Source organism: Anser brachyrhynchus (genome assembly GCF_964034855.1).
Source record: "Anser brachyrhynchus genome assembly, chromosome: 5".
NCBI lineage: Eukaryota > Metazoa > Chordata > Aves > Anseriformes > Anatidae > Anser > Anser brachyrhynchus.
In genome coordinates this window covers 40,305,487-40,377,575 of record NC_137699.1, presented here as the reverse complement: position 1 = coordinate 40,377,575, position 72,089 = coordinate 40,305,487, and the positions used below count along the sequence as shown (strand labels likewise).

General features: G+C 38.7%; 1 protein-coding gene and 1 long non-coding RNA gene across 3 annotated transcripts; one reads left to right on the top strand and one right to left on the bottom strand.

Moving 5' to 3' along the window:
- The first annotated feature begins 15,404 nt into the window (after window positions 1-15,404).
- On the top strand, window positions 15,405-32,140 carry MBIP (MAP3K12 binding inhibitory protein 1). 2 transcript variants are annotated; one of them, XM_080594899.1, is made up of 9 exons: window positions 15,405-15,601; window positions 19,025-19,144; window positions 21,429-21,650; window positions 21,744-21,840; window positions 23,283-23,348; window positions 24,540-24,692; window positions 27,120-27,217; window positions 28,607-28,645; window positions 29,793-32,140. In XM_080594899.1, exons 1-9 carry the CDS (start codon window positions 15,476-15,478, stop codon window positions 29,898-29,900), a joined length of 1,029 nt encoding a protein of 342 aa, XP_080451025.1. In that variant the 5' UTR covers window positions 15,405-15,475; the 3' UTR covers window positions 29,901-32,140. The 2 variants fall into 2 exon arrangements, with proteins under 2 accessions (XP_080451025.1, XP_080451024.1); XM_080594898.1 differs by having other exon boundaries at window positions 15,406-15,601; window positions 29,790-32,140.
- LOC308196200 lies at window positions 30,395-58,496 on the bottom strand. The gene is made up of 2 exons (XR_013952123.1): window positions 53,441-58,496; window positions 30,395-53,107 (listed from the first exon to the last, which is right to left on the bottom strand). It is a non-coding gene; the product is annotated as an uncharacterized lncRNA (long non-coding RNA).
- Between the last annotated feature and the right edge of the window lie 13,593 nt (window positions 58,497-72,089).

Genomic DNA, 72,089 nt, shown 5'->3' with positions numbered 1-72,089 from the left:
TGGAAAAGTATGGGGAAGACTGACAGGATTAAAAAAATGAAAATATGTAAGAAGATTTTTAACAATTACCCTTGACATATGCTTCATCTTGGAATCTGAACACTTTCCAAGTCATTTACTAAAGACAGTGCTCGGAAAATGAAGCACAAGGAGAATACAAGATAGACCTCTCTCCAAGAGATCTTAGAAATCCTAAATTTTTCACTCAGGTTCTGAATAAAGAAGTCAAGACAAAACTCCTCAATTAACTAAAGAAAAATAAATCTCCTAACTGTAATTTAAGACACACACAGTTCATACAAAGAAATAATATTTTCTGTAAGACAAGTTGGAGTAGCTGGGAAAGGGGAACAAGCATTCAGCTGGTCCCTAATCACAGCTCTATTGGTGCAACAATTTGGTGAGGAGACTGCTCCTAAAAGCTTGTCTTTCTTTCCCAGCTACATCAGCTAATCTTATTTACTTCTTTCTCCATGCTCTGTATCCTCTCTATTCTTAGATCACTGCTACGACAACAGCACTACTATTTCCAGCTGAAGGCAGGGAAATCTGACACAGGATATTTAAATAGAGGAAAGTGAAGCTAAAAGCCATTTGCAGGATAAATCATATAACTACTCCCTTTTCTGAGCCCTGCTTATTTATACCCCTTTTAAATATGCCCTGAGATTATGAAGTTAATGGAAACGTATTCTGTGAGTACTAGTACAACACAGCACTCACAAGATCATAATTAGTTTGATGCAATTCTACAGATGTAAAAGCTAGTCTCTGTGGTTTCACTCTATCATGGAATATTGCAAGCCTACTCTAAGACAATAGGAAGTATAAAATAAAAGTGATTCATTAGTGATTCAATTTTGACCCCTTTAATTCATTTAAAACCAATAGCTTTAGGAAAAAAAAAAAAAAAAACAAACAACTGTCTATAGATATAGCCCAAATGCTTATATACTGATACTGCCCAGATGATTTGGGCAACCTGATCTAGGGGGTGGCCTTCTTGCCCATGGCAGGTGGGTTGGAACTAGATGACCTTTAAGGTCCCTTCCAACCCAAACCAGTTCTATCATTCAGTGATTTTATCACAGAATTCTGCTCTCTGATCAGACCAGATGGAAGTATGGACGTACTGAATTTTTTGTTGAATATAAGGTTTGGCCTGGCCTGATGCATATATGCCAATTATAACTGTGGTCTCATGATCTGTATGCATAAGTACAAGAGTGTTGATAAATGGAGACAGTGTACATTACCTTTTTCTTGCTGCAGGTTCAACCTTTTTTAGAGGTACTTTGCTTCATTTCAAAGGAAAATAAACAATCACTTGTATATTGCATTAAAAATGTCTTTAAGGTAAGGTAGTTTGCAACTTAGCTATTTAGCATTCATCTGATGGGTGTACCTGGTAAACTGGAGCTGTTAAGATAAAGAATGATTTGGCCAAGTTCTGTAATATTTTTACTAAAGAAAGATGACTGAAGTCTTCAGTTTGGGCAAATCTCGGTACAAGACTCCTATTGCTGAAATTAAAAGCTACATAAATTTAGACTAAAGGTCCCATTTTTTTGATAGTTATGATAATCTTTGAAACATCATATTCAGAATTTTGGTAAATTTTTCACGTCTGGAAATGTTATAATCAAGAAGAGAATGCTTTCTCAAACACAGTCTGTAATTTCAGAAGGAACCAATTCCAGGAAATTCTTAGATCTATGTTATGTGGGAGGTCCAACTAGATAATTGCAGTGGTTTCTACTGGCTTTATACTATACAACCAACCTAAAAACATGTGACTAAATAGTTGTTGCCACTCCTGTCTGGGCAATAGGCATTATGGTCACAATGCTCTTTCAGTGGCAAAGCTCATTTTAACTACAGGCTAAAGTATCAGACCCTAAAAAGAGACTAACAATTTGGCAGTATCACCTATTTTGTATAGCTCTTTGTACTTCTTTAATAATTTTACATTTCTTTCTAGTTTTACTGAATCATTGTCACTGATTAAAATCACAAATAATTATCAATATTTTTGTAAATGCACTCATTAAAAATATATATTTATAATGACAGATCACACTGATCTGCCATGTATAAGTTGACTATTAAAGTCTAGTAATTCAGTGATTAATGTATGACTCATGTATATATCTGTCCAGATAATACAATTGTAAAATAAGCATTCAGAAATATATTTTGCCCAGTATTATAGTTTGAAATAATATTGATAGAAGCCCATACATGTGAAGAAGACCAGTTGTCACCTAAGACATAAATGAGGACTTTTGATCACAAAGAAATGAAATTTTTCTGAAAGCAAACTTTCAGAAGTTAAAAACTGGAAAATAAGGCTATGACAGCATTTCTTGTTATAGTATAAGAAAGATTGCTGAAGTACATCACTATATGTAGTTTCAATACCTGGCTCCTATTTTTTTTACCAACACTGGTACAGTTTCAGTTTGGATGCTGTTTTAGGAATCAGCTTCTCTGGTTTTGAAAATTACAAGTGTGTCAGGATCTGTCACCCTTTTATCTTTGTGAAGAATGCTGGGCTAAACTGAATCTGATTCTTGGGCAAATGTAAAGACTGGTGAGGATGCAAGGGATCCTAACTTTTGTAAACACTAGCAAATCTGCGGAGGGACAAAGAGAGGGAAAAAGAGAATGAGAAACATTAGTGAAAGAATTCACGGTGCTTAGAAGCCCCAATTATGGACCAAGATCCCATTTGCATTGTTCAATAACAAAAGATGGTTCTTGCCTCCAAAGCACTTGCAATAAATGTGGATTTAAAAATCATTTTCAAGGAATGCTAAAATACTTGTGTGTGCATGGTGTTTAATACATAGGCAACACACTTTTGGAAATGGCATGTATTAGTGGAATAAAGCCAGCCTGAGCCTGTGTATTGTTAAATTCTGTTCACAAGATAAAAAAATGGTTGTGTGATATCAGGCAAAGACAATCTCTTCATTAATTAATTTAAATTTTTAAATGCTTTTCTACATTAGCTAAAGAATTTATGCATCTAACAATATCTGAATGAGAAAAATAAGATTTTGCATTCTGTCACCGAATGACCTTGACAGCCATAATAGAAATTAGAAAATATGTTCTGTATTTGTTACGACAAATGTATTCCCCAAAGTATTACAGTAATTATTTTTAAAATCATAATAATTTAACAGTTCTTCAAGTACTTTGGCCTTGGATGATTGAGTGAACCTTCACATACAGTACCTATGAAATATTTGTTTATGTTTTTTAATATCTAAAACTCCTTACTTTCCTTGAAATATGTTTAAAGATAGTGTGATTTAATGAAGAGCCAGTTGAAGATATTTCATGGTCTTTCATGCCACAGCTGAGGTAAAATGGAACTATGTTCACAGACATATTATCAAGTGTTTATCTTCACTTTTATGAAAATCTTTTTATTTTCTGCTGTAACAAAAGAAATGAGCTCCCACAGAAGATACATCTTTCATGTCGAGCAGCAAGCACCACTGTTTCACTCCATGGGCTTGGATCTGTGAATGAAATTCCCTACCATGACTCCATAGGTCAGTTCTTAGCAGCACTGCTAATAGATGAACTAGTCCCTGTGTCTCAAAAAGTCATTAGAAATGGTGCACATCACTGCTGACACTCCTGGGATCTTGCCACGCTTTTAAGCACAAACCATCACCCTGACAGCTATGCTGATCTGTGGAACTCTCTGGAAATTTTCAGTTGTTCTTTTCCATATGCTGCTTTTTTTTTTTCCCACTCCCCACCACCTGCCCCTTTCTGTAAGCTGATCTTGTGCCACTACTCAAGAGAACAACATTCCTCCCTACACTCCCCACATTGTTTGGATCTACGGCATCTTAATCAGCTGTAATGTTCCATGAAGACAATAATGTTGCCTGTAAAACTACTGGAGAAGAACAATGCCTTCTCAGACAGAAGGCATTGTCTCCATTTCTGGTCCCTCAACTTGTCAGTCAAAATAGGCACCCCGCCATGAACTCCCTCTCACATTTCCTACCTATGTTCCCTAATTTCCTAACCTATTTGAAGTCCTTAAACCTATAAGGTGCAATCTTCCACTCATTTCCCAAACTGTTTCTTACATGAGCCATCAGGTGGTTTCTTTCTTCCTCAGATTTATTTTCTTCCCTTCAAACAAGGTTCATACTCACATCTTTTGCATCTGTTTGCACATCAGGTCGAGCAGGATCAGGCTGGAAGAGCATTTATCGGCACTATCTACCGACATACATCTGAACCACCTACAGAAAAAGGTATCTCATTGTGGTACTGTCAGGAGATGGTGAATATATTGCATTACACCACTTCCTTTCCCATGACACCTGATTTGTGAACCTCGACTGTCAGAAAGGAGCTGCTGGATGTATCCAAACCCTGTTAAGAGGAAAGCAATTCCACTGAGCCAAGAATGACACCGTGCCCCTCTCCCGAACCACAAGAACCAGTTCTTCTCTCCTAGTTATCACAGGACCACAGAGATTCCTCCTCGGCTCTAACAAGCAGCCTTCCTCTCTCTTCTGCAGTCTGTCAGCAAGCCCAAGGAGACCTGCTGTAAAGTTTATTTGGGTGTATGTGATTATACCAAGGTCTACTTTCCTGTGTTTTACCTCATTAAGTCCATCCTTTGCATCCACAGTAGCAAATACAGGAAGTATTTCTGTCTTATGAGCATTTACAATGAATTCAGAGCAAAACTGCCTCTGACTTCTGCTTGCCAAAGTATTGTGTACTTGAGCAGAGTCTAAAATTTGCCAAAGGTACTTCCAAAGGTTATGCAAGGCCGTGATTCAGAGAAATGGTGCTGAACATTTATGTCAGAAACTGAACTGTGCTCAGCTGCATACACTGACTCAGCTGTTAAGCAGACACCTGGCAGATACAGACCTTCAGCTGCCATCTGTGCTGCCTGCATTGTGCAATCACATCCCTGTAATCTTAGAGTAAAAATGGAGGGGAAGAAGTAGCAATAACTGTGAGAAAGGAGAGTGCAGTAAGTTTCATATAACCTCTAATATCAAGAAGTGTAGGTCACAGAGTAGTTGATTTTGCTTGCCACCAAAGCAATTTTCACAGTAGGTGATATACAAAATTATCCTAGACTCATTCAGTTTTTTAGAATAATCGAGGAGAATTACACACACATAAAACTCATGTTATATATAGGGCAGTAACAGTCATTACCATAGGAACTGTCTGTGAGATGCCTGCTTCCAAAGAATCTGTCAGAGACATCACAAGGAGAAGCCATTAGGTTTTTGTAATCTGCAGAGGGTAATAAATTCTGAGTGACACTATTGGGAGCAACTTTTTACAATAGCATCTCTAGTTGCTGATAAATGCCTCTTACCTTCTCCCCCTAGAATGAAAAAAATGAGGATGTCTAGTGGCAGGAAAAGGTTTATTCTTTAATACCCAACTCTGTATCAAACACACAGGAACGCATCCCAACACCAGAAATTTAAGACAGGGAAAAGCAACAATGCAAAAGCAATGTACTGGGGTGGTGGTCTCACACCTTTTGGGCTAAAAGGGAAATAGTCGGAGGATGACTATGTTGACCATTCGTGCAGTTAACTCTACCTCTTGCTTATCTTCCCTACCTTTCACAGAACTCCTCAGAACTTTCCAAGTTGAGCTGGGCTGCCCTCAATATGACTAGGTTTCAGAGAAAGGCTATCCGGAATAAATAGACTAAATTAAAAAAATCATTTGTACAATGGCAATCATGCCTTGAGCTTTTATAATTGAGCTTTTGTTTTCAGTCCTTTTCATATGTCTTTTTCTTAGAACTAAACTTATGTGTGAAAGCTAAAGCAGCTCCTTCATAGACAGCCTTCTGTGCCCCAGACGTCATCCAGAGATTAGCCAAGGAATTATTTCTCTTGTCATCTTCTTTTCTGTAGCTCTGTGTTTGGTTTCTGTAGTTTTTTTTTGTTTGTTTGTTTGTTTGTTTTCCCAGGTTTAGAGCCCATATGTTCATTTTCTTGTTATATTTAGAAAAATTTTGAGCAATATGTGCACACAATTCCAGGAACGTACATATTCTTAATATGGATAACTTTGTTTTAATTTACTTTCATTTGGTTTTTTTATGAATTACTTGTTGCACCTAGTCTTCAGGTGGAAAGCAGGCTCATCCTACACATTAGTATATTCAGTATGCAATGCGGTAAGATCATAAATTAAACTATTCTGCTGTACTACAACATATTAAATGATATAACCTGCAATTGTTTTTTCTTACGGAGTTGCTAGGGTTGCACACTGGAACTTTTGGTTCCATTTTGTTCAGTTGACTGTTTATTAGATTTCAATAATGAAAGCTTTATTGTACTGTGTTTATTATTTCTTTAACTTCTGCATTCTTCCACGGGCTTCTATGACAGAGCCAAAGGCAGTGTGTTGTTTAGGAGAACCTTTTCTCAGGGGAGGTGAATGTGTGGGAGAGGCCCACAGCACGAGACAGTAGTTCACTAAATGGCTTGTTGCTCTTACAGAAGTCTCAGATGTTAGGGAATGTTCATCATCTATTGAATTTCCTTGGTTTTGCTAGTACATGGTAGATGTTTGTTCCTCCTGCATGAGTAACCTAACATTTAGTAGTATTCTTTGATGAAGCCCTTCTCCTAGTCCACACTTGAACCAGGCACATCCTATCCCCTTTGGGAGAAGAAGTGGCACGTCTCTCATAGCCTGACCCCACTGCTTTGTACTGAGGCTTCTCTTATCTTAATACCTCCTGGGGTACCTGGTGAGCTTGGGAAGTGCCTCTTTTGCATGTTAGGCTAAGCACAGTCAGTTGGGCACTTTGCCTTGTGTGCTTTTCACCATGTCCATTGTGCCTGCGATTCCACTTCAATGTCATCACAATTCCTAGTATTCAAGGAATTCTGCGCAAGCTACCCACTTCAGTATTTATTTTACTTAATCATGAATATTTTAAAACACATGCCTCTTGGAATCACAGAATCATGTCATTTAATTAAAAAGTTGGGTGACCATCAAATGGCTATAGATTGTAGTTTCATCACATGCAGGCTGCCCCAAAGATACAATCTTTAGTGAATCTGTTTCAAAACTTAGGAAAGACCTTTCTTACCCATCCCTTCAGGAACTCAAACATGCTGCTTACACTGAATTGGGAAAATAGTATGAAAGCATGAAGTGCTTATTAAATTAAATGCTCTTGTTACTGCCTCCTCATCTGCCCTTTACTTGTAGATAACTTAAGATAGAAGCTGAAGTAAATGCAGTTATCCTGCTGTTGTCTATTTAGCTTTCATTAAGTAAGTTGGTGTGCAGCTCATACTCATGCGCAAAACCAGCCCATCATCTAAAAGTATTTACATAAGACTCTTTGCATTATGTACCAACCTCTGCAACACTAGTATTAACTACTGACATCTGCCAAGGCTGACTAGCAAGTGCTTTACAGTATCAATTCATCCTAAGCAAAAAGCATGTTTGAGTGCTGCAGTGCTCTTGTTAACGCCAATAAGAAGTATCAGAGCTCATATGACACCTAGCAGAAATTAGTACCCACATTCAAAGAAAAGCTTTTGTTATTTTCCAGAGTATTATGTGGACTTTATTGAGATGACTGCATCTGACACCTGCTGTAATATAAAATGCAGCTATAATTAGCCAACTGATGCTCTCCGCAGTTTAGGTCGAATCCCTTCTGTGGGAATTATGCTTTAAAATATTCAGAACTCCAAGTGGCTCTCATTACATTTAATTTTTACTTAGAATTAGGTGGTCTAGAAAAAAAATTTAGGATTGTAATAGCCCCCCGCTGAATGCCACACAGCAATGTGAAAACCCATAGATTTTTTTCCAAATAAAAAAATGAGAACAGCAGACTACACTACAGCCTTCAATTGAAGTCTGGCTTTGCTTAATTGTACTTTTTGCACTCATCAGTCTCTCCTCTTCAGAGCAAGCTACAAAAATTGCCTGAATAGCCAAAGAAAAGTTTCCCACAGTCACTGGCCACAGAAAAACACCATTGTCCTTCCTCACAGTTTGATGGACAACATTTCTATAAATGGGTAGCCAGTCTGTCAATGGCACCCTTGCTGAAAAGGCAAAAGAAGAGAACAGATTCTGCCAATATCTGACAAAGCATGTTAACACATAATCAGGCATTCACTAGTCAGGCAGCTGCCCCTGGGACCTTCATAACACAGGTGCCTTTAAGCCATTTCCTATTCACAGATAAAGGAAACAAGCAGGAGATACCTGGGAAAGGAGCAGTCTATTGTGGCCTGTCAAATGTCCATCTTCTAGGCTGCCTGCATAAAAACAGAAAGAACATAAAGGAGACTTCAGCATGAACTGCTAAATTATTAAATGGCAAAATACTCTCCAACTCCATAACTTTTATCTTTGTTTAAATAATAATTAGAGTGGCAAAGGAGGAACACCAGGCCTTATAAGGGCTATCTTCTTCCTTCTTTTTATTGCTTCGAACTGAGCAAAAGTTCTGTCATGTCCCCAAAGCCAACAGCTAGAACAAAGCCAGCAGTGGTGGTCCCAGGACCATCACCTTCACTCACTGCATCTTTGGTATGATTTTTTTCCATGGCTGATATGCTCACTTCTTCGAGGTTATTAAATTCATCCTTTAACTGAGGAAACAGGAGTTTTCTTGTGGATCGGTCTATTATGACTAAAAGTTGATTAAGCTGCAAGTCATTCTCACCCTTTTGGCAACTTTATCATAACACCTTCATCTTCATGATAAACCAGGCTCACTGAGTGTAACAAGTGACATTTCACAGTTGGTATTACCTAAAGGCCACTAAGTAGAGTGATCATTGTAGCAGGGAATAGATCATGATCAGACAACAATCACAGTTAGCTTTATGTAAAAAAAAGATGTTTCTCTTTTGTGACAGCACATAAACATATCTGTTTCATACACTCAGAATATTAAATGCCAAAATCTATAGCCCCAGGTGGGAATTTAGCTTACATTTATGTAATCTCCTTGATTTCTTACAGTCAGTTAAAAAAAAAAATGGTGATTTTGGTAGCACTGCCTGCATGTTTAATGTTAAAGACATGAACAAATATTTATCATTTTCTATGGAAGTTCCTGATGTAAGCACCTCCCAGAAATAATATTGAGAAAAAGGTTTTGGGAGATGTATCATAACCACTGGAATCACCCTGATGTTGTTGAGATGCTCCTGCAGGTGAGGAGCTGCCTCTGAGAACACAAACTGCTGCAGCACAACACAAAGCACATGCAGCAGAAGCCAGAGTATGTCGGGGTAAGAACAAGGAAAGCTCTTCTGCACTCTTCTGTATGGAACAGCACCTTCTCCAAAAGCAATGAGCATGGTTATGATTTCTCAAAATTATCATTCTCTAACCAGATCTATTCTTTAAAACAAGCTACATATATGTAAAAATAATAAATATATGTTTATATGAATTTTAAACAGGAAAGATCCTGAGTTCTTGCAATAAAGTTATTCAAATGGAATTCATTGCCATAATGAAATTAAGCTGAAGCCAAGAGTTAAAAAGATTTAGGAAAAATGAAGTATCATAAAATGTAAATGAAAAAAGACTTGGGATACCCATTGTCATTTTTTCTTGGTCAGCTTTGAGAGTTCCTTGTAGTACAAGGTTTCTTAGAATTGCCCATACCTGTTCAGCTGAACTGGAGTTATACTTCTCAACATTTAAAAAAGACTGCTTGTTCTCCCTTGAATCAGCCTCAGGTCATTATCAAACTTACAACCTAGGCCCAGTCTTGCAAAGGCTTTTACACACAGGCTTAGCTTTATGCACATGAATAGTCCTTTAGAATTCATTAGAATGATTTGTGCACAAAGTAAGCAGGTGCACGGCTAGTTTCACTGAAGGATTGGGACCCAAAATGTCAAAGACTCCATATTCCCTACTAACAAATGCCTCTTCTGCATTAAAAAAATACTGACAGTGTAAAGATGAGTGTGATCTTTTGTTTTGTCTGTTTACTATAATACAATGGAGAACACTCAAATAACTTTATAGGTACTTTATATCAAAAATAGAGCATTATGTATTTACTCATACAGATGTAGAAGCTGAAGAATACTGCAGGTGGTATGAAGACAGGATGATATTTCCAGAGGAGCCTAAAGGATTTAGGTACCCATCTTACATTGTAATATGGATATGTTAACCCCTTAAGCCTGTCTTGAGAAGCTCAACTCAACTATGTAATATAGGCCCCTAATTTCAACCATCAGTTCATGAATCTCATATCAAAGTTCAGATCTGGACCTGGTTCCTGAAGTCAAGAGCCTGAAAGGGTACTGAATGACTGATCAGACCAATAATGGCAGATGCGGTCTAGTAGATGGTAATTGTCCAGCTACTGGGCTATAGAAATGTATAAACTAAACTGCTGAAGCAGGAGGTAAATTTAAATTTGAGCAGCTTTATAGTTCTGCAGAAAATGCTAGGAAGAGTGTATGTTTAGTAAAGGATTTGGCTCCCATCTGAGCTGATCTGAAAAACTTGTATATAACGCAGCTGAAGAACCCCATTTTAAATATTCTGAACCGCCTATCACTATTATTTCTTTTAAAATAATAGTCCAATTATACTAATAAAGATGCAAGCTACAGCTTTTAAAATCAAGCACTCAGCAATCAAGGAATCCCAAAAGTTAAAGTTTCTCTGAAGTAAATGTGCTATATTCCTGTTTCCCTGTTAAATATAGATTTTCAAGCATCCTATTAAACCTGAGTTAAATATATAATATGTGCAGCATGTACATATTAATGCAGTGGAAAATTATTAATTCTTAGAATATCTTCAGGTATGAGTGCTTAATTTCACAATGCTTGTGTCAATTTACTGACAGTTCACAGACAAGTGAAACACTGTGAGCATAGATACCTACTCTGCAAGATACCTTCCTTATTTTCATGTTAGAGTTTCAAAAGGAAATTATAGGAAGGAGGTTTACAATCAAACCTTTCCAAGTAACTATAGAAATCTAAATTTCAGCACACAGAATGATTCCAATAATAGTTCACCGTCTTCTTAGAAGAGTTGTTGAGCTGGGCCTTGCTGAGGTCAGTTCTTGATCCTAAATTTTATAAGATTTGAATTAATGAAATGAAGAATTTTTCAGAGTATGCAAATGTTATTTGCCAATGGGTCAAGAAAGAAGGGGGCAGGCAAGGAAGATAAAACTTAAATATGTTAGGAAAACTACTAAAGAAAGACATGAAAAATAATGACTAAAGTAAAGCAAAACATAGAGCATTATTAGAAAGCATCAAGGGTAAAACAAAAACAGGATTCTGACAGGAATAGCCATGCATCTAAGTGCATGGTAAGGTAAGGACATTAATCATGAAGCAGGTAACAGTTGCATGAAGATTTTGTATTTTGTTAGGAATTATAAAATTACTGCAAGTAATAAATATAAGATATTGATAAGTTTGTGAGTTATCTTTTTCTTTTTCTTTCTTTTTTTCCTTTTTCTTTTTTCTTTTTCCTTTTTTCCCTCCCTTTGAATGCAAATACATCACAGCTGTATTTCCCACAGGGCTTTTCACACAAATCCCATTCCAATCCTGTCTGAATAGGGCTTTTTTAATATTGATACAGTGAGAGAAACACCAAAAGGTCAGCAAAGATGTTTGCTTTGAAGGAAGACAGTTCCTATTTGACAATGAATTGATTTGATATTTGATGAAGTGATTAAGCACATGGCTACATTTTAGTGAAGTAGGCTACATTTTAGGGCTACTGCATAAATTTAGGCACCAGCTTAAGCATCTTGTTGAACCAGAACTGAATCACTCCATTGGTTGGAGTGATGCCTTTTCCTGGGTACCCAGGCAGCAACAGAACAAGGGCTCTTCTTCTGAAATTAATGCTTGGAAAAATAAATAAACTTTTATTCTGGAGGGGACTTCGTTATGTGCTATTCTATTTTAATCCAACGAGTAGGCTACTATCAATTTTCTATTTATAACCTGAAATGATTTGGAGCAGCACTGATAATCTGGATATTAAGGAAAACACTACATTTACAGCAGTGAGTGCTGAACTGCACCACTTTCCTGGGGCTCTGGGCAGAATTCAGGGTATTGTTTTTATCTTTCAAGCTTCAGATAATTTCAGTTTAATTTTTCTGAAGTGTTGTCTCTTTTGCCTTTCCATGGTGCTATAGCTGACATAAGCAAAAGTATGCAAAATGAGCTTTTCAATTCAGGAGAAAAATCTGCTTGTATGTTACACAGGCTCCTTAGCTCAGCACTTCACTCTTTAGCACAACAAACCTCAAACACTGCTACATTCTGCAAAGCACCCACCTTTCTTTGCGTGTTAGTTAGGGACAAAATTAAAGTGCGAGTTCAGAAACGATGTTTAATGCCATGCTCAGCAGAAGAAATAGTGTTAGTAATTATGGTGATCAGCAAACTCAAGTTGTGACAACTTATTAAAATTTACTGGCATTTTAGAGTCCTTAAAGGACTCTAACCTGGAGTTGGAAAGAGCTGTATATCTTTATTATTTTATGAACCACATTAAAAGGAGCAATAGTCCAGAAACCAAAAGAAAATCCTTTTTTATTTCAAAATAATTTTCACTCTTTTGTTGTTGTTGTTGTTGTTGTTGTTATTGAACAGCTGAATGTTTTGATGTTTACATTTTTCAAGTTGTGGGGCTTTTATATGTCTCAGATATCAATTTCAGGGATCAAAGCTGCAGAAAATTTAATCTTACCCCAATAACTCTATCCCTCATTGTTCAAAGCAGTTCCAGATTTTCCCTTCCCTCAGTAGTCACATCACTAAAATATCTGAAAATGACCACTATTGCCAAGTTATACATATTTAAATCTTCAGATCCTTCCTTGGAAACTAGTATCTCTATCTCCGGCAATCCACTTTTTGCCAGTTTTCTACAAATTCCCTGCAAATGAACAGTATCTTTCCAGCAATGAGAGCTTCCAATATTGTATTGTTTCAACAGCTTTAGTGAGCATGCCATGTAATTTCCTCTGTCTTTATGCAAGGCCTGGATTTACTGTGGCCAGTTTTACTGCCAGAGGCGATTGCAAGTGTATTCATTTTCACTGAGCACTACATGCAGTGAGCATATAATCATCTTTTGGAACTGTTCTTCTCTGGTCTGTCTTCCCCATTAGATATGAACATTTAACACAGTTTGTCTTAGTTGTATTTCCACATTTTTTGCTCTGTTCTCATTTTCTCACATGCTCTCATCTTTCTAATCTCTTAAATCACTGGATTATTACTGTTTCTGTTCATGTTTGCATAATGCATTACATAATTTAATCTGTGGAATTTCAGATGATACATTTATTCAGCTAGCAGCTGCAACATGGATCAAGGCTTTCTGAGACAGTGAAAACAGGAAGAAATTCTGTGCCCTCTTTACCAACATGAATCATTACTATTTCTCTAAGAGAAGACATGATGGTTCACATCATCTGAATCCAGCCAAGTGCAATCTAGCTCAGTTTAGGTAAGATATTTTTGTAAAAAACATCTCGAAATGAAATATGTTTGTAAATCATTAGCTCTGAAGTCAATTATTTTCCTCTGGAACTGAGCAGTACTTTCTCTTTTGGTGGATGCTCCAGAAAATGTTCATGATCACATAAGAGTTCTGAAACAGTGCCATCTCCCAAAAGCTTAAGGCAGCCATAGCAGCTAGAAAAACACTACCTGGGCTGCTGGAATTTCAGCATCACCTAGAAAAAAGCAAGGGTAGCAGGACAGAAAATGAAATAAAACCCAAAGATCACAGTGCTTTCTCAAAAACTCAGGAGGTCTAATACAATATGAAAATGAAACAATACATCTGGTTGATCAGTGGGTATCCTCTGTCCATCTTGTCTGGATTTTCTCTTACCCTTAACATTCTATTCCTTCTTACTAATGATGTATGTTCTGAATTACTACAACTGGCATGAAAAGTGCAAGATAGATAGAAAGGAAAAATGTCAAGACTGATCTATGCTGCACAGCTATGTGGTCTCCCTTTATATGAGAGAATGAGAATTTGTTCATACACCTAGGAAGATCCTTTTCAAGAGATAGAAAGAGATAAAAGAATCAAGAGAAACAACTGATTCTAAAGGAAAGCTATTGGGGGAAGGGAACAGGAAAATGTATGAAGGCTAAAGGATCAAAATTAGGCAATGAAAGGAAACATCATGAAGAAAACCTTTGTCAGCACTCCTACTGTCCTAAAAAAGAAGTTGAGACTGTGTTTGAGCAAATATTTTTGCAAGCCCTATAAACAGAGTATTCTGAGAAACTTGCTCCTTGTGGTCTAGTGAAAAAACAACCTTGTTGTAAACTGAAGAGTCAAGGCACAGCTGAAACGAGTGCACTAATCTGATATACTTAGATGTAGCACACGTCCTTCCCTCCACGAAAGAGCACTCAGTCAAGGCACTGCTAGAAGTGCCTGCCACGTGCCCATGCTGACAGCTCTTTGGAAGCAGCTAAGGACCTGAAGGAGCAAGGAGGCAAAAAGAAGGGCAAGGGGACAAGCTGACCTTGCAGGGAGAGGATGTAGCTGCAGTTCAGGCTTGAAAAACTGGTTATACCATAGGTGCCAAAGCAGCACACAGAGGGGAGTCTATGCCACTGGCCAAACACACTTGTGACTGTGCAAAAACTGAGATGGTCTTTTATCTGAGAGTGGCAATGGACCTGAGCTGAGAACAGCTTAAAGGTCCCAGGGAAGTGTAAGAGAGGAGCAAAAGCTGAGCTAGCTTGTGATAGGACAAGAAGGAATGGACTAATGTTGCACCAGGGGAGGTTCAAGTTGGAAATTAGGAGACATTTCTTCTCAGAAAGAGTAGTCAGGCATTGGAACGTGTTGCCCAGGGATGTGATGGAGTCATCATCCCTGGGAGTGATTAAGAAAAGGCTGGACCTGGTGCTTATGGACATGGTTTAGGGGTTGATACCAGTGGTATGGGGATGGTTGGACCAGATGATCTTGGAGGGCTTTTCCAACCTTTATAATTCTAAGATTCTTAGTTTCCTCAGACTTGGGGAACCCATACGCTTAACATGCTGGGGAGCTGGACACTGCAGGCCACACCACAGCGTGGACGCACAGGTGTCCTTCCTTCCCTGTGGTACAGGGGACCAGAACTGCGAGACCTACGGCTCCTCCCCCACCGGGGGTCCAGCTGCCCCATCCTTCGCCCCCAGCCGCTGGCCGAGGAGCCCTGCGTAGCCCGGTCCCCCTCAGCACCGCCCGGGTCAGCCGCAGCGCCCGCCTCAGGAGCGCAGCCCGCGATTGGCTGACGCTACCGTCCATCACCCGCAGGGGCGGGGCTGGCGGCAGGGCCACCCGAGGCGTTCGTCATCGCCCAGCGACGCCGGGGACGGCGCTGACGGCGGGGCCCGGCCAGGCCCGGCCCGGCGTCATGGCGGCGGCGGCAGCGCCCAGCCCGCTCCAGGCCGGCGACCGCGCTCCAGGGGCCGGTGCCGACTTGGCGGCCTCGGAGGTGGCGAGCAGCGCCCTGCGCTCCCTGGTCGGGCTGGCGGGGCAGGTGAGTGCGGGGCGGGCGGGGGGATCCCCTGGCGCTGAGAGCTTTGGGGTTTGGCGGACAGCCTCGCCTGTGAGAAGCTGGGTGCTGCCTAGTAGTGGTCTCTTAAAATTTGAGCATTCTGAGTTGAAATGCTACCAAAGAGTTATTGTAGTTTGAATGACAATAAATGATCAGGAGCTTGACGCTTGATCTTGGCGTTGATGTAATAATGTATAATCAGGCACAAAGTGCTTAAGAGTGGCTTTGCTGTGTGGTACGTTAGGTTGAATCACCTGTTTTAGGTTATAGTGGTGCTAAATTATTTAGCAGATGTTACAGTAGTGGTGGAAGGCCCTTATCACAGTATCACAGCCATTTAGGTTGGAAGGGACCTCTGGAGATCATCTGGTCCAGCCCCCCTGCGCAAGCAGGAATACCAAGAGCAGGTTGCCAATGACTATGTCCAGAAAAGGTTTCAGTAACAACTTAGTCATAACGCTAAATAATTTACAGATTAAATCCTTTTCTACTGTGGAAGCAGGTATGCAGCTCTGTGAAGGCAGTAGAAGCACACTTACACTTCTGAAATTAGACAGTGGATTGAAGGTTTGGGGCTGGGTGATGAATAATGTCTTGGGGCAATAAGATAGCTTCATGTTAGAGTTGCTGCATCCCCTCAGTTGAGCAGCAGTAGTTATGGTGCAGAATAAAATTGTCATTATTGGTGTCTGGAGTGTTTTCTTTCCATGACAATTTAAACAATCCCATTTTACTGTAAGCTGCATTGAACTATGAGCAGGTAGGGTTTGGTTGGCCTATCTTAGCTGAAGAGACAATTTTAATTGCTCAGTCATGATTTTTTCCTGTTGTCCAGTTACACTTGTCTGCCAGCGCTTGAGTTCTGTTAGATTTAACCATGGTGTATTATTAGCTTACCCACCCTAGTATTCCATCTTGCACTTTTGGCTAAAGCTGCTGGTCTCCTCCCTTGTCTAGAGAGGTGGAACATACGCCAAGTCTATCACAGTTTGTCACAGTAGCTTAAGTTAGATTTATGCTAGCCATTTGCACTGTAAACGGGAATCATTCTGGCATAGGATTTTTATTTACTAGAGCAGTGACTTGCAGCACATTGACTAGGAGGAGATCTGGGGATAACAACTCTTAAAACCAAGATGACTGCCAAGTTCTTTAAGCCCCGAGTGATAATTAGTTTCTTTCATAAAAACACTTTCAAAGGGCTGAAATAACTTACGTTCTTGTAGACTGCTACAGAAGAGACCGTGCGGCTGTAAACCTATGAAGGCTTTGAAGTTATCAAATCACAGAATTTACAAGGCTGCTTGTCACAGTTCTTATAGGTAGAAGGATGTGAAACAATGAGAAAACTAACTGCACTGTATTTGAAACATGTTTGGTTGCAGGAGGGGTTTATTCTTTGCTTAAAAACTGCGTGTGAGTTTATTGCTATATTATTCTAAGTCAGAAGCTGCAATGTTTTTGCACATTGAACCACCTGGGTTGGAGCTACACAGTATGATATGAAGGCACACATCAGCTGATCCTTTTTGAAAAAGGAGACTTATTAGACAATTACAGTAGGACTCATATTTTGTCTTGTTACAATGGATTGCATCTACACCTTTTTTACCCTGTCAGTGGACTATAATATAGCCTATAACTTTAGGAAGTTTCTTGCTTCAGATAGAGCCCTTCAGATGATCACATACACACAGTTGTTTAATTTTTAAGGTAAAGTTTTATTCTCACTAAATTCTTTATGCATTCTTGTTTCTCTAAGATGTTCAAAACTACTATTTCCTAAACCATTACTTTCTCTGCCTCCTTTGCAGATTAAGAATTAATGGACAATAACAGTTTTTGTGAAAATTATCTAAAATATATATCTAGCCAGATAAAAAGCATGATACAATCAATTGCTATTTTGTAGTGCATAGAAAAAAATGCAGATTTGTTCACTATTCCACTAGGTGGTTTTTGTTTTGTTTTGTTTTTTCTTTAAAGGTCAGTAGATCTCCCATCCCTTTTACTATGTAATTGATTTTGAATCTAACACTGGATTTAATGAGACTGTTCTTTGACTAAAGAACGAAGGTTCAGGCCTGGAGTTCTTTACATACAAAGTTATTATGGTAATGCCTGGTTTTGAAACTAATGTAGAGCAATATAGTATTCTATTGATTTGCCTTCAGTTTAATGGAAGCATTCTTGTGTTTGTTTCTCACTGTTTCCTAATGTGCTGTGGGGTGGAATCAGGAAACAAGTACATACACATTCTGTGTATGTATCCATAATATTTGATGCTGTTGGAAGTAGCCATTTGTAGACCACGTTAAAGGTCAATTTCATCATCTGCCTAAATGTTTTTATTTATTTTTATTTTTTACATGTACTAATATGCAGACTTGGGAATTCTGCATCTGTAACAGGGTACCTGTAGGTCCTGTTGATTTTTAAACAAGAGTTTTATCCGTATTTGTAAACTGGGAGATCACTTGGGGGTTGTCTGGTTGGAAAGCAACCTGCTTGGCTTAGGAAAATGAAAGTGTTGGTCACTTCCACATCTTGTGCGAAGAGCTTTAGCGTAACAAATATGACAAGTGTGTGTGTAGAAGTATGTAATTCATTAGTGATTATTAACAATCAGCTTTGCATTAAGAAGTCAGACTTTATTTTTGGCTTATAGAATACAACTTCAGATCCCCTACATGTATTTCTCTTTATTGTTTTGGTAGTTAAGTACTGGCTTTCCTCAGCAAAGACAATAGCATTTGGTGATTGTTTGGTTTTTTTTTTGTTCTGAATGTGTATAAAGGGAAACCGTGATTTGGAAATAGGTTTGGCAGTTGTGCTGTGTAGTCTAGAGTTTGTTTAACCTGAAGATTTTGTAAAGACTTTAACACTGTTAATCTCAATGTAAAGCCTGCTTTGGATTAGCAACAAGTACAAACGATGCAGATCAAGACCTTATTCATACTGGCTGATATATACTCTTGCACATGTAAGAATAAAATACACGGATTTACAGGATGCTGACACCCTGGGTGTGTGTTTCTTTCTATTGCTGGTTCTGTCATATGTTTAAAAAAAGATTTGAGTGATTAACAAAAACAGTATGTTTTAGTACAAGGATTAATTGAATAGATAAATGACCAAAGTTAAAGCTCAAATTAACACAGTAAAATTGTGATTAGGTAACTAGGATTTTCAATTTTTTTTAACATACTCTACAAATATGATCTTACTTTGAAAATGGAAGCCATTTTAGTAATAATTAATGTCAAACTTATCCCGTATCCCCACTTAAAAATGGGATCTGTATAAGATTGAGTGTAATTGTTGTCCTGTAGAACTCTTGCATATTTTTGTGACATTAGCGCAACATAACATATTTTTTGCGGTGTTTCTTTTGCTCTGTTGAAGCTTAACCTTGGAGATGATATCGTGAAAGTTGTAATCGACTGGAGCAAGCTTCAAAGCACATCAGCACTTCAGCCAACATTGCTCTTTAGTGCGCTTCAGCAGCATATTTTATGTTTGCAGGTAAACATTTCATTCGACACATTCAACTTGACTAAAGTGGTCAAAAACTGGATGTAGTTACATTATCTAAACTGTAAAATTTTAGTTGTTTTGATCTTATTGCTATGTTCAACAAAAAAGGGTTCACAAGTATTATACACTTGAGATCCTGGTATGCTTCATAGGTACTCGCAGATTTTTCAGATTAGTGGTGGGAATAGCCACTGTAGGTGAGCAGGCTGAATAAATGCAGCCTCATTGATTTCTAGACTTGCATTGTAAATGTGATACATTTCCATCTATGGTGGGTTATAATTAAGCAATAAGACACGGCAGGTGTGTGTCATGCTATGATAATGATTCCATGCGTTGGGTGAGTTTTGAGGCTCATGGAGTGCTTTCAGTGGTTCAAGAAGTGGCATTATCCCAGCATGACACATCCTGGAGTGTCTTACTGCAATTAAATATATTTTCAGCGTAGGTTTTTTTTTTTTTTAAAAGAGTAATTTCTTTGACATTAATGTCTCATCTTGCCAAGTAGCCAGTCACCATTACTGTCATTTCTTTTGACTGTTTGAAACTTTCCAACCCTGTCAAAAGTGTCTAGAATTCAGTTGCATGGTGGGGAGCGTGTGGTCAGCTGGTAACTGAACAGTGTTTTGACCTTGATAGTTGATGTGTAAAAGGTGGGGATTTGAATACCTGTTTTCCTTTCAGCTAGTCAATGAATTATTCCAAGTATATAGTTCTGAGAGGGTGAAAAAAAAAAAGGAAGTTTCTGTATTTGCTTCTGTTGTGGTTTAACCCGGCTGGCAGCTAAACACCACACAGCCGTTCGCTCACCCTCCCCCCTCCCTCTCTGGGATGGGGGAGAGAAATGGGAAAGTGAAGCCGGTGAGTTGAGATAAAGACAGTTTATTAAGACAGGAATATAATAATAATAATAGTGATAATGATAATAGTATTAATAATAATAATGTGTAAGAAAACAAGTGATGCACAATGCAATTGCTCACCACCTGCTGACCGATGCCCAGCCTATCCCCGAGCAGCCGGCCCCCCCACCCCGGCCAGCCACCCCTATATATTGTTTAGCATGACGTCAGATGGTATGGAATACCCCTTTGGCCAGTTTGGGTCAGCTGTCCTGGGTCTGTCCCCTCCCAGCTCCTGCTGCACCCCCAGCCTGCTCGCTGGCAGGACAGAGCGAGAAGCCGAAAAGTCCTTGGCCTGGTGTAAACACTGCTCTGCAACAATTAAAACATCAGCATGTTATCAGCGCTCTTCTCATCCTAATCCAAAACATAGCACCCTACGAGCTACTATGAGGGAAAATTAACTCTGTCCTAACTGGAACCAGGACACTTCGCTCCAAGTATAAGAAAAAACCTTCATGTTTCCCAGAAATAAGAAAGCTTTGGTGCAATAAACACAAAGGGAAAATAAGCGAGTTAAATAAAAATAAAAATTACTTGTGGTGTTCGTACAGTTGAATGGAGAAATATATTCCATTTCAGGAAATGACTAGCAAAAATCATGTGTTTAAAAATAAATAAATGAGTTGTGGATTTCCAGAGGGAAAAGAAGTACTAAAATTTAGATTAGATGAAACTGGTAAAAACAAAAAAAAGGGGTTATGTGACTTTTCTATATACAGCAAGGTCTTGTTTTACATCACGTGTAAGAGTTACTGCAGTAGAATAATAAGCATTTATTTTGCTGCTACAAATGTAAGTGCATTCTCTCATTTAATTTCATGACCTAAGTAGATAATCAACCATGTCAAGAAAAGCATGTGCTCTGGATAATACCTATATATTTCATGTCCGTGTTCTCTCATTCACTTGGGCAACTGCAGTTTCAAGTGGAGAATGTAGTGCTGTGGTGATAAAGTAAAGGCTTTACAGTGTGAAAGCATTAGCTTTCGTGTTAAGAAGGAAAAATAGTAAGCCTTACTGTTCTGAGTAGGCATTTGAATGACATGTTAATTAAGTGGCATTGGTGCCAACGACTGAAGCTTTGATTTAGCTACCAACAGATGAGTAGCAGACAGATTTTCTCAGAAATTTGTGAGTTTCCCTATACAAACCTCTAAAAGACGCAGGTCAAAAAGGCCAAAATCATGATGTGTGTAGTATTTCTAACTATAGATTTTTATTTTAATTTTAATTAATGTTCTCTGTCAGAGGCAGATGTTACAATTCCTAAAATTATTTCAGTTGGTCTGTTTCAGAAATTATAACAGTACTAGATTTTTTTTTCTTTTTTTCCCCTTTAACCATAACATACCGTTTTCTTTGTTCAGCCTCTTTTAGAAAAACTCCAGCCATTGATTAAAGAGGAAGGTATAGGTCATGTTGAACCTGCAGGTAAAACAGAAGGCCAAACTTGTGAAACAAGTTTAAATATTTATGATGATAACTCTCAGACTGAAGAAAAGTATGCAAGTTATGACTTGGGAGATCTGAAGGATGCTCATATTAATTTTGATCCAGAGGTGGTCCAAATAAAAGCTGGAAAAGCAGAAGTAAGTGATTTGCCTAAATTAAAAAAAAAAAAAATCTAAATTTTAAATTTAAAGAATGACAGAGATATATGCCATCATGTTTATTACCTACAGATTGACAGGCGGATATCAGCCTTCATCGAGAGGAAACAAGCTGAGATCAATGAAAATAATGTCAGGGAATTTTGCAATGTTATTGATTGTAATCAAGGTAACTGGCTGGCCAGACTTTAATCTTCATAGCAATTTAAGTTTTTTTATTATTGTTTTTATTGTTTTTTTTAAGATACCATTCTATATTTAAAACAGAACTTTATTTTAAGAGTAACTTTTCTTTAAAGTTAAGAACATGCATGTGCACTGTAGATGCTGCCAGATGGACCAAAAAAGCAAAAAATACTATTTACTGGATGACAATGTTTAATGGATTCCATACGGAAAGATTACAGATATTACTGTATTCATTTTAAGAACTGTGATTTTAAATCAGATGATTTTTGCAGCTGTAGTTCTCAGTGTTTTAGCTAGATGTTCCTTCCAAAGTTAACAGAATTGCAATTCAGAAATGTCTTGGGAACGACATATTTGAAGTTAATTTAATGCTAGTTGAAGCATTACAAAGAAATATTTTTTTTAATCATTGTGAATTGTAAGCTACTTGGAATAACTAACTCTTTTATTTCAATGTAACTCATGCTATTGGTATTTTTAATATACCACCTTGCACAATTGATCAGTCTTAAATCCATCTGTTAGGCTGGATCCCATTAGTACAATCAGTGTCTGTGTAACCAAATGCATCTTAACGGTGAAGACACTTATGTATATAAAAGTAGTAAAGAGACATAGATTTTCTAAGTAACTGTGAACCCAGATGTGCATTGTCTCTGTGATGTACTTAATCCTTTTAGAGATCAAAGTGTATTGTTCCACAAGTTTTACGTGAAGAGAGTTTAACTCTTTGAATATTATTTGGAATGAAAATGACATCTACAGTCTAGTAGAAGATGCTAGCTGGTAAAATACTGCTTCCTAAAACTGTTAATTAAGTACAGAAGAAATGACAAGATCTTCCTTTGTATGTTCAACCATAATAAAATACTTGTAAACCTTTGGTGTATATGAACGGATATTTAAATATAAACATTTGAATAAACTAAGATGGCCTGTACAGTAGATTTTTATGGCAGGAAGGTGAAAATAGGATGCTGATGAGTAAATTAAGCCAGTCCAAAATACGAGGAAAACAGTTTCAAGAAAGGACATAAAAACAGAACAACAGTGGTATGCAAGGAAAGGACTTCTGTGCAGGAAAAAAGGAACAAGTTAGAAGAGTGCAGTAACAAGTGTGTTTTTTTTTTTCTTTAAAAAAATTGGTCCTCTGTGTGTGTGTGTGTATATATATATACACACACACGTATATATGTGCGTACATTCGTATAAGTGACTTCTCCAGTTAAAACCATTTGATCCATGCAAGTGTGTAAAATTATTCATGAGCAAGTGTTTATGGAATGAACGAATTATTTCTGATGTTTCTGTTGTATTAAAAATTTTAATTAGATTTGTTAAAGTCTGTAAACTGATATTTAAAATTATAAATACACAATTAGGATTTCACTCTTTTCATTATTGTTACTATTATTTATTTAGAAAATAGCTGTGCCAGAACAGATGCAATTTTCACACCTTATCCTGGATTTAAAAGCCATATAAAGGGTAAGCAACTATTTTAATACCCATTTATTAAGAGAGTCAAGATAGAACAGTACTGATAAATTTTGGCTTAGAATCTTTTTACAGAGTGCTTAAAAATGGAAACTTAAATTAATTTATGACTGTAATGAATACTTCTAGATCTTCCCTTGCGTCTCCAAGGTTTTCAATCCCGTAACTTCCTCATTAGACTATTGGTTATGCACTGAATACCAAAACAAAGTAGCCTGTTGTCATTGTCTGAAAGCAAAGATGCAAAACATAAAGCATGACAGGGAAGCTGTACGATTCATAGCATTTTTTTTTCTAAGGTGAAACCAGCAGTCCAGTTAAGGAATTGAGATTAAAAAAAAAATCTCTTATTTTCCATTAATCATTATAATTATATTGAGTTAGAAAATAATTTGGGGACACGGTGAAAGTTCTGAGACAAATTTATGGGAAGTGACAAGTTGGGGAACAAAGTTACCATGGCGCTATCTTTTGTAAAAGATTAAATAGTGTAGAAATGATTATCCAGCAGAAGTTATTTATAAAAGATTGCTTGTACACAGGTTACTCTGGGATTAAAACAAAATCCAAGAATGGAAGTAATCCTCTCTTCCATTTTTGAAAAACTCAGAAAAATACTGTGAAGCACAATGCTAGGTATAAGCATTAAAGGGTCTCATGAGCTAAGAAGTGGATGGGGAAGCAAGTTAAAGTTAAGGATCTTTGTTTAAGAACTTCTCTCAGTAGTCTTTTTTTTTAAAACTGACTGTGCTTCTGGTCGTACATCTTCCCTCAACTGCATGTACTTTTGGTGGTTTCTGTAATATTAGGTCTGAACTCTTTGCATTCACAACGGTTCACACGTGCAACTACTGACAGATACCTATTTTTCTGCTATTCATCTGCAGCTGATGACAAATTCTTCATACTGCCATACTGCATGAATGCATGATTGTTTTTCCTTTGCAAATACAAACTGCTAGTTTTTTTTGTTTAGTTTAGTTACTCATATATAAAAATAAGGACTTCCACCAAACCTTTGATCTCAGTGTGTGAGGGACCCTTCAAATATGACGGTAGTGAAATAGATTTAACACAGCTTTTCACATTTTAATGACATATTAATTGTTTAACAACAATTTTTGTTTTAATTGTACATATGTTTATGTTTCATGTGCATATGTGTTAAATTTCTTTTCCTAGTTTCTAGGGTAGTAAATACGTATGGGCCTCAGACTAGATCTGAAGGAGCGCATGGGTCCAGTCACAAAGCCAGTGTACCCATTCACGATTGTGGAAACCAAGCTGTTGAGGAGAGATTGCAAAATATTGAAGCACACTTACGGTTACAAACAGGTTTGTGCTACGTTTTAATTTTGACATTGGTGTGCCAGTTTGTATTACAGTTATTACTGTACTAAAAATGGGCAAGTCTATAAGCTCTGTGAATGTAAAAGCAGTGGGCTAGATCCACTGAAAAGTTTAGTTCCCCCAAGTACTACAACCTAATATTAAGGATCTTATGTGGAAAATGGAACCCAGATTTATGTCCAGACTAGGTTGCTGAGTTAATAAATTTAAGCTTCAAGTGGTAGCCAAGGAGAGAGAAGTACTTCAGTGGGATTTAAAACAGTCTGGAATTTGGACATAGAGGTTCTCCACAGTCATTGCAGTCCTTCTAACTTCTACCTATTGAAAAGGAAAAGATGAGGTCAGGACTCAGTCTTGCTTTGTGGACAGCCTGTGGGTTCTGGATAGGATGAACCCAAAACACCACCTGAGACCTTTTCCTAAAAGTGGATGATTCATGAAATTTGGTTATCTGAGAGGCTTGTGATAGTCCGTTTACTAGAATGTGTGAAGCTCCTTGTCAATAATTTCCTTTAGCCATATGGACATGAGTCCACACCTTTCACTAAAATAAATGCTCTAGCCACCAGGCTTCTGATTTCTTAAAAAGTAGCTCATCCCAGCCCCGGCTTTCTAGAATTCAAATCCATGAGTACTCATCAAGGAGGAATCTGTATTTTTCTTGAAAGTGTTTTCAAAAGAGAGTAGAAATCCAGATCCTTACCTCTTAATGTTGTACACGTGTTGTACACATCACACTGCAGGCACATGCTGACTTTTTTGTCTTTTAAATAACTGAATAGATGCCACTCCATTTTCTAGAGTATGGTGAATAAGTGACTAGACCACTAGATTCCTGTGAATGCATACTGCATCAGTCTTCAGGCAGAGAGGAGAGTAGATGCTCCTTGATACTGTTGAGGCAACAGTCAGAGCTTGATACTTAGCTGCACTATCTCAAAAATAAGGTGTTTTTCATGTGTAGAAATAGAATTTGCAAGTGGCTGGTGGGCATTAAAGCTACAAATATAGTAGCTTTGGAGTTAATGCATATCAGGGATGATAATTAGGGGTAGTTAAGGAGGGATCCTTGCCTCAGGGTTGTGCCTACAATAAATAAATGGCATAATTTTATTTGAAAGAATGAATAAGCTAAAATACAGTATAGGGGGGAAGAGGATGAAAGTGTGTAATTCCAGCTCAGCTCCTGTCCAAATCAGCATTTCTGGGGAAGGCCGTGAGATAACTTGTTACTTCCCCAGCAGCTGTGCAAAAAGTATTCATTTAAGCAGGTAACCTACCTCAGCTAACTGCTCCCTAGCTTTCATTTCTTATGTCTGAGAGGTGTTCTTGACTTACTAGTTGTTTTTCAGAACGATTTCTTTTAGTGCTAGTACTGTTCTTTTCTCTGCTCTTTAAATTAAGAGACAGCAATATTAAGAAGAAGGAGAGGTTTGCTGAATTTAATTAGTAGCTGCTGAGTGACAAATAGAGAGCAGAACTGAGGGAGAAGGTACCTAAAAAACTGTCTATTTGAAGTGAGGAAATAGATGAATGGCAAAAAAGAAAAAATTCGACAACATTAGTTTGTGGAACAGAAATGTCTTATCTAACAGACCGAGAAATAAACAGAAAGAGGTGGCAAGAGAAGAAAAAGCTTACAAAGGCCTTGATTGTCACTACTGATCAGAACCAATTCCAATTGGAATACCCAATAGTTTTGATAAACAGTGATTTCAGTTTATAGAATACTATGTAGCATAAATGAGATGCTTTCTAAAGGTGATCTTTTGATCACTTTTGTTATGTGGGGAAACAAGCCCAGGCTTCTGTAGTATAGCTGCCAACAGCAAGTGGGTTTAGGTGGTGGTGTTTGTTTGTTTGTTTGTTTTAAAGCTCTTTTATTTCATCCTCCATACACATTTCCCACCCCTACTTCTCCCATCCATACCCAGGCAAATGTTGTTCTTTGTCAAGCACAACTCATACCTCTTCCCTAGCCTCTCTGATGTTTGGTGGAGATAGGCTTCCTTCACTTCAATCTTACGTATCAAAGCTGAATTGATATGTGGCTTGCCATCCTGTCTGCACACTCCTGTTGTCACTGTCTGTTTTGAGGTGGCATCTGGCATGTTTGCTATTGTAAAAGTGATCATTTGTTGTTCTGGGGGCCTTCTGAGACATTCTTTCAACCATGAGTTGTTGTTTCAACCATAAAGTTGTCTATTGGCTTCATGGATTGTACCGGCTTACCAACCAGGTTTTACTGTGATTTATGTTAATTACACTTCCCTTTTATTTTCCCATCCACTCATTTTGTTCCAGCTGCTGGTTGGTAGCAGGACTCAAAGTCAAAACTTGCAGTCTTTAATTAAAAAAAGTTATTCAAGTGCTTTTCCTGATTTTTTTTTTTATTTGTACTGATGTATTTAGGTGGTCCTGTACCAAGAGATATTTATCAGAGAATTAAGAAGCTTGAAGATAAAATCCTTGAGCTGGAAGGACTATCTCCTGAATATTTTCAATCTGTAGTAAGAAATTCTTTCATTCTTTTACTATACCTAAATGGATTTTGGGCTTCTGTGCTTGAATGTTTGATGTACAGAAAAATAATGGGTTAGAGTGCAGATACTATTGGTAGACAACTCTGGCTTGGTACAATAGTTACATTTCATGGGGACCATTTCCGTAACGTCGTATTTCTACCTAATTTTTCATTTGAAAGAAAACAGTTTTTGTTTGAAAAAAAATAAATGTAGCTACCTGAGCTTAACTAGTTAGTAAGAACTGTCTTATAGAGGATGGATTTTGTTTTTTGTCCCCTTAAAATATGAAGTGTTTCTGATGACAAGAAAATTGACTAAAGTTTAGATCTTGATACAAATCATTAATGGCTTAAAAAATCAGCTGCAATTCTTTGGGCTTCTGTACATGATCTGATTACTAAAGATCAGGTATATAAAATAGTTGTTCCAGTAGGATGAGAGGGTAAACCACTTAGAAATTGTCTGTTTTATATGATTCTATGACTTCAGTTTCTTTGTTGCTGGTTTTCAGGCAGAGTTCTGTCTGTTTCTGAGTAGTGGGCTGTATCCTTCATTTGCCAGTGGAGATTAGAGCAAGAGAACAGTAGTTTTTTCTACATGAGGCTCTGCATGGCTGCAGAAATTTCTGATCTGGTATCTTGCTCTTCCTTCTTTCCTTATGTAATAATCAATAAGACAGTTTCTGTTGATCATATTTGAATTTATATATTCTCCTTTGAGACCAGTCAAAGAAGAGTCAGCATTTAAAAGTCAACAGCAACAATACCATTCTTTTTCACTTTTTTCCATGGTAGAGACCAATAAAGTCCTTTTTCTGTAAGGTTATTCCTTCAAGTTCTTGTAAAGTAGACGTTAAAAAACATGTACTTTCATATGCTGAAATTTCCTTGGAAACTACTTTATGATCATCTCTATTATGGGGACCAGGGGGTGAGGGGAGTTACGAAGGCAAGATTAGTTTTGTGGAGGAATTAGTTTTTTGGGTTTTTTTTTGTCCAAAGTTTGCTTAAATATTAGTGTGGATACAGGAGAATCTTAGGGAGAAAAATATTGATGGTTTCAAAAGCTGGATATTGATTTTTGTTTTTACTGAAGGAAGCTCCAGTTAAGTTGATGGTGAATATGTTGGCTGCCAAGCATGGAGAAGCTTCAACAACTTCTGACTGCTCTCCAGTGGTATTTCTCATGATCCAGAGTACACTTAATTATAAACAGGTTTCTTTAACCCGTGGAATGGCAGTCACAATTCTTTCTGTACTTTTAAGACTCTTGTCAACATAGTTACAGGCTCTGTAGATTTCGCAATTACTTATCTGAACTAATGTCCTCTGTCAACTCAACATTAAGTCTGTTTTGATTATGTCTTTTCTTTAGAGCTGTTCTGGCAAGAGGAGAAAGGTTCAACCTCCGCATGTAAGTGTTGTTAACTTTTGTTTACCTTCAGTTTAGGATGTTTTGAGAGAGAAGTAATCAGAAGTTCTACCAAGCAAACGTCTGACTTCTCAAAAATAGCTGCATCAGTATGGGCTAGCTTGCTGCTAAAGAAAGGGCAGGATGGAGAAAAAGTTAATGGATGTCACAATGAAACGAATCTTTCACAAGTCTGTACTAGGGTTGGATTACTTGATGTTTTCAACAATTAGAAAGATGATGGAGCAAAATAACACTATAATAGATTCTAATCATGCCGGGGGTAACAAGCAGTTTGTGAATTCTAATCACCTTCCTAGTAATGTTGTCATCTTTTTTTTTAAATTACTTTATTTATTATTTATTTATTTATTATTTATTTATTTATCAGTTTATGAAGAGGCGATAAAAGTGGAAATTGCTGTCTCAGCAGAAGTGTTGCAGCAAGACCTGACATTTTAGCAGACAGAAACTTAAGTCAGTGAGGCTTGCTGTTTTCATACCACTATCAGAGAATACATTACCAGTGACAGCAACACAAGAGGGAATTTCTCCTTAGCGGAAGTGGTACCATAATTGGAACACAGTCTGCTGCTAGTAATGCTTGAAGACAGATGACTGGGGAGAACACTTAGAAAGGGATGTGGGCCATATAAGGCTTGAGGAAGTAGGTTTATTTATGCCAGAAAAAAAGTCTTCTGTAGGGTAAAATATTTTTATGAAATTGATGATGACCTTTTCTTCTTATGTGTAAAAGGTGGTCAAAACACATGTCACTTTATACAGACACAAAGGAGATTGATGTTGGGCAACAGGGGAAAAATAAATTACTTGAGTTGTAAAGCTGAGTTCTGTGAGCTCTAGATAGTCTGATCCAGTCTTTTACCATCAGTGTTTTATTTATTTATTTAGGTTAACAGATTAAGCAAGCATCTAATGGAAATAGTATGGATATATTGATCCATGATTAGGATCGTCAGTTTCTTTCAAGTTCACATTCTTTTTTTAGACATAGACAAGATTCACACAATTCTTCAAAAGTATTTCTGTCATTTAGTGCAATATGCAATGACCTCAAGTATCAAATGCTAGGCCACTGCTCTAGCAAGCAAGATGTAAATAATTACTTTTTATTTTGTTCTTTCAGCAGAACTATTCGTTGGCTGAACTTGATGAAAAGATCAATGCTATAAAACAGGCATTACTGAGGAAAACAAAGGAAAGCAAGTGCAAGGAGGCTGAGCGGCTTCTTCGATAATTCAAAAAAAGTCTTTTCAGAATCTTCATCATGGTTCACACAAACCCAAACCATAGGACCTGAGTAGTGTTCATCAAGGATGACTTTAGCAATGAAAACAAAGCATGCATATATAAGCTCATTTTGGATGATTTTGAAAGCTTGCTTTCAGAAGAACTCATTTAAAAACAATCTTATGAATGAAATAGTTACTTTAAAATGAAGAATGTTTTAGGAATAGCATTCTAATATTCTGTTCCCTTCTGTTATAAAGGAGGATTGCAGTATTGTTCTTATGTGGGAAGTCTTAACCTCCATACAAAAGCTACACTTCACATGTAATTCTTGGTGATTGAGTATTCAAAAGGGCTATCTTTTGAATATTTTTCATGTAAGTAGTTTGCAGAGACTTGTGAAATAAAATGAAATGCTTCCTCATAAGTAAACTGTCTTAGTAGGGGAAAAAAGGTATTACAAAATTTGCAGTATGCATATTTATCTGCATTTTTGCCATATTTGTCACTGTTTTCACAGCTGTTAGAAAAGCAGCAAATTGCATTTTTGCCATATTTAAAACAGAAAGATGGTTACAGAAATCCTGCCTGTGTAAATAGAGACAGACAACTGTTTTTTCAATTCCTCAGTGCCCTGTAAGAATTAAAACTTTATACCCTGCTAACAACCTAACTTTGTTATAAACACTGTTCAAGAGGAGGTTCTGAGGAGTTGCTAGGAGGCACCAGCTTCCCTTCCTTCCATAAGCATGTCTATATCACTGAAGAAGCATGGATGCTAGGTGTATAGTTTATATTAAAAATCAGACCTTTGACCACATGCTGAAATGTGATTATCATTGCTTATTTGTTTTTGAGTAAACCATTTTCTATGTATGCCATTTTTTTTAGTGTATTTGCTGTCTCTTTGTTCCACTTTAGAAGAGAAGTAGCTGTTACAGAGGGAGCCTTTATAGGGGAAGTGTACTTTAACTGCTCTGCTTACAGCAGCTGTACTATTGATGACCCTTTATCAGTTGCTGTGACAGGTGTTATGAACAGCACTGACTGGACAGTCCTGCCCTTTGAAGAATAGCAAGCATTTTCTGTGATTCAATGCTCTTATCTAGAGTAAGATCTGTTGTAGCAAATACACATATTGCTTCTCTGTCAGTGAATCAACAAAGGTGGGTAACTAAGCTGCCTGAGGTCTGGTCCCAGCTCTAGGAAAGGGAACACTACAACAGTTATCTGTTCAGATCCTTAATGTCCGCAGAAGAGATTGCCCCAGGCAGTCATGACTGCATCAAATATGACACCAGGTACAAAGAGGTACTTTCACAATTTGAAGGCTGGGACCTGCCTGTGCATAAGACCATTGCTCAGATTGTATGCTACAAATTAATACAGCATCAGACATAGGCTACTTGCGTTACACTCTGTTGCCATTGTTCTAAGCCCTAGCAGCTCATACAGAGGAGTATTTTGGTGAAGAAGTACCCTCAGTTGCAGCTTTTACCTCAAGTAGGTAACTGTTAGGTGTTCCCTGCAATACATTTCCTTGTATTGTGTCTAAAGATCTGGAAGCTCAAAGGGTGTAATGTAGAGATAACTGGGCCCAGCACCACACACTTCACATGGTGGTGCTTGTAAGAGTGGTGTGAGGTGGTAGTTACAACTGGGGACAGGGAGGATGACTGCAGCGACTTAACTTTTATAAAGCAATAACATCTAGTGACATGCAGCATAATTCAAGTACACTTGGGACATGGTATTTAACTCTATTGCATTTGCACTATGCAGTTTGCTCTGGAAAATTAGAGCACAGCCATAGAGGAGACTAACCTGGGTCAAGATTTGTCTCAAATTATTTGCTGTTAACATTAAAGCAAGTGCATATGTATTTGTTTTCTATGTGTATATACACACATACAGGGGGGAACCTTAAGTCTTCATCTGGGGTCAGTTCTTGGAATAAATTGCAAACACTGCTGATTTCTTCAGGGGAGACTGGTTACAAAAAGACTGCATTAGCAGTTTCAAAGTGGCTTTTTCTATAGTGAATTGCCCTGCTACTTGAAAGATCTCTTGCCATGGGATTCTCCTTCTCTTAAGATGGCAGCAACATAACAGTTAAGGGTTGAAAGCATAATGAAGATGCATTATAACAAGACAATAGCTAAAGAGGCAACAGCAGAAGTACTCTGGATGGTAATTTATTAGCCCTATATACTTTGTCAAATAAATGGTACAGATACACTTGAAAAATGTCAAGGTATTCATCTTGCTTTGTTATTAGACCTCTGCCATTCTTTGGTTTCAAGTTGTTAATTTCTTGTGCACTTAATGCCAATATGCATGTACTATAAATATTCCTTAGAAAGATGTTCTCTGCTCTAAGTTGCACATTAGATGTAGTTGCAGATTTCAGAGGGCTTCCAACCTGTTGGAAGTTTCCCTTTCTCTGCTATGTGTATACCACTTGTGTGCATAAAGGGATGGATAAAGAGGACATAAAACATTGTTCTGGTCTTAGCAGTTTATCCTTGCTTGCCTTCTGTCTGGGCTTTACCATATACGACTAACTTTATAAGGACAACTCCTGCAGGAAGAGATATGCTACTCAATTCCATGCGCCCCATTACAAAGGGGAGGTAGAATGAGAGACCTCTTGCATTATTAGTTTTCCAAAACTATAATTTCAGCTATTTTTCCTCTGCCTGAAACACCATGGTACCAGTAGGTGAGGTTGCGTTAGCCAAAGTCTGAAACGTAACCACAAGTGAAGCACAAGCAGAGGCACTGTTTATTATCATCTCATAAACAGTCTCACCACCTGGACCAAGATCTATTTACTGATAGTGGACTGATTTCTACTCACTTTGTTCCAAAAAGGGATACTGAAGTACTATTTTCTAACTAGAGCACCAGCAGTGCAATACAGCAGTGAGGATACCTTCCTTCATACAACATTTTCCTCTCAGGCTGCTCTTGATAATCTGATTATCTAATAATTAATAAATCTGTCTTGCCTTCAACATGTGGACATTTGGGAAAGGTCTCGATACCACTCTCCCCCTAATCAGTAGCAGAAAACTTCCTGACATCAGTCAGCCTAGAATGCCATAGCTGGATTCTGAGATCTGTTATAGGAGTCACGCAAGAGTAAGAAAATGGATTCATTTTTAGGACAGTGTGAATGCCTAATGTGGTGGAAGCCAAAATACACCAGGATTTGGGTTATATGATGGTAATTCTGTGTAGGTTTCCCCTTTGGGGAATCCCTTCATAGAACATAACTACAATCTATTGTGGGATGATACTCCACAAGGTTCAGATGAAGTTCTGTTAGCATTTCCCACACATGTCAAATCTGTGTATTAAAATTGCATGTAATTAGGAATAGTATTGCTTAACTGACTTACCTAGGGAGGGGTTAGTGTTCTAGTGCACAGCTGTTTTGTCAACACCAATAAGCTTATCCTGCTGTAAACTGTCTGAAAGAACAACCATGGTAGGTCCTGTTGGAGAGAGACTGCAAAGTATTTCAGCCTGCCAAGACCATTAACCAAACTGCATCTTTTTGTCATGATGTTTTCAAGATGCATGCTTTGAAGGAAACACTTATAAATCTCTAGCCAACCAAGAATTGCAAGGACTTTTGCTTACCTGAAGCTAATCTAGAGATCTTCCCAGGTTTCTCCTAGAGTCCCATAGCCTACGGTACAAACTCCACCTCAGTTAGCAAAGGCTTCCAGTTAAATAAATAAATAAAATCCTACAGTACTGTAAAGTTGGCATTAATTATCTGAGGACAAAGTCTAAGCATTGCTTTTAAGCCAAGAACATTTGTCCCCCTGAGGAATGCTGAACAATTGCTGTTTAGCAACTTGCACAAGAGATGTAGTGAAGCATTTGATCCTGTGTTACTGTGCAGTTCTGCAATGTGTGCATGATTGGTTTCTTTGCTGCAAGCTCCCCTGAGTAGGGAGTGATTCACCTCTAGGAGGCTAATTTCTTATAGTTGAGTGCAGGATTTTAATAAATAAACCCAAAAGTGAAGTACCCTTTTGAACAGCCCTCATATCAGCAGGTAATATCAGTAATTTAGGAAACTCAAACCATTCACCATTCCATCCAATGTATTGTTGTGATTGGTACTGGATTTTATTTTATTTTTTTAAATACATAAGTTATCTCTTGTTTTAATTAAGACCTTACAATACCACTGAGAAATTTTAACCCCAGAATGCCAAAGATGTATTATTTGAAGGAGAAACAGTCAAACATACTTTTGGTTGATTACAAATTATTTGCAGCAATGAGAAAAAAAACAAACCACTTTCAGCTGTAACACAAGCTGAGCCACCCTGTTTTGAACACAAACCCATATAGTCCTCTCACAATTGTTTGCTACCACAAGAGGTGCCAGAAAGTAGCTGAGAACTGTCTGTATCCAGTCAGCCTGCCCAAAAAACATTGGCCTACACCTTGTGTTTGCTGCCAGCATTGCTTTAGCCCAGGTAGGTGGCTCTTATGGCTGGAAATAGGATTACCGTCCTGTTGGAGACTCTATCCCACCCAAGAGCAGTGAGACCAACTCAGGTCTCCAAACGATGATTTTTCTTGCCATTGCTTGCTGGGATAAGTGCATGTGACTTCTCCTGACTTCAGGGAAGGGCTTAATGGGGGAGAGGTGGGAGTATTCATTGTAAAAAGTCTGGTGATGGGGGGGGGACACGACACACGTTTAAACACCTACCTCTGTAGATCTTCTAATGAAACTATGCCTTGTCATGGACAAAACACTTACAAGTAACAATGAAAAGAATAGGTATTGTTTAAAGGTATTATTTAGAAATCATCTAAATTTTTAAAGGTTAATTAGTGTAATTTACCCATCTTAGTTATTAAAAAGGGTTATACATAAACAATAAATGCAAGAGTTCAATCCATTTTATTTCCACAGTTGATTCATCCACATCTGTTTAGCTTTTTATGACCATCTAATTGATTTGTAGAATTCTGTCCAGTACAGATGGGCTACTGCTCATGACTACTTTTGTACCATTTATATTATTGTTGCTCTGATTTTTATTCAAGGCCAAACAGAGGGGAATATAAGAGTGTGATGTTCACCTAAACATAACAATGACATTAAATTTCTATTTGGCTCTGAGACAAGAATAGATTTGCAGAGACAATCCACTATGAATACAAATAAGTTGTTTATACATAAATATAATAAGAGTTCTTACTTAATTATGACCTATTTTACCGGTTCTACAATATGCTCTGTTATTACTAAGTTTTGTAGCAACAGCCAGGCTAAATCAATTGTCACAAAACTCATTTGGCTGAAAACTAGAATTACACCCCTACTAACACTTGTGAGAGAATAAAAGCTCCTTCTCTGTAGCCTGCTCTGTGCCTATGGTAAGGCTGCACTTAAACTTACTAGAATATCTCACACAGCTGTACATGCATACGCTACATTATTTTATACACAGTTTATATGTATAGGTTTCTGCATGCAATTGAGACTCTCCCCATTCATTTTGAGCTGTCAAAACTATCAGAAGCTGCCTAGGTGTTTTCCACTATGGAGTCTCTCTTGTGAAAGCACAGCATGAGCAAGTCTTCTACCAACCCTGACGTTCAAAGCTAGCTCTTGCTCTGTTTTGCTTCTGGGAGCCTTCTGGGTGTATGGGGAGTAGTTTGAATAAGTTTTGCTAGTTGTCTTTAGACATAATTATTGTTATTAATCACATAGCACAAATCATTCAAAGAATGAAGGAACCATCCTTACTTACCTACCTCTGCACTAGGTGGCTGGGGTGCTCATGCACATAACCTGTGTGTACAACAGCTAGGAAGTAAGGTGTATGCAGTCAACTCATTAAAGAGAGGCACACTTCCATTTCAGTCATTTTGCAAGTTATGTTTCAGGTGTATGCTTAAGTCTGCTCTCTGCTGAATACCACACAGGGCATTTGTTTTGTGATCAGTCACAACAGCCTCCACTAGTTAACCTGAAGAAAACTAATGAGTTTTAATGACTAGAAATTGTGGCCAAGAGGTTATGTAGTATCAAGCAAGCTCAAATCCTGAGCTTGAATCTTTGCACAAAAATGTGAAGAAAATATATGGATTGTTGCCTTCAGGTATGCGTCAATTTTTCAGAAATGGTTGTCACTAAACTGCAGCATCATAAAATGGGGGAGGAGAACAGAAAGACTCTTGTGTTTGGGACAGATTAAAGGCAGCCATTTCGGATAGCACAGCTAAAGAGATCCTGCTGTGTGTAACTCCAGATACAGGTGCAACAAGAAGCCTCATGCTTGCTTGAGTTATCCACTACAGCTGAGCATAGGACAACCAGAGGAATTCCTCAGTGCAGCAGGAAAGCTTCACTGGCATGTTGCAATCCCATAAGACAAAATATTCTTATGTTGTGGAATCAGAGGTTCTCCTTTAGAGTGGTCATTGTCACAACTATTCATTTTGCATGTCCCAAACAGCAAAGGAGGAAAAACACTGCAAGACTGGGATGTTCTGGAGCATTTAAAACAACCAGTATGTTAAAGGGTGCTGAGGCTAATTGCTTCTTACTCACAGAGTGCTGATCCACCCTCCAGCATAGACTGAGGAAGTGCTTCACCTCTGCTTTGGTTTTACAACAATAACATATTAAACAAGTCATCCTGGCCTGCAAATTCTGCTTTAATATAGTACAATAACATTTGCATACATGGACTTGTCTTTTATCTATACCGAAGTGTGAATGGAGTGCCTCTAATGCAATTACAAGGTAAGCAAGCAGCAGAGAATGAGAAAAACAGGTATAGCAAAAGCAAAAAGCTATTTCAAATGCTATTTGAGACAAGACAGAGTCAAAAAGAGAGAAAATGAAGTTGTTCCAGCTGGTGGAACAGCAGAAGAGAAGACACTTACCCATCAGAGGCAGCCCTGAAAGAAGGGAAGAGACTTGTGTGATACATGATGAGCCAGAGGAGAGTGCCAGAGACTGACCTTGCAGGATACTCGTGACAAGGAGCTGTAAACAAAGGAAAAGCAATTTGACAAGAGAGGAAGGAACCAGTTCTGGTTACGCGACTCTGATAGCAGCCAGGCTGCTGCTGTTGAAGGTTACACAGGCACCAGGAAATCTTAAGGGTATCAGGTCACTAAATACATAGAGAAGAGCTGCTACCATGCAGAAGAAAACCAGACTAATAGTCCCTCAGAACATCACAGTGCAAGTGATATTTCTGATGCCCCATGACAGAGAGCCCCAGGGTTCTGCTTGCAGTGGCCGCAGGTCTCAGGAAGAAGCTTTCACTCAGTTAATACCAATATTGATTCTTATAACCAGGGCTCAGGGTTCTTGGTGAATTAGCTAAGGAAGGAATCAGCTTCACAATCTAGGTTTTAAGGAGACCATTATGGTTATTTTTGTGACCATAGTAATTTAGTCAATTAGAAAATATTTGTAACATTCTTTCAGTTCTATTTATCTATCACACAACATCTGTTGTGCAAGAACTGTGAATTTTGCCTGCTTTCCTTCTTCTGGGGAAATAGACTTACTACAAAAAGTGTCAAAAAAACAGCTTTACCAAGAACGTGCACATACCTTTACGACAAGTAAACCCTACCATCCTTCCACCATCCAGCGCTCCTCACCACATCCCAGCATATTCCCCGCAACTGCAGCTGCTGTGATTTAAGTCACTCCCATGCTTGACAATTTAGCTGTGCAATCACTGCTACCATTCCCACCTGCTCTTCTTTGTTGAGATCTCTGCTCTTGTCCTTCCCTTTTCTGCCATGTTTTTAGTGGTTTTCCCATTGTTCACTGCTTTGACCATGTGAAAAAGCCCGGTAGTTTTGTATAAGGATGACACAGAGGTCTCCATTTTACAGGAAGGCGCCTTCGTTTCACGTGTGGTTCTGCGGTCAACCAGAAGTCAGCAAAGGTTTGAAATACAAGGGAACAGAAACACTCAAAAACAAAGAATTCACTTAAAGGAATACAAACATGTTCTTAGTGGAAAGGATGTTCAAATGGTTAGAGCTCTCTCTTGAGATTTAGCAGAGACTGATCCAGTTCCTGGCACGTTAACAATTTACTAGTGAAGCTCTGTGCAAACCTTTTGATTTTTCTGTGCTTTATCCCTAAGTTCCGTGTTGGTAAATGTAGATCATAAAGTCTTTCTGTCTCACAGGGTCGCTCTGATCATACATCAAGATTTGTTCAGGATGTGTTTGGGTTCTTCAGTGCTTAAAGTGTTGCTACTACATATTTTATTATCTAGAATAAGCAGACTTTCTAGTAGGATTTAGTTTTAATAATGCTGCAGAGTAAAAATGCCTGTATCATATTCTATCCAGCTGCAAGGTTGTAGGTAAACTGCTCACGTTGCAGCTGAATCCAAACTAACACAGCTTTACAGCTCCTGAAGCCAAAGCCGTTCAGGCAAGAGCTATGCTGCAGGTGGTTTGACCACGAAATGTCATCACAAGCTCCTTGAACTGTCAGCACACTTGTGCCAACCTCTGCTTTCCCTGCAGGTCCCTGCAATGGGGGAAATCTGTTCCCTGCTCAGCATGAGGTCTTCAGGCAGCTCTGGCCCGGCAGCACTGCCTGCGTGCTGCGCTGGCTCCAGGTGGGTCTGAGAGCAGGAGCTGGGCTTCAGGCTGGAAGCCCTCCCAAGTGGCATGGCAAAACCTTAGTTCTGGTTTCAACCTTTCTGTGTGTGGTTCTTTAAGTGTTTATAGGTATTTTCTTCACTTTTTTTTTTTCAGGAGAATCAGTAAAAATAATTTTTAAAATCCATTCTTTTAGAAAGACATCATTTCTGAAAGTATTTCTTTAAAGGAGAATTAATTTCTACCCAGCCAGAAACCACTAGTTATAGTACCATTCCTGCATCTTAATACTTAGGTGTCCCAAAGAAAATAAAAGGAAAAAAAAAGGAAAAACATATATATGTGCTTTTTTTATCTGTGTTTATTTCACTGAAATAATGTTCTCAAATTGAAAGGAATGAAGGGATGCAGAAAATATTGAAAAGTCATGAATCAATTTCAATCAATTTTAATTCCAGTATAAGAGGAAGTAATGCCACTTGTCAAAAACAAAGCAATCATTTCTGACAGCTAAATTTGCAAGAGACTTATTGCTGTCTGGAGAGAGGTAAAGCTGGATGGCTTCCCTGCTTCTACCTCCGCATTAATTGACTTTCACTGCTATTTGATTTATTCTAATGAAATTTCTGTGTCCTGTGACTCCTAGTTTTTTTCCTTTAAATGAGCACTTCCGTACAAACATTTTTGTTTTGATTTGTTTTGTTTTTTTCCCTCCAAAGCAACTTTTCTGGCCTGTGCATAGTTTGTGCTTGAAATAAGTCAAAGTCATCTTATAACATATATTCACCACTTAGCACCCACCAATCATTTTAGATGGTGGTTGCCTAAACAGCAGTAGCACTTGAGGGACACATTTCCTTATGCAACTATTTAAATAGTTACAAGCAGTGATCAAAATACCTTTCTAGTATTGTAAGCAATTATGAACATAGGTATTTTAAAACTCAAATGCATTAATCTTTTATGTATTCTGCAGTATAACTTTTCATGAGACAGTTTGAAGCAAATTATGTTTTCCACCAAAAACTGTATGCTGAAAGTAAGAGGTAAACAGTGTCTCATTTTAATCTAGCTGCTTAGCAAAGGTCTAGTGTCAAAGCCTGACAGCACACCAGGATTGTCTACTAACACACACCTCATCCACACCCCAGCAGACATCTGATCCCCATGACTCTCACAGGCATTGGGTGGCATGCACTGCCTAGCATCATGCTGCTACACATGAGAGTGTTCCAGTTCCTCAACCTGCAGCAGAGGAAAGTCTGATATATCAAAAAATTGTACATTTAATATGGAAATTCATTTACAGTAGAGACCCCCATAGAGCTACCTCGATAGGTTGGCTTGATGGAGCCATAACAACTCTGTCAAGGGTGGCCTGAAGCTCCCCCTCTGCTGCCAGGCACTGCTCAGAGCAGCCAATTTCCTCAGCAATACTCTGTGCACCAGTAGTAGAGATAGAGGGATGAGATACTGATGTGTCCCTCTGTAAGTCAGAAGTCCCTGTATGCACAGTTAGCCAACCTGCAAGGAGCCAGGCAATTCCTTGCTTGCCCAAGTTCAGTGTGGGGAAAATCCCCAAGGTAATGGCAGTGGGAAAGCCTGAAAGTGTTGAATTGAGCTGGAAATGACAAAAACAAACAAACAAACAAACAAAAAAACCACCAAATCCAACCAAACAAACAAACAGAACCAACCAAAAATCCCACAACCTTATACTTCATTAAAAAAATATTTATTTCATTAATAATTGTTATTTAAATTCATTTAAATACTCCATTCATTTAAAATATACAGCAGCAGATCTGACTCAGTAAATTTAAAGTTTTAAAGATAAATTCAATTACTGGACTCAAACAGGTAGGTACCGTTTTAGCTCAGCCTTTTATACAAAATGTGTGTTTTACACATTTCTTCACACATAGGAGGAAAAAAAGCTTGCTCTGCCTATGTGCCCACTACTTGTGTGAGTAATTCCTTGCAGTGCAATAAAGGCGGTTGTAAAGGCTCCTTGCATCATTAAAGACTCATAGGACTGGGTCCATCTTTTGTTACACATGTTGAGACTGAGATCACTGTAACAAGGAACTTTTAAAACTTTTAAAATACCAAGAAACAAGTATTTCATCTTAGATTTCACCCCTGATGTTCATAATTGCTGGTTAACTAATAGTTCCCTCCAAAGAGAGTCCACAATGCAGAAGTATATTTTCAGACATTCAAGAGCCTGTCAACGTGACACCCAGTCTTCCAGGCAAATTCATTAGGCCAGAATTAAATACTTACTTTTGAGGAAAATATAGGAAGAGAAACTTCATCCTTTGTCAACCATACTTTTGTTAACCTAGACTTTGCCAGATTTGGAGCATGTTAAAACTGGTGCTTTCCTCAGCCATTGAGGCACCAAGAATGCATGCTCATTGTTAATAAGTAGTTTCCGCTTGCATGTGACAAAACAGCTAGCTGGCTAGTCAGCCTCAGTCAGTGTCTATTTATGGCAAAATGTCAAAAAAGAATGTCCTGCATTTGTGGCTCAACAATAATGAACATGGCTAAATCTGAAAATTAACAAAGGAAAGTGAACAGCTTTTTAAATTCTGAAGAACATTAGATTCTGGTGTCCTTTTTGTTCCAATTGTTTTGGCTTAACCCTGTGAAAAGACCACCTGTTGGGCTGCCATTTTGGGATTGTATTAAATGCAGTGATTGCATGAAAGACCACTTTCCAAAATAACCTAGTATTATTATTCACTTATTTTATAGTAAATCTGCATTCAAAACCGGCAGGAAAGTATAAGGCTTTTTTTCTAAGTGAAATTTAAAGCTGTAAGTTCTCTATAAATGCACTTTCTGCAGATGCATGATTTTATAGTGACAATCATGATACTTTAAAAGGATCTCAATTAAATCTTTGATGCAGCAATAGGCTTCTGTATAACAGAAAACTAACCTTTTGAAGTAATAAATATAAGAGGAATGAGAGATTAAGTTACACAGGACTGAGGATCTGTGATGATTAAATTAGCAAGAACTACTTGTAAACAGCATAACTAAAATATTTGTTTTGCTTCTGGCATGAACTTGAGATTTTTAGTGACGCCAATTATTTTTAATGTCTATAACAATGTTCCTGTAATTTACTTTTGCTCAGAAGACCACACTGACTTGTGCTAAAATCTTAGTGAATTTTGAGAAAGTTTACCATAAACCATTATAAATACTTTATTTAAAAATATGAAAGCTGCATTAATTTTTTAAAGTTTTTGTTTGATTGTTAGTTTTTAATGAAAGTTATTATATGCAGTTAAGTGATGATTTATTTAAATAATAAAATCAGAGTAAATGCTACCCAAATTAAAGAAAACAAACAAACAAGGAAACAACAACATAACCTCATTTATCTTTTAAAAACGTCAAATAATCCAACCATTAGATTTTAATTTCAGACACATGAATCCATTCACACATTTTAATTTCTTTTAATATAATGCTTAAAAACTTCCACCTGATTCTAATAAATATGCCCATTAATGTACAAATGTAAATAACAAGTATTTTCCATGAGTGTTAAAGAACTTTTTTGCCCAAAGCTAATAATGCTTGAATTAGAAAGGAACAACAATGGTTTCCAAAATATGTTTTCTTTTTATATATTCATGAAGAATTCTGAAATTATCTACATAATCTTCAATATTTTACCTTAATTTTTCTGAAATATAGATGTCTGCATAAGCCTATTGACACATGAATGTTATTTAACAGGACGAGCAATGAGCCTTCTGTGTGTGTCTGTGTATCAGAATATACACTCTCGCCTTCTGGTATGCAACATGCAATTCCAAAAACTTTATATGAATTTTGACTGGGAAAGAACTTCAGGATCAAAACTGGGTTACACAGTACATTTGAGTGATAATAAAAAGGGAAATCTGCATAAATAATTGGTCATTTCCAGCCCCCTTCACCAGCGTCAGTCACAGAAGTTAAAGCTAAAGCTCAGGCATTAAATCTCTGAGGTTTTGCACGTTTTTCATCCTCGGAAAAGTCAATGCAGTATATTGGAAAAAATATTTCTAAATGTATTGTCATACCTGTGAGAAGTTATTTTCTAGAAAGCCCTGTATATTTTATGCCAGCAGAAATGTAGTTTAATGTTTCTTCGCTACCACTACCTTCAAAAGTTAAAATGTGACTTTAAATACATTGCTATAGGCTAAAGTGGCTCTTATGAAACAATAGTTTTGTTGGTCAAACAAAACTTCTGGCCAAGCAGATTTTTTTACATGGGAACTATTTCCTATGTGAGAAAAGTATGAGTTTATGTGACTATTGGATTCAGAGGGGGAAAAGGTAAAATGCAAGAGTGTACAGCGTACAAGTATAAATTAATGTCTGGCTTTATTGTTCACTGCAACATAAAGAGCATGTACTACACACAGCTATTTTGCCAGGGAATTATGGATACTGAGGCTAGCAAGCAAAAATGACTTATGTCTGAATAAAAATATGTATCTTTGGGAGAGATACAATGTGTTTGGAACCCTGAGGGTTAATGAGAGGTAAGCTGGTGAAGGGGGAGATGAGATAAGGGAAATAACAGAAGCTGAATAGATGAAAGAAGTGATTCAGTGGGAAGCATTGTTGATCACAGCTAGGTGTCAGAAACAAACTAGAGAAATGGGAACTGCTTTAACATTGGCAGGAAAATAATAATAATAAAAAAAAGAACTTATGCCACATACTAAAAAAGAAAAAGAAAATAAGAAATAATAAAAGGCTTTCAGGCTTTCTTTGGACACGTCAATGAAAAATAATGCAAGCAAGCAGGAAAGAAAGCACTGAAATGGAATCCTCTCTAAAGGTATCTTGGGGAGAGGGACTTATTGTCCCATCCTTTTCACATTGAGAATTTAATTTTGCATTCTCTTTGTCTGTCTTGAGATACACTTGCAGTTATTCTACGCCGGTTACTTTTTTTTCTTTTTGTCCACTTAGGTAGGCTACACTAGTGGAGAGACAGTTAGAATGGAAGAAATCTAAGCATGAATTAAAACAGCCAGGTGTCCTTTGCCAGTGTGGGTTTTGCCTGAAGTTGGAATTGTACTCAAAGGCAGAGAGGGATTCTTATTCGCGAGTCCTACAGGGAACTGCAGTTTACTTACAGTCCCCTCATTTTCTGCTCCTGCTTATAACATCTGTTTTTACAGAGAAATTATTTCTGGAGCATCCAGATTTCAGTACGTTTATGGTATGCGGGATGCATGCACAGCTCATTGAACTTTATCACCTCTTTACCCATATTTCACTTTAGGCAACTTGCAAATAAGGTGCAACCTTATATTTTCACTCTTGAAAGAACTGCACCGAGGTGTTATTAACAGAACATTTGAAAACCCCCAAATGGCATTTGCTTTTTAGTGCCAGGGACATTCCAGTTCCTACCTACGTCTTATGTTTACGCCCATCCCCCATGAATTCCTAAGACAGTTTCTCTTATATTAAGCTTCCTTCTGGTGCCCATAGCAACACCATCTAGTACTGAAATGTTCCTGCAGGATTTGCAGGAGTCCTTTCAAAACAAGATGCTGATTCTGCAGTTATTGCACACCCGGCTACTTGTATCAGACACACAGTCTGAGTCCTCATTTCTCAGTGAAAGGCAATTCAGCTGGCCACTGGCTGTCCTCACCACCCTTACTGACAACGCATATTTCATACGTTCTGCTTGTTTGGGTATTTTCTTGACAATAGCAATAACTTATTTATTTTTCATAGTTGTCTTAACTATGCAAAAAAAAAAATAAATCACATAGGGTAGAGGGGTTATGATTTTAACACGATTCTGTTTTCTTTTTTTTTTTTTTTTCTTTTTCCATTTCTCCATCTGTAAATGCATTGACATGCAAATGGGCCTCTGCCCTCTGCTGCATGGCTCAGGAGCCTCTTCCTGTTCTTGTGGGCAATAGTGTGTGGGGACAAAAAAGTATGTCAGGTTAAAAACCAGACAGGATATGTTCAGGGGATGCCCGGTGCTGCAGGAACCTCTCTGGCACAAGCTTGCGCACTGCGAAGCTGGGTCACTTGGGAAGCCTGGTAGGGCTCAGAGCCTTCATGGGTAGGGCCCATGACTTTGCCACAGGCCCTTTTGTGCATTGGGGTTGAGTAGGCTCAAAAATAAGTAGCTACATTCCCAGAAGAAGTATCTCTCAGGTCCACGAGGTGCTGCCACCCTGGTTCCTGTACCCCTAATGGCAGGAGAGGCCTTCAAGCCTTCCCCACCTTGCTCCTCCCTGGGGGCCACTGTCCTGTCTGCAGCAAGCAGGGAACTGCCCCGGCCCCACAGCCCTCCCCAGGGCAGCCCTGCCTCCAGTGGGATGCTCTCTCCCGGGGATGCTCCCTCTCCTTGGCTGTGGGAGCTGAGCTGCCTCCAGGCCTCTCTCCTGTGCCAGGGCAGTGGAGAAGACTTGGGGCTTCTCCCAAAGCAAGCTCTGAGCCTCTCAGCCTTCACTCCAGATCCGTGGGCTGAAGAGGAAAAAGGCTGTTCCCAAGCGCCTAAGCCCTGCTAATTTTCAGTACTGGTAGTTTATGCGATTTTGGCCAAAAAAAAAAAGAGTACTGTTTGACAATACGTACTTTGTTCATTCATTGTGAACACGACATATCATTTAAATTCTGTGTTGTGCCATGCTTCATGCTAGGAAATGTACCCTAGGATATTTTTACAGCTATAAAAGTTCAGTAAATGGAGACTTCCCTGCAGGACTCAGCTATTAAATCTTTGCTGGAAAGTGGGAGCCACGTCCATTAAAAAAATAATATTCTGGTGAGACTAATCACATCTTTGCGCTACTAAAGTATGCTTGAATTCAGATGTTAATCACATAAATATTTGGCAGTTATACGTTGTGTAGAACAAATGCTGTGATTTGACAGAGTTAAGTAACCCCTTATCTCTGGTGTTATCTCAAGGGCATGGAAATATTTGGGACATAGGTGAAGAGTGAACCCAGAACGTTTGCCAGGTTAAGGCAAGAAGAATCCCTTCCCTTTCCATTATTTAGCAAGAGAATAATTCACTCAGTCACAGCAGACTGAGGTGGGGACTGGGCCAGCAGCACCCCCAGGAGGAGCTAGACACAAAACAGACAGACAGTTGGGGCCTCTGTGCAGAAAAACTGCAAAGTATGGAAAGATATCACACAGCCCCATTGGTTGAGAGATGCCTCAGGCCTGGGAAAGGGGTCAAAACAAGCTTTCTCAAAACAAGCTTAGAGAAAAGGGAAAGGTGGTAGACAAGGCAGCCTCCTGCTCGCCAGCTGTAGCAGAGACCTTCCAGAGTCGTCCCTCTGGCACAGGACAGGAGCTGTACAAGCAGCATGCAAGAGGCAGCACCAACATTTTTCTTCCTTGCAGCCTTCACACAGGTAGTGCAAAAAGTATAATCCCAAATAACTCTAATAAACTAAGTTTAATTCCAAGTTTACAGCTTATTTAAAGAAAGAAAAATTTATTTATATGTCAAGCACCACCTTCACTTTGCAATGAGCTATGAATGACTTCTAAAATTACTATTGGACAGTCTTATTTTTATCTGATGTCATTCTTCCTATCCATTGTTTCTTCACCGATTCCTGACAATTAACTCCTTATCTGGTCATTGCTATTCCTGTTCAATCAAAATTGAGGTTCCAGGAATTTTCCTTTTTTTCAGGGATGGAAAACTGCTTATCATATCTAGTCCACAAGACAGTTTTATCCATCCTCCTGGGAACACTGCTTGCTCAGAGGAAAGCAAAACTTGAGGTATTTGCATGTGTGTTGCAGGAAAGAAGGGTTGCCAGGGGGAGGTAGAGAGGAATTTGCAGCCCAGCTTGAATCTGGCAGCATGTCTTTGATCATTTGAGATGCTGCATTAATATTTCTGTATTGGAGGGGCTCAGAATACCAGTTTAGAGTTGGAAGTGGCACCCAAATATACCGAATTTGGTGATCCCTCCTGGCACAGACAGGACTTGGTATAGGGGGCTTGAAGTGTGAGAGATGGAGAAATATGGGCCAATGCATTTGGTTAAGAGCATAAAAGATAGGAAAAAAAAAAAAAGTGTTATTACAATTGATTTACACTGATTCTCAGGTTTTCATCCCATTTTGTTTGTTTGTTTGGGTTTTGTACTCTCCTTTATATCTTATTATTAGGCAGTATTTCTTTCATGCAAAGGAATTCCAATGTTACACAAATCTTCAAGGAGAAAAAAAATACATTTTTGTTGTTATGGGTCTTACGTAGAAACTGCAATCTGAAAGAGTTGTTTATCCTCCATTTGTTAAGAAATCATTTTTTGTGAAGATGCATTAATCCTGCAAAGTTAAGAGTAAGATTCTGCAGTTAAGATTCTGTGATTTACTATTTAGATTTCAGAAAGGTCTAAATTGTGGGGCATGATTCATCACTTTTAATTGTGGTTTAAGCTTGTGTAAAGCTGTTGCTTCTGAGTTATTTTAAATTAGTGTAAAAAGTTTTCAAGACACATACTTCCTCTTTCTGATGTTTTAGAGAGTCCCTGGCAAAATTTACAATGGAATTTTTCTCAACATAATCCATAATGATAATAATAAATCACTTCCAAAGTTGTTTGTGTTCACGTGTGTGCAATGCACAACTTATTAAAAAGAAAGGAGAAAAAAAATGCAAGAAATACTTGGAGAGCAAAACTGCATAACTCAGGGTTGTCAAGATTGCTCTCTATTATAAATTTTGTCTTAGTTCTTAACCTAGATTAATAGTCAGTGTTTCTTGCAATGGGGATCCTAGAACACCTTTTGAAAAGCTGTTTTGCTACTTGTCGGTGCTACTGAGGGAAAACCTGGCTTTTGTCCAGCTATCGTTCTCTTTAAAAAATTCTTGGTTGCCAGTCTTTATCAATATTTACCAAGTCAAGAAATGCTATTCTTTATCTGAACAGTCTGTATAGTTGTATCCAGTTATAACCCATGCTTTTATTATCAATTTGCTGTGCTGAAATAACAGAGATTCTTTTCTTAAAATGATGAAAAATCAGAATTGTTGATCGCGTAAGTGTTTGGATTTTCTTTTTGTAGTAGTTTTGTTTAATAAGAGAGGTAACAATCAGGTACGTGACATACAAATTTTGAGAATGAAGCCTAGTTAATTTAATATGAGCGATGAGTTTCATATTCTGAAACTATAAACGCTACACAGATTAATTGTTTATAATCCCATTTAACTAAAGCTCCCCATTTCATCCTTCTAACCTTTCCTCATAAACAAATCTTTCCAACTTCTCAGTCATGTTTTCTATCCTCCCTGGAATTCCTCTCTCTATTTGTCTACATATTTTGAGTATAAAGAAGGGCTCAGGGTGAATGCAGGAATCGGGAAGCAACTCCGTCAGCATTGTGCTAAATCCGTAATTAAAAAGGGTTAAAGTTAATATATTTAAGCTACAACAGCGAATCCACTTGATCACACATGACAACAGAAGTATTTATAATTATAACAATTGTCTTACCTCTCAAATGGTCAGACTTAGAGTGTATAATCTGTACAGACTTGTTTTCTATAATGAAGATATTAAGGGCATTTCCAAGACACTGCAAATTTCACCTGATTTGGGGAAAGAGAATTATTTTTAAAGGGTTTCAAAAGTCTTATGTCCTGAGGATTTGGGTCGACAAATAACAAGCTCTCTATTCTCTGCCTTCACTTTAACACTGAGCCTTCTGGCTCGGTACAGCAGGACCGGCGGTGAGTTTCCTTATGTGGTAGCCTCTGCATGCAGGCACAGAGCACTCAGGACGATGCTCAGCAGCAGCGGCAGCTGCAAATAACATTTGCAAAACATTTTTGTGCACTTTTACTGAAATGCTTAAATAACAGAGTGGAGATGTAGGAAACCCACGCGTTTATTCCAGTGAGCATTACTGACTGCAAACAGAGTTTTCTTCTGTAAATTTTATTATTTGTATATCCACATAACTACGCTGGAAAAACAGCTGCATACAGAAAATCCAAAGCTGTTGACTGCACGGGTGCAGTGTTAAACTCTGAGCCATCACAGATTACAATTAGACAACCATAATCTGTTTTTTTATTATTATTATTTTATTATCTTTCTGACCTAATAACCAAAGGTGAATATAATTTTGGTGTAGGCACAGTTTAAAGTCAAGAACACAATCTGTGCCACTTGTTTATTAACAGGAAGCATAGCCCACATTCTGACTAAAATCTGTTTTTTTGACAACTCTTCTGCAAAACTGCTACTTGTTTTGCCACTGATGGACATGAATGTGGTTCCTAGGACAGCCCTGTGCAGTGGGACCTTGACAGGCCAATGACACTTCCATCCTCACAGAAGATCTCTGATCTGAAGAACTTCCAGTGGGCACAAGTTCTCAACACCTCATGTTATCAGACTGGCAGACTCAGCATTCAAAAAGTTTGTTTTTTTTTTGTTGTTGTTGTTGTTTTTTACCTTTCCAGCCATTGATGTTATGGAATTAATCCAAACCAGCTAACTTGTGAAAATAAATTGTATTCTTTGCAAAGATTAATTTAATGGTATGAAGCACATATGCATGTGTACCTTACCCCCCCACACACCTGCACAAGTACACACACACATTTACATGAGTAGATTAACTGCATCTAAAAATCAATTACTTATCTGTATGCACACGTGTTATTAAGATTTATGAAGACTATGCATAGATTTAACTACAGGTTCTACTTACATTCCTAAAAATTTAAATCAAAATATAGCCCTGATGCTCTTCACCCCAGCGCTATTTACCTACACACCATGAGCATGTGATGTTCATTTTTATATGGTATATACAGATGTTGGGGGGAAGATGTATACAGATACATACATAGATGTATCTGTATATGACCATCATGCATTATTTATAAAAGGAGTTTATTGCATATACAAACAATAATTATTATAAACATGCAATTATATATCCATATTTGTGTATATAGAGAGATTTTTTTGTCCTTAATGGAAAACTTGAACTGCCAGCAGCCATGTCAGAACTCAGATGGTTAACATTCACTTCTTGCTGTTTTATTGCATATTACTGTGCGCTCCTGAGCAGCAGGAGCAGATTCAGGCAATTACAATCAAGTCAGGGCACACGCCGTGGCTGAGCAACACGATCATGATGAGGATACTGATGAGGCACTTATCGAAAACCCCACATCATCCACACTCATCAGCCACAACATGTCACCCCAAATGAGGCATCAGCTGCCTTCAAATGGCTCATTGCACACTGTTTACAGCTTTCTTTGGACCCACTTTTGATTTTGCGGTCAGGACTTAGTTCAAACAGCAGCTGACTGGCACTGGCAAGCCTCAGGTTTCGGCATTGCCGCCTTCCTGGGAGTCAGGAGTGTTTTGATACGGGGCCTGACCGGCGGAGAGAAGAGATCCTGGCTCGGTCCCCCCAGAAACTGGCCCTCGGAGGCAGGGTGCAAGCTGCTGCACAAGTGGCTGCAGCTCAGAAACTTGGCCAGGGGGGCACTGGGGAAGAAGGAAAGGGAAAGCAAACAAACAAATAGTCCCACAGCACTTGCTGATATTTTTGATTTCTTGCCTCCAAGGGCAGCCTTAACAAGCAGCTGACAACAGGAATTTGGGCAGAAACACCGTAGACCAGATCCCTGTTCTTCCTGGGGCAAAAGGGTCCTTAAAACTGGGGCAAAACTCACAGATTCTGGATACAAAAACTTATTTGCACTAAGCAGGGCAGAAAACTTTTCCTGAGCTGCAAAACGTATTGGTATTCAGGAGGACCTTTATTTCTTTCTGATTTATTTAGTTATGCAAAAAGCAACCAAACTAAAAAACAAAACAAAACAACAACAAAAAAAAAAGAGCCAAGAAGGGAGGGTGAGGGGTGTCAGCCTCACTACAGTGTGCCCAGGCAGACTCCCAAGACAAAAAACAACTCCAAAACAGAGAAATGGCGAGCAGCTTCCCCCAGCCCCACTGATAGGTACCCTGAAGAGGGGCTTGGAGACTCGCTGAAGTAAGCAAGGCCACATCCAGACCCTTGCTGAAATGAAACTCCAAAGCAGAGCTCAGTTACTGATGGGTTGCACTTCCCTGGGCTGAGCAAACGTGTAGAGCTTCCTCCTGCCACCACCGCCTGTGAGCAGGCATTGCCACAGTGTGGATTAAAACTCATTTGTTTTGACAAATAGAGACTTCCTGATGAGGAAGTGCTACGTCATGGAGTCCCTGATGCTCTGCCAAAAGGAGGTGAAAGGACCTTGGGGTGCACAGACATCTGGTCCTTGAACCTCATCGTTTTGCTAGTGAAAATGATCGGTTGTTGTCAGTCCAGCCTATGTGAGAGGGTGAAAAAAACGCATCTATTTTCTTTTGCTATTCTTCTTCCCTTGTCTTGTCATATCTTATGAAATTAATGTATTAATTTATGACAGTATCAAATACCAGAATTCCCAGATGATTGGCTTCCATGGTAATTAGACTACTTTACAAACAGACAAACTTCTGAACTGAAAGCAGAAGTTATTCACCCAGTCTTATGTGGCCAGCTCAGCCAAGGAAGTAAATCTTCACTCCCTTTTCAACACTCCCTTTTCTGATAGCTCAATTAAGGTGTAGGATTATATGTATACATATATATATATATATAGTTACCTTCACGGTTACTGTCTGCAGTCTGCACTGTCTGCCTCAGTGGTTCTCAATGCTAGATTGCAGCACGCTCACTCTGTATGCCAAACTGTAACAGCATATTGCATCACGGAAACATTTAAAGCAAAAACAGCAGATCTGTGCAGGTTTTCCTACCTTGGTACATATATCTGATTTTTTTTCCCCCTTGCTGCTTTTATTTCTAACTTGTGTTGCAAAATGCTTTTCCTGTAAGGGACGGGTCTTTCCTGTTCCTTACTTTAATGAGGGTTTTATTTAACATTAAATAGAGGAAAAATATTTTCAAAAAAGGCCAAATATACAGTCCAAAGAGAGAAAGAAATTAATTTGTGCAATCCGTTTACCATTCTTACTAAATCCTTTTTTTCTTTCCCAGGGCTAGCAAACACTCTATACAATTCCTAAACTAATTAATTTCCTCAGAATAGCTTAAACTTGTTAAGGACTCCTATCATACTGTCTTCTCTGTGGTACTCAGCGATATAAGCAGAGGGGGGAGGTAAGGAGTGTGCATGCATTAGGATGGAACAGCATAAAAATCCCTGAAAACTGCTTGGGCAAAACAAAATTGAGCTCCTCATGCACAGCGCTGCAAAGACACTAAACTCTGTGTGAATGATGCTAGATAGGAACTGAAGCACCAGTGGTAAAACATCCTAATTACAAACCTGCGGCGCAAACAGAATAATGGACAGAGCAGCAGCCCTGGTAGCTGCGTAAAAAGGAGTGGAAGTTTGCATTTTTGTGTCTCTATCTTGAATTGAAGTGTGTGCATGCGTGCGTGCGTGCGTGTGTGTGTAAAGTACTGTTTTTGGGTCATCATCTTACGCTCTTTGTGATGCACATTCTAATTTAGGCAAAAGGGATGCATCTTTCAAATGCAGATCATGTTTGCATTAGAAGAGCAATGAGAACACTTGTCACTTTCAGAACATTTATGTGCTAGAAGTACTGTTAGCAGAAGAGCAGTTTAGATAAATTCAAGACTTTTTTTTGCTGATCACAAACATTAAGCTTCACACCTGAAACCCTCAACCCCCCGCTGTGCTCTAATCCTAGCACCATTCACCCTTAGAGACTCAAAGTGCTGTGCCACTGCTCTCAAACATTTGATTGCCCTTACTTTGAATGCCACCACCTGCAAAAATGCCTTTTTATTCCCTTTGAGCCTCTTGAGAAGGAAGTAAAAATGATAATTCATGACAAACATTAATTAATTGTTTACAAGATGATCTTTTCTTTTTCTAACTTCTGTTCAGCAGACATGTTGAGCTGCAAGACTCCACGCTTGATGCCAGAGCTTGTCAAGAGGTCTGCATTGTTGTTTATCACTCAGGCATAGGATAGACTGCAGGTCATTGTTTCTTCAGTTCAAGTAGCACTGTCTAGCTCTTGTTTGAAGAATGGAAGCGACATGCATGAGTTCTCGCGTATAAAAGAACTACCGGTTCTAAGAAGGAACAGGGATTTAGCTTCTAATGCAGAGTAAATAAACATTTTTCACCATCTCTTTCTCCATGTGATTTCTGAAAGGTCAAGAGGTGCCATTACAGTATTTTAAAAGCTTCAAATTATGTTTAAATAACGTATCACTAAACTCGGAGAAATCTTATCAGAATTTAAGAACCTATTGTCGTTGTTTTAGTTCTTGAATTCGTCACCAGAGGAAGACGTGTTTTGAAAGGAATGCACTGTTGTTGGGAGGGCTGAGATTCACTCGAGGCCGGGACCCAGGCTCTCCCACCAGCTAAAGGAGAAAAATTGCCCTGACAACGCAGACTTGATTTAATTGAGTCTTTAAATTCAAGAATCAATTCCACTAGGGATGTTATGCCATGCTAGTGTCTGACCTGTGTATCCTGATGTCAGGCTAAAAGAGAACAAGATCACCAAATTTAAAACAATGAGGATGAAACATTGCAACTTGGGCAGCAACATTTACCTCCCCAAAATTACACTTAGGCAGCTAAAGATAAACACACATGTTCACAGAGAAAATGAGGTGCCACAACCCTGCTGAAATCATTAGAAACCATGGTGAACAGCACCCTTACAAATCAGACCACATTTTATCTACACATCCATGCATGTAGGCTGGCATGTTTGGTCATGTCACCCCACTCCTCTTGCAACAAAACCAGTCTAAGAACTTTAAAATACATCAAAAGTCCAGCAAAAATGTAAAGAGAGTGAAAGGTCTTACTTGTAGGAAGCATATAGTGATACCGCTTCATGGAGAACTCAGGCTTCCACATTCCAAATTAGGAGCCCTTAGATCACGGCTGCAAGGCTAAAAATCAATGCTATATTTTCTGAGTTAATACTAAGGGTTGCACTTAACAGACATGGAGACTAATAAGGTATGCAGAAGGAGTAAAAGCAGTGCACAAAAAATTCAGGCCTTCGTCTTGGCGATGATCCAGCACAATGATGTTTCAACCAGATTTGAAAAAAAAAAATAAAAAAATCAATAACATCTGTGGTATAATGGTTAATTAAAGAAGCTCTTCAGCAGAGCTCAAGATGAGAGGCTCGGCCTGAAATTCAGACAGCTGAAGCTTGATTATCAGGAAAGAATGCTTTTTTAGCTATGAGTGGATAGGCCAAAAGCTGCAATGTGTGGAAATGGGGAAAAAATTGCTTTTATTTTAACTTTCTTTAAGTAATCAATACATGGTTTTCACCTGCATTAGGAGCTGTCTGTAGCAAAAGCCTGTTTCTATATATGTAGAGAAATATAAACCACTGCCTTTGGAATGTATAGATTTTAAAACAGCAGTAAAGATAAGCATGTTGGCTGCCTACCCTTAATTCACAAATTCTCCACCTGCCAGCTCCTCTAACTGAGCTTTACATACAACACCCATCCCATGGCAGATCCCTCAAGTATTGTTCTCCTCTTATTTAGTTTAATTTTTAAGATCTCAGCCTTTCCAGATTAAGCCTGAAACAACTGAATCAAAGATTGAATATGAAAGCATAATACCTCTAGTAACCATACAATTCTACTGTTGACCTCTACATCTTTTTGTCCTGTTCTTTCTGCTCTTTTATTTATCACCACTGTCTAAAATGTATATGCACAAATTTACAGGCAGAACGGACTATTCTAATCCCTTGCATGACGCAGGACAGGTCTGCAGCTGGTGATTCCTCTGTGTGTTTCTATATCCCAGGGATGGGCAGGAAGACACATAGTAAAAAAATAATAATAACAAATGGATCCTGATTTAGAGATTTCATATGAGAGAAAATCAACTCCAGCAAGTTGTTCTGAAAGTTAATTAGCATCACCATAAAACTGCCTTACTTTCAGTCTGAATTTTTCTGCCTACTTCTGCAAAGTTCAAGAGCCCTGGGCTATCAGAAATCATCTATCTCTCTGTAGGAATTACAAACCATGGTCTCCTCTGCATCTTCTTCTGGATAAACTGAAAGAGATGGTACTTCTGTACTTTCTGTAGAAAGTAGAAGTTCTGTAGACACTCTTTCTTACTGCAGACAGATTTCTCAGACTTTTTCTTGTAACTCTTTTCTGAACCTATTTCACCATGTCAGGATCCTTTTCAAGGTCAGAGAGATGAACACAATCTCTTCTTCCAGTAGCAATCTCATTAATGCTTAGTATTAGGGATCTGGCTTCTGTTTAGTTTTTTCTTTTTTTTCCATTGATCCATCCAAAAACGTCTCAAGCCCCACACCAACAGCTCAATCGTTTTTAGCCCCAATTATTCCAACCCTTTTTTCTGAAACTACTTTCCAAAATGCTTGCTCCATCCTCAAAAATAAGAGCAATATTCCTTCTTCCAGAAAATGAAAATACCTTCTATTTGTCTGTGGTATAACATATCTTTTTAGAAAGAGCACATCTCTACAGATATAACCATTCTTTCATTCTGCAAAGCTAAGTGAAAAGTCTCCCAAATATTACAACTGTCAGGAAACGCATTTTCCATTTTCCAGGAGATTCCATAATGAAATTCAAACAGACAGCAATTTTTATTTATTTATTTTTTTAAATTAGCCATCAAATCATGTTTCAGCCACAGCAATGATTTTCACTAGGTAAAAGTGATTTATTTAAATGATTTGAACATTCAATTTTTTATTTTAAAATTAATACTGCTTCAGTTTACATATTGCTTCTTAAAAAGCACATAGAAATTCAGTATGAAAAACATGTTCCAAAATGTTAGAACAAGTTGTGTCAACACTATCCCAGTGTTATCTTTCTTTTTCCTAAGTACAGTCTCTTGAAAACATTAGTTTTTGCAGACTTTAGGGAAAAAACACTGCTCATTGAAAAAGATTATAATAAATGAGTTTAACTCATATGAAATCAATGAGTTTAATGAAAATCTAAACAGGCAAGTCTTTCTCTTTAAACTGTAATCTACGTAGTAGCAGTAGAATTAAAAGCTGAAGTTTTGTGAGCTCAGAGTTTTCAGGGCAGGGCTTCCAAAAGCAATCAGGGTTGATTTACTTACGTTTCCATTTAAATCAATGTTAGCTTTACGGCTGTCTTCAAAGGCAGCAGACTTAAGTCAAGTGAGAGTGCAAAGTAAAATTCTCCCCCCTCCAACTTTCTGTCAAAATTCTTCAGATTGCTCCAGAGTTCAAGTGGAATTTTCCTAAGCATGTACCCAGTGCAAAGATCTTTTATGTCGTCAGCGCTGAAGAAATAAAAACATCAGCAAGTACATATGTGGAAATATAACTGCATTCACAGTCACTATCAAAGGAGATAGATATCATTAAGAAATATCTGCACCTGATGTACTCCACGTCAGAATATGTCTATCATTCCAAACATATATTAACATGCATTTTTTTCCTCTGAATTAAATTGCTCAGTTTTTGTGTGTGTGTGACATTCAAGAAACAAATAACTGTTTTTTCTACTGGGGGAAGAAAACTTCCCCACCCCTCAGATCTGCATTGCAAAGCATCTGGTTGGCTGTTCTCTGCCACAGTTATAAGCTCCTGCAGGCACTGGACCATATCCAGCTGTCCTGTCTTACACAAGGTGAGAAGAGAACTGGTGATGCCTCAATGCTCCCCCACAGCACCTATAAGAGCCAAACACTCCATTAATAAAATATTTCTGCCTGTAAACCTCCTCACGTGAATTGACAGCTCTCCACACTACAGTAGCCCCCAGTGAGATCCCCTACAAGGGCAGTCTGGATAGCCAGAGTCTGCCAAGCAAAGACACACTGAAATGGTGTCACTTCTAAACCCAGCTTTAATAATGATCTGGCATTGCTCTAGGACTATCAGATCCTTCCTCCCATATTCTCATTTAGGTAATCAAGTAGTTCATTATTGTTTGGCAAGTGTCATGCATACTCATTTTTCACGGGAGAATTCCTTCCAAAGCAGACAAGTGCCTTCAGCCCGAGCAGTAGTGGCTGTAAGGGCTGCAGGGGCAGGCAATGGGCTTAGGACTGGGCTGAGGATCTGGGGCAGTCACAGGCTGCTCATGTCAATAATGCTCTCAAGATCACCTGGAGGGCCAGGAGCCAGAACACCCAGCTGAGAAGCTGGGGTGGTATGAGGATTTTATGTCATCCACACAGAATGACCTGTGTCAAGAGATGACCTTGAATGTCCTTGACCTTAGCAGACTCTCTAACAGGGCCCCAACACCAGTCCAACTTTCTTCTTTCTCTCACAGGGTGTCAGTGGATACAGGCATGGCTTTGCTTCTCTGAGTACCCAGGCAGCCCCATCTGTCTGGCATGTTATTAGGAACTTCCATGAAACTTTGAGTCCTGTGAACCTCTTTCCTGTCATTTCTTCCATCCCACATCTATGTCTATCCCAAAACTTAATCATAGGTAAAGTTTGCACATCTTTGCTCTTACTTTTCTCCTTTTCCCTAAACCTTATTCCCTCAGAAGCTGCAGATTTCTGAAATCCATTGGACATGCAGTTGCTGTGGGTAGGTTGTGCAGAACCTTGGACAGGCAACCGATGCCTACCTTAGTGGGTTTGCCCTGTTGGTTTAATCACAGGACTGATGTGATTTGGATCTGGGCACAGCACAAGGTTAAACATATGCAGACATCTCACAGCATGCCTGAAAAGCCAGCTTTAGCAACCAGCCTATAACCATGCTTCAAAATCTGCTGCTTTGCAATGTCCAGGAAAACACAGGGAACTTGAACTGCAGCTAACCCTGACTCCTGTAATTCTTTTGGGCAACTGAGATCCACCAGTAGTTAACAGAAGGCTCTTGATCCTACAAAACTTAAAAAGACCGATGGTCTCCTTTATGTATGTCTGCAATAATGTTTCTGGGGTAGATACTGAGCTCATGAAAGTTACTTAAGTGCTGGCTTTAACGTATCTATTCTTAAGTGTTTCTGTGGTTTGTTTCATTCCTGGCTATCCTAGAAGTTGGTATATAATGCGCAGTAGCAATCGTTGAAACATATAGAAAACACGCACCCTACAAAGGAGATCACCATAGTATTTCACACATGGTAGCCCACAAAAGAGGCTCCAAAGTTATCTTTAAGTTGCTGCAGGATTGATGGGGTGATGTAGAAATGTGAAGTTCTGTATTTAACAATTAACCTCTCTGAGACCAAAGAGTCAACCAAAATGTGCATTGCAGTGGTTGTCCCTGGCCGGCAGACAGTGTAGGTTCTCCTCTGCTTGTCTTGATCTGAGCAAAGATAGGTTTATGTTTTCACTTGAATCTTAAAGGCAGAATAGAGGCCATGATAGATGTTTACATCAAAAGATGGCTTGGGATGATCATGATATTCCACTGTGTTACTAATTTTGATGTTTTTCTTCTATATATTCAGGGCAAGTGTGCCAAGGTAACATTTCTGATTTGAGTTAATGACAGAGGCAGATTTCAGAACTTCATTTTGCAGTTCAGCCTCCGAACCCTAACCAGTAAAGCAAAATTCAGAGCTAGATCCTCCCACAGTGCTTCAAATTGAGATATGCACACTTCTAGAAAGTCTGAAACAACACAGCAGCTGGCAAAATCAAGAATTAATACCCAAACTGCATTCCAAAGGAGCTCTTGCTCAACAGCCTCTCCTGAAGAACTAAGAGCCACATGCCTCACTGATAAAAGATACCTCATTGCAGTCTGTTGTTTCTGTACCTCAGCTTTGAATTCTGCAAGTTTTCATGCTTCAGTGTTTTGTAGAACTAAAAAAGGAAAAGGAAAAGGAAAAGGAAAAGGAAAAGGAAAAGGAAAAGGAAAGGAAAAGGAAAAGGAAAAGGAAAAGGAAAAGGAAAAGGAAAAGGAAAAGGGAAAAGGAAAAGGAAAAAGGAAAAGGAAAAAGGAAAAGGAAAAGGAAAAGGAAAGGAAAAAAGGGGAAAAGGGGAAAAGGGGAAGAAGGGGAAAAGGGGAAAAGGGGAAAAGGGGAAAAGGGGAAAAGGGGAAAAGGGAAAGGGAAAAGGAAAAGGGAAAAGGAAAAGGGAAAAGGAAAGGAAAAGGAAAAGGAAAGAGAAAAAGAAAAAGAAAAAGAAAAAGAAAAAGAAAAAGAAAAAGAAAAAGAAGTATGCAAAAGATTAAATAAAGTCATGGCTTTAGAAAGATGATAGAGTTAAGTAGGATCTGTGTGGTTCAGAAAAAACAGTGAGGTAACAAATATCTTTATACAAATGAATCCAAAGAGCAGTTTCATTGTAGGGAATGAGCTGCTTTTAATTTTTCCTGAACTGATTCATCTGTGCCCTGATTCATACACCCAGACTGATGATGTCACCCCCACTGCAGAAGAAACATGGAGCAAGAGGCAGACCTCCGTTATATTTGCAGAAATCTGGAGCAAGTCCACTGACTTCTGGCAGTTACTCTGGGTTTACAATGAAATAAACGAGAGCAGAATCTAGCCCATGAAACCATAAACTCAGCTGTTATCAGGCTGAGTCTCAGAAATCAGTATTAATATCTGCACTGAGAGCTATTCTGATTACAATTGCAAAATAATATTTTATATCCACTTTTACTATCTTATTCAAATACAGGAAATGAGTCAATCTTCAGAAAACAGAAAGACCAGTCAAAAGAATTGGGGAGTTGTATAATTCAGCATCCAACTTTGAAGTGAAGAGAAGGAAAACTAATTCCTGCAAATAGTCTGCAAGTGGGACTGTTAACGCATTGCTAAAGGTCATATGGAAAGACTCAGTGCAATGGTTTCAGCCTTTCTCGTAACAGCACACACAGTCATGTGGATGCACCACTTAAGTGAATGCAGAATGAGTACAAACACTGCTGAACAAAAAACAACCACCAAGACCTTCCCGCAACTAACAATAACTCACTGTAAAGTAACTTGGAATTCTCTGGGTGAAAAAAAAGCAAGGCCAGTACCTGCAATTCACATCACTGAAGCATTTCTATCTGATGCTAGATATTATACACGCTCTTAAAATTGGGATCTTCAAGTATATGTTTTGTACAATTCCTGCTTAAAGACGCAATTTACTGTAAAATACAATTAAACCACACTCACTTGCTTTTCACTGTAAACAAAGTGTTAAAAATAGAAACCAAACCACTTGGACCCTGGTGTGAGGGCTCAAGCTGTCTCTGCTCTCAGAGCTCAGACTCTGTTTTCCTTTCATGGAGTATTACAAACGTGTCTCAAAGAAGAGCCAGCAGATACTTCTACTTTCATCCCCTGATTTTCATTCAGAAACACATGCCTTCTAATGGTTCTTAAAAATCCACTTAATATTTACACGTGCTAACTCTCACTGGTGTGGCTTTCACTGTAGTAGTGAAGCCACAGAATTAGAAATGGGCTTGAGTGCAGGTTGTACAACTCTGCCTAGGAATTTGTATATGAACTTGGGTGCCAGTTTGATACATTCTGGTCATGACATCCAAGGAACAGTTTTAACCTACCTGAGATACTCTTCTAACCCAAGGGAACAGCATGGTGCTGCAACAGGGAAGGGTCACGCTGGATGTCAGGAAAAGGTTCTTCACTAAGAGGGTGGTCAGGCACTGGGACAGGCTCCCCAGGGCAGTGGTCACAGAACAGAGCCTGCTGGAGTTCAAGAAGCATTTGAACAATGCTCTTAGACATAGGGTCTGATTTTGGGGTGGTTCTGTGTGGACCCAGGAGTTGGACTCAGTGATCCTTGCAGGTCCCTTCCAACTCAGGATATTCTAGGCACTGTAAGCACACCAGGACAGCCACAGCTGTAGGAAGAAGGGATAACAGAGCCAGGAAAGTCTAAGAAATCATCAGGAAATAACCTTCATGAGCTCCTAGACAAGGATCCAGGAGCTGTGAGAAGGAGCTCTTGCTTTGTGTCTGCATTTGGAAATTGCCACTGCAGGGAAAAGAGCAGGATGGCATAGCAGATAAGTTACCATTTTGTTTACCCCCAAATACTGTCCTGGAGATTGCCTTTGAGACATTTCAAGTTAAATATCTTCCATAATGGATAAGAACATTATTTATATCATATATTTCCACATATTTTAAGGTACCTTCATAGAATACTCTAATAGGACACACTTCAGAGAAGTATTTTGCAGAAGAAAAAATGTGAATTACATACTTGACTGATCCTTCCTAAACAGCAATGGTGCTGCTACTGCGATATGGGTGCCTAGGTCATTTCTCCCGTAGCTCCCTTAAGCATTTTACATTTAACAAGAAGAAGACATAAAAATAACTGATAAATCAAATTGGCAGAAATGATCAGCAATGTGCATTGAGCACCTCCGGTGGGTAACATAAAAGCATCTGGCATGTTAATTTTTTTAAGTGACTTGAAACTCCACTTCAGTTATTGAAGCCTGTTTTATTTCAATGAACCCAGGTTATCAAGGTCATGTTAACTACAGGGCTACTGGAATCTGAAGTCATTTTATTGTGAATGAGACATCAGTCTTCTTTTCTCTCTCTCTCTCTCTCTCTCTCTTTTCTTTGCATGTTCTTGCTGAAACTGTTTTGGGCATTTTTAACCTCACAGACAGTAAAAGCAGGCTATGCTTTCCTGCTTTAGGGATGGAGAGAAGGCCCAGCTACTACCTGACTCAGGAGCACATGGGCAGGAAGATGCAGATGGCTTTGTCTGGAAGCTAGGTAGGAGCTGAGGACTATCAGCACATCTCAGCAAGTGCATTACCCCAGTCTTCAGAAGACTGAAGGTTAGTCTACATGGAGGAACTCAGGAAAGTTAACTTGAATTGACTAATTCAAGCAGTTGAATTAATTGAGCAGTAATTGAGCAGTTAAAGTAAATGCATTAAACTATATGAAACCCCTCCCTGCTTTTATGTTTCGGTCTTAAAGAAGCATTGTCTTCTTTTTTTTTTTTCATTTAAATTTGATTGTCTAATTGATTCTTCCTAAAAACCTCCCCTGCCTTATTCACTTCAGCCCTTAGTCTCCTTTGTTTATTAATGCATTTGTTCTTGTGTAACCACATCAAGGCAATGGCACAAAAAATCTTTCTAGAACAATATAGGAATATAAGTACTTTGAAATGTATATATGTTTGGCTAGACTAACTGTTAGTTCGTAATAGAATTTAATAGTGCATTGATAAACTATTGAATAAAAACTCTTTGTGTTGCAGATGAATTAAGAAAAATACCCGCATGGGTTTGCCCCAACACAGTGTTTTGCAAGAGACAGTGCTATCTGATCCTGGGGCAGGGGGTTACATTCACACAGCAGCTCATCCGTCTGTGTGTGCAAGTGATCAGTGCAGCATGTGTTCACCCATGCAGCTGGAGGGGTTCAGCTTGTTTGCAGCAAACAACGTGATGTGTTGTGCACATGTGCTCACAGGACTGCTCAGCTCCCTGAGTTTCCTGCCCTTCATCTGTTTATGCCACAGCCTTATTGTCAAAGACTTTTTGTTTGTTTGTTTGTTTTGTTTCTTACTGGGGTCAGTAGCCAGGTGAAAGAATTGGATCTCTGCTTTAATAAAATTCACGAGTCTTTGTTTAAGCGCGTCCAATATACTTGTTTCTTCCCTTTGAACATGAATGATATCTCTTCCAATGTTAATTAACAGTTCACAAGTGGATAAGCTAAATAGCCATTTAGAACTATGGAAATGTAATTGCTCCACCATCTGGTCAGCTGTAATATTTTATAATGACTATATGAAGAAACAATGTTGTTTTCTTTTATTGCCGGTGTAAACCACCATGATGTTTCCTGAGTGCCATTGTGTAGATCTGGATTCTGCCCCAACGTCATCCTTGAACTTGAAGACCAGCTTCTTGGGCATCATGGTTGATGGTCAGGTAAAGTATCATTTTTATTTCTTCTAATTTATTCTGAAGTTAGCACTTACAGATGCTTTGGTTTAGCTTTGACCATTGTTAAGCTAGCATGAACGCTGAACCTGGAGCTGTAATGTGCTTTAATTCCTTCTTATGCAATTGTGATTACTGCACAGTACACGGAATTGAAGTAAAGGAGATATCATTCCAAGACCAATGGGATATCCTTTGTATATACACTGCCACTTCAAAGGGAAGGAAAAAAAAAGTCATTACCATAACAATGTGCAGTTCATGTATCACAACTATAATAGAACCCTAGTAACTTGCTGGCTACTGAGACTTGGAAATTTAAATGTAATAACACAGTTTTGCTGCAAATGTCAGGTGGCAGAGGCCATTTCTTAGGTGCTATTGTAGAAAGGATCTCACTGCATTGCAAATGTATTTATTCTTTTTGAAAGGAAGGACAATGATGTGAAAAACAGGAAAATGATCTCTAGAAATTGATTTTTTTCTTTTAAGTTGTGGATTGGAAAATATGTAGATCTTTTTATAAGAATGTAAATGCTTAGATACAGCTTTGGCAGATTTAAAACTTTGATGAGGTATCAAATAAAGACAAACTGTGAAGAGAGAGCATATACTGAAATCCCTATGGACAAAAGTCCTGTGAAAATCAGTAGGAATTTTACCACTGACTTGAAAGAAATCCAGACTTCATCCATTACTGGAAAGACCATAGGAGTCTTCATCAATGAGAACCCAGCTTGTTATAAGGGACAAAGAATGGACAGCTCAGCCCTACAAATTGGAATTAAGACTGAAGAAACAATGGTGACTCTTTCTTTGCAGTCACAGTAGGCAATATCAGTAAAATCTGTTCATGATGTTTTCTTGGAAGGGTTCCTCCCATATTTGCCTTCTGTTCCTTTCAGTTCTGCTGGGGGATGGTGCAGGGGACATGGATGTGTGATGAAGCAGGGTAGGGGCACTGCTGTAAGGCTGGTGCTGATGCAGCTTTGGCTGAAGCTCCAGCTGAGGAGGATGGCAGGGACTCAGATCCTTGCTCTACCTTGAGCATCATCATTTCAATCTGGTTGAAACTAGCCAGTGGGCTCAGAAGTTGTGAGACAGAAACACGAGGGATGGAGGAGAGAATGGATCACTGGAAAATATTGAAAACAATGAATCAAAGTCCTTAGATTATTTTATTCCTACCTTACCCATAGCAGTTTTTCACAGTAATCAAGGAACCGAAATACTGCCAACAATCAATTACTTATAGGCCATGGGATAGTTGTCAGGCAACCCTGAACAAGGCAGAGAGAAGGCAGATACTGTGCATAATTACCTGCAGTAACTAGAATGCCCACACAACCCCAGTACCCACAGAGAACTCAAATCTGTGAGCAACCTACCAGTGAGACATGGATGTGAAATGCACAAGTTGGCAAAGAATTTCCTCACACGAAGAGACAAGATATTGTGCATTGTGATGATTTGTTTAGAAATCTTCTTCCCTTACTGACAAACCCTTACATCTTACATGGTGAGAAGTAACTCAGAGAAAATACCCAGCTTGGAGGCTGGAGCTATGAACTTACCTGCCAACCACTTTCTTTCAATGTTTGCACAGTAGTGCAGAGAGGATTTTGCCCAGGGAATACAGGACTCATTTTCTTGCCCATATGAGGAAAGAATTAGAAACTTCAGGATGTTTTGTTTTGTTTTGTTTTGGTTTTTGTCTGCACTGACAAAAATACCAGATTTTGTTAAAAGGCTATGAAACCTGAGACTCCCATGAAACACAACCCTGAGCAAACAACTGGAAGCGATGCAAAACAGGCCCATGGTTATCTAGGCTCCTAATGTCTGCGGCTATGTTAGCATTCGGGTTTGGAAGAGCACTGAGGTTTCACAGCAAATCCCCCAGACATCTCCACTTACCGTGTGTTGGTTCAGACCCCAGGATGGTCTTGGTGTGCACTAACTGGATTCCCTCCCTTATCACATTTACGGCTACTCAGAGCCACCTGACGCCAGCGGAGCTTGGATCCGGCTGCCCCCTTTTCAGACTTACCGGCAGGATCTTTTTTCTTTCTGGAGCAGTGCGGTCCTATAGCACAGCTGGGATCAGTTCCAAGGCTGTGCACTAGAGGGCAATTACACTGATCCATGCGCGCTGGCTCATTATAATAATATCCTTGCAGTAGTGCAGAATACGTCGATGCAGATTTCCTCAATTACCTGCAGGATTCTGATGACTACAAATCATTCACTGCAGGCTAGCAAATGGCACTTTTTAGCTGTCTCCATTGTATAAGATAGCTTTGCATTTTGAAAATTACCTGAATATCTTATTTTTATCCACCTAGGAGATGAGTCTCCTTAAATAATCCTATTTTCCACTGATATCCATTTAGATATTATTTCTTTACTCATCTTTTTTAACTTCAGTTTAAGAATGCAGCACCAGTGATTATATGTCTCTATAGTCAGGTATTGGAAAACAATTCAGAGTTCAAATTGCTCTTTCGTTACATTAGATTTTATTTAAGGTTGTGTTTCTTTTGGAGGGAAATATTCTCAGTTTTGCACCAAGTAAAAATACATGTCCTGTAAAAGTCTGATTTAAAACTCTTGAGCTCAGTGTATTTACTTTCTTAGTTCAATAAAAATGAGGTAAACCACTTTTCTTGTTCCAAGATATCAATTAACTTTTATTCTCTACAAAAACAAGTTTTGTCTTTTTGTATAAGACAGTGACTTTCTACTACTTAGAAGGAGTTTGTGTCACCTGTTTTCCAGTGACATTGTGTCTCACTCTTCCCTAGGACTTATTAGCTCTGGTAGCTTGTGTGCAGGAGTGATGGGAGTATTTTTAATTGTCACAAGGAGAAACTTATGTGAAGAATCTTACAAGAAGAGAGAAGCAAAAGGGGGTGACAAATCTTGGTGAGACCTTTGCAAAAAACTGTCTGAGAACAATTTTTCATGTGAATTACTGGAGATCTGGAAGGTAAATGATAACTTCTGGAGGTGAATGATGAGACGATTGTTAATGGCAGAAAAAGGGCAGTAATGCAGTCTTCCGAGATTTGGCCAAGCAGAAGTCACATGAACTTTCAATGAGATAATGAGGGATGAAGATAGACTAGAAGGATCTTGGATGAAATAAGAGGGTAGGAAGAAATTTGGGGGCAGTTATTATTTAAATAAAACATAGTAGTTTCTGAAACAACCAAGATCTGTTATAGAATCATCGGATCTATTATTTTCTCTTAAAAAAAAAAAAAAAATAGGAAGACTTAAAACTGCAGGTCACCACACATAAACATTGTGGGAATTAGATCTAGAGCACAGAAATAACAGCTTCTGGACAAAGTCCTCACTTAAAATACCCATTTTCACCTGAAGATATGAACTAGACCTTCCATTATTCAAGGCCCTGAGGACTTGATGAACTCTTCTTATCAGCAGCTGGCCAAGCTTGGAGACCCACACCATGGCCCCAAGGACCACAGCATGACCCTTGGTACTTGAGCAGATTCTTTCTGTGGTGCACTGCTGACTTGACACTGCTGAAGGAAGTGACAGAACGATAGGACTGTGTTCTTCTCTTGCTTCCCAGTTCCCCACAGCCCGAGCTCACCTCTGCAAGCCCAACAAGACTCCTCCTGGCAGCTTATTCCTCTGGGTGTCAGAGGAACCACTCTTGTTGCTGGCACCAGACTACCTGTCACAGCAGTTTAAAGAAGAACGTGCAGCTTGCATATTCTTGTCCATGGAGAAGCAGCACCTGTGTCCTTTGATGATATTCTGTCAGCCAGGCATTATTCTTCTTCCCGCTTCGACTTAAAAGAAATGAAAAACATAGAGACTGTTTCAAATTCCCAGCCTGACATTTCTACTGTTGCATTTCTACCTCTTCTCAGATTCAGGCATGGATTGCTTGCAGCATTCCTTGTGCTATTTAAGAATATTGGTTTATCTTTCACCTAGAAAGCTTATTCAATGAACCTGTAGAGCATTTGTTCTGGACACAGTAACCCAAAACTTTGAAAACTGAGATAGGCTGCTTATTTGCAAATGCAGTTGTTCGTTCATCTTTAGCATTCTTTTTCTTGTGCATTTAGTGACATGAACCACTTTTCTGCTAGCCCTTGATAACAGAGACCTTTCGGCTGTTTACAAGAACAAGTTCCTTAAGTAAGAACAGCTTAGGTTTTACATCAGCCAGACTGTCTAGATCAGGCTGTAAGAGGCATAAAACTTTATTTATGGGTATATTTAGTTAGTAGATAGATGCTTAATGGAAAGAAAAGTGAGGAGCATTGGATGTCGAATAGAAGATGGGTGAGCAGGCCAGGAAAGGTAGAAGATGCAAGAGGGGGAGAAAAAAAAAAAAAAAAAAAAAAAAAACTCTGAAAATTCAATGAGGGACTCAAACAGCTATCAACGGATGGAAGGGGACTCTTTGAATATCTCAAAGACTGATACCTCTGCAAATACTTCTGCCAGCTGCAGTTTGGTGAGTTGTCTTCGCTGTTTGTTCATGGAAAAGGAGTGGGGCAGGGGACAGTGCAAAAGAAAAAGAATTGTCTCTAGGTCATCATACTGTCAGTAGGAGATGGGTATGGAGGGGGCAGAGCAGGGAGAAGAAAGGTGTTTGCAGCACTCTGTGTAGGTCTGAGTGCAGACCATTCCCTTGTTGAAAGTGCACTAGATCATAAAAATAGCCCCAAGCACCCCATGGTGAAGAGTAGTACTTTAGGTCATTCCTGAAGTTTACTGGAGTAAGACTAATTATGGATTGGAAATTCAAACATCAGAAGTCCAAAACAATGCAACTCAGATCAGAATATGGCTACTATGTGGAAAGGAGAAAAATAAAAAGCAGTGAGGACTTATTCAACTGAAAAAATCAATATACTGTGTAAATATTTCAACTTGGTTCCGCTAATATACTAAACAATCTTCTATTTCTGACTTAAATACAAGTTTCTTCTTGCATTCAGATTTTTTTGACTATTACCGTGATTTTTAAATACCAGGAGAAAATAAGTAAAAAAGAAATGAGGTGATTGAACCCCACAAGCAACCAGAGCAATTTAAATGTTATACTATGCTAAGAACTACAGTCCTTCCTTTAAAAAAAAAAAAAAAAAAAAAAAAAAAGATAGCAATCATTTACAAGGGGAAAATAGTGATATAGTTTTAATAGAAACAGTATTATATGTGAAAACATGGCCACACAACATTTCCATTAACTGGAACAGAATGCCATATGGAGTTTTGTTCTTATATTCATTAAGGCCTTTATTTAACCTAGCACATACATATACTGCAAATAATAATGTATACAACTTGGCACTAATTTATTCCTCTGTCTCTTGTATTCATTACACTATTTTTTCCTCATTGATATCAAAACCTACGGTGAAACCTATCAGGGAAAGAATTTTTGTGCAGATACTTTAGTAAAATGTTCTTATTAGTAATACCCTAACTTGTTACTAATACTTCTGATAAACATAAAGAAAGGTTATTTTTTACAGACTTTTTTACTTTTATACATTTACACGGGGAGAACTTAGTGCTCAGTAAAATCAGACAAGATCAAGTACCATGTTTCAAACATCTTGCATTTACAACATATTGAAGAGAAAGCGAATATTTCCACTACATTGAAGTAATGGGAAGACCAGGTCAGGGTTTTACCCAAAATGTTTTTCCAAAGAAGGTGAAAACTAGCAGTAAAAATGTTCCCTGCTTTCAACCATAAAGACAGAAGGATCAAAGAAAAGAGGATAAGGTTAAAAATAACATCTGTACGGCCCACAAACTAAATTATTATTTTACTTTAGGTTTCAGTTAGGATAACAAAGAGGAAGCTGGGAACAAAAGCAGCTTGGCTAATGGGAAAAGTATATAGAAATGGTTAGAATAGATTTTTCCATCTTAGGTGTAAGAAGAATTCAAAGAACTCAATGTGCTCCAGGAAGGTACACTAGATAACCTTCATCCCAGACTACTGAAAGGACTGACACAAGAAATTGTGAGCCCTATAGAAAGGAGTAAAAATAAAAATCTATCAACTCAGGCTGATATTATCTGACTGAAAAGAGCAAACATAGCACCTGTATTTAAAACAGCAAAAAATGTCCTGGACTAATACAGACCAGCAGTATCCTGACCTCAGTAGTGTATAAAGCTTCCTGGCACAATTTAAAGGAAGAAAATGCCATATTTCAATACATATAAATGATACACAGAATTTCTGTGCTATGGAGCATCCCCTTAGGTTGTGTACGTGCGTGAGCAATAAAAGGACTTGTTTATTTGAAATAAGCAGCCAGCTCAGATCCAGAAGAGAGACTTTTGGAGTAAACATCCTCTTTAGGTCCTTCAGGGGATGCTCTTTCCCCATTCCTTATTCCTGTGTCTCCCTCATGTTCTGACCCTGTCTTGCAGTATTGATGTCTACTACCCTGGCCCTTATTCTGCTGTCTTCTGTCGTGTCCTGTCCTTTCCTGTCTTGTCCTCTCTTCTCCTCTCCTCACAACTTTTTGTTTAGAAATCCATTTGATACTGTACTTTCACATATATAATCCACATGTTACTTGATGGGTTTGGGTTACCTGGGCACCTACCTTTTGAATACAATAATTTTAAAGGTTGATGGTTGTCTAATATATGGGTTCTACCCATGGGAAAAAAAAATGATTAAATATATGAAGGTTAAATAGGTTTGAAAGTGCAACACTGGGTTTTCTTTATCAAAAATAGGTTATGCTTTTTTATTAAGACTTTTCATCTGTATAAACTAGAAGTGGTATATCTAAGGTTCTACAAAAAACTTTGATGTGGCAGAGATGCTGTAACAATTCCAAATTGGAATTCTCCAAACTGGAGAAGAAGACCCCAAGGCGGGTATTCTTCTCCAGTCTGCCCATCTCCTGAACAGGCACGTTTACAATTCTCTTGCAGAGTTAAATTTCTGGAGACAGCTGTATTTTAAAGAAAATGGCCTGCCACAAAGGTATATTAGCCTGTTCAAGGTATGTCACAAGGCACTCACAGGCAGGTGAAGAGTTTGCTGCCCCACTTCTAGCAGAAAAAGACACCCTATCCTATGACATATCTTCTTTCTGTGTCTCCTTTCATGGATGCTTCAAGGTAGTTAATTGGGAGGAGAGCCAGAAGTAGAGCAAGGAAGAACATGGTCTTCTGTGGGGAAGAAAAAAAAAAAAAAGGGGGAAATAAGGTCTTTTAATGTTTAACATCAGGACAAACAGGAGAAGGCCAGGGGTGGCAATGACAGGCCTGGTATAAGAGAAGAGGAGACAGATCCAAAGGCTACAGTGTGCTAGGGCAAGCATGTTAGTGTGCAAACCAAGGTAAGAGTCCCAGCCTTGTTCTAGATTAATCTATTCTCTATCCTTACTCACCAGCATAGCTATGGCTTACCTGAGCTAGTCTTCAACATAGCCCCTATTCACTTAACCTTCAGTTTCCACACTTTCTGTCTTATTTTGATGGTTTCTGCTAAGCTTTACCATTATCATTCAGATCTATTCCATCTAATCTCTCCAATACCTCATCTAATTTAACATAAATGGTACCCAGTAAACAACCTAAGCTCACTTTCTAATTTGCCTTTGTCTCTCCTCATAGCTCCAATACCCCAAACTCCCAGGCGAGTGTGGTGGGGGTTGACACTTTTATGTTGAGAGAGAAGTTCATTTCTGGTTTGGGAATGTTACTTCCAAATAGCCTGAGCTCAACTAAGCATTTGGCATTTTTGGTAGGATGGTGGGTTTTAGATGGCTGAACAAAGGAAGTGGCCAGCATCAGTACCTGAGTGAAATGCAGACATCTCAGAGGGCAAAAGGGAAGGAGTTCTGTATGTGGAAATAAATAAATAAATAAAAGCATATGGGGTTAAAAATCTTTATGCATCCATGTCTATCTGACTGTTGAACTTAGATGTGAAAATGGTGCTAAGAATCTGATGGGCAAGTGAGAGAGCAGAATTTAGTGGGAGAGTGGCAGACCAGATGTAAGCAGCCTAAAATCTCTTATAGTGCCAACATAAAGAGATGACCACTGCATATGAGGTGCTGTTTGGTTTTGCTGTAGCTTGGCTATCATTGGTTTGTTGAGTTGTTGTGCACGCCCCATCCTTGGCGCCCACCCATCTCCCCATCCCGTGTGTTGGAGACTCAGTGATAAGTGCTGATGGCTGTGCCAGGCAAGGATTTACACCTACTGTGAACATCCCCAGCTTTCTCTTTGCAATGGCCAAAGGCTCCTTTACATAACCAGTCAAGTTCAAAGTGCTTCAAGCAAGCACAAGGGTTTGCCCAAGCATTTTTTTCAGATAGTGGTATTAATTGTGCATTTAAGCAATTAATTCCACATGATAACTAAAGCTGGCCACAGGATATACTTAGGAGCCAGCAAGGGCATGAAAGAAGGCAGGAGTGGGCATAGAGGCAATTTTTGGATTAGGCATGGAGCAGTATGGAAAAGACTGGCAGCACAACTATTGCATGCCATTGTTAGGTAAACACAAAGAAATGGCCAGGGATTTGTGCCCACTGCTGTTTCCAAATTGCTGAAACACCTCCTGGCTATCCCCAGATACCTCACAGTTTTTAAACAGCAGTTTCCCTCCTCTGTTCCCCTCCCTAAAATGTATAGATTATTCTCAACAGTAGAAATCACGGATGCATTTTCCTGCAATAGCAGCGGAAATTCCCTTCCCCCTTTCCTATAAAGAAAATACCAGAACTTCTAACATACAATTGGGAGCTTATAATAGGAGGCTGTTAGCACATAGCTAAATTTGGGGTATTTCAGAGAAGAAGTACAGTGTTATGTCTGTTGCTTGATTTGTGGCACAGGTACGGTTGCAGTTCAAGTTTGTCTTGGTCTGGAGCAAAGATCTGTACAAAAGGCTGCGATATATTTTACAGGGGATACAAATAAACACAAGTGGTTGGTTTAAAAACAACAAGCCATCACTTCTAATCAATGTTTGACACATGTCCAGCTTTCTGGAATTAAAGGGAAAGGTGAGGTCAGTTATTCGCTGCACAATCTGGCCATATTTATTTGCATCCGTGTGTTTGAAAATCCAAGTTTACATTTTTAAAGCTAAATAAAGTTGCCTTGTGACACTCATATTGTATCTATTACATATTTCACTTCAAAACCTCATCTCTCCTAAAGCCTCTTCAGTGTGCTTGAAGTAGCAGAGCAAAAGAAAAGGAATTTTCAATTTAACGAGAGCGCTGACATTCTGTTACACAATTCGATCTCGTCTATTTACCTGCTCTTAAAAAACACAAGACACTAAACAAAAATGCTGAATGCATCCAGTCTGCAGTGCCATAGGTGTCTGAATGCATCCGTAGCTTCCCTCTCACTCATCAGTGTAATTGTTGTCATGTTATTCCATTTTTTGATTAGTCTGGGCCGCCGAGCTCCAAGCTTTTTCTGGCCAAACGTTCTTCTGCTGGTTGTCATGGTGACTGCATTGTTAGCGGGGAGAAAGGCTCTGTTGTCTGCCATTGTTCTGTTGTGCTTTAGGTAATGCACGAGGCAT

Bases quoted from the DNA above. Each gene is read 5' to 3' on its own strand.
- MBIP (XM_080594898.1), top strand. From the start codon at position 15,476: ATGGCGGCGGCGGCAGCGCCCAGCCCGCTCCAGGCCGGCGACCGCGCT. The intron at 15,602-19,024 runs GTGAGTGCGGGG...GCTCTGTTGAAG, and splicing joins TGGTCGGGCTGGCGGGGCAG to CTTAACCTTGGAGATGATAT. The intron at 27,218-28,606 runs GTAAGAAATTCT...TCTTTTCTTTAG, and splicing joins CTGAATATTTTCAATCTGTA to AGCTGTTCTGGCAAGAGGAG.